Source organism: Emys orbicularis, chromosome 8 (assembly GCF_028017835.1).
Source record: "Emys orbicularis isolate rEmyOrb1 chromosome 8, rEmyOrb1.hap1, whole genome shotgun sequence".
Lineage (NCBI taxonomy): Eukaryota > Metazoa > Chordata > Testudines > Emydidae > Emys > Emys orbicularis.
The window spans coordinates 30217830-30278777 of NC_088690.1; the positions used below are offsets into that span (position 1 = coordinate 30217830).

At 40.9% G+C, this 60948-nt stretch overlaps 1 protein-coding gene across 1 annotated transcript; it reads right to left on the reverse strand.

Moving 5' to 3' along the window:
• Positions 1–4220: 4220 nt before the first annotated feature.
• Positions 4221–59901, reverse strand: ZNHIT6 (zinc finger HIT-type containing 6). Its single transcript, XM_065409328.1, has 10 exons — positions 59888–59901; positions 59024–59053; positions 58802–58941; positions 58629–58714; positions 52486–52589; positions 40396–40464; positions 38542–38622; positions 35876–35956; positions 10393–10517; positions 4221–5083 (listed from the first exon to the last, which is right to left on the reverse strand). The coding sequence occupies exons 1-10, from the start codon at positions 59899–59901 to the stop codon at positions 4998–5000; spliced, it is 816 nt and encodes a 271-aa protein (XP_065265400.1). The 3' UTR covers positions 4221–4997.
• Between the last annotated feature and the right edge of the window lie 1047 nt (positions 59902–60948).

Below are 60948 nucleotides of genomic sequence, written 5' to 3' on the forward strand. Positions count from 1 at the left end.
TCGCGGATGGCTCCTGGCAACCCTGGATTCTCCTGGACCTCCACCAGCGTCTGAGTCTCCTCCTGGGTTTCAGCATTCCTGGTTCCTGCTGTCGGAGTCTTTGGCACTTCCCAGGTGGCAGCCTGCGGCAAGTGTTCTTCCTCCTCGGCTGTCAGCCCAGACTTTGCTGCACAGCTCCCTTTTATACTACTGCTATACTTGGAGCATGCCTAGTAAGGAGGAAGGGGCCTGGCTTCCTCAGCCCACAATATGGAGTTAACCCTTCCCTGTCCAGTGCGGGGTGAGTGCAACCGGTTGCAGACACCACTGTTAATTAAAAACTCCATTTACACTCTCTTCCTCACACACTGTGCACATGTCTGTATCAATATCATCTCACTGTGAGATCGTAGGGAATATTGTGCAGAGCAAAATACGATACATATGTTGTGGAGGAACTTTTCTTCTCTTAGATGGTGAAAAAGGAAAACGAAGTGTAGAAATTGTTAGAGAAGCCAGATTGACAAACTTGGCTGACATCTAATTTTATCCACAGTACAGATACAGTACATGAAATCTCCGTGCAAGCTATCCCACACCACCAGCCAACGTGCATACCATTGCACCAATGGGAGCCCTCCTATAGGAAAGGCTGCAGTGGCTTCTGATCTTTTTACCACCATGTTAATTAAGCCGGCTGAAAAGTCCTTCCAGTCTATCCTAATGTAATGGGCTTTTCAGCCGGTTTAATTAATAGAGTGGTAAAAGTAAGTTTAGCCAACGGAGCTTTGCTTCCATAATAAAAACTATTATGATCAATAGAGTTATTATGGGAAATGAGCTAGAACAAGAAAAACATTAGAAACTATGCCATTGTCCATCAGTCATACAGGCCTGTGACACAGTGGGAGTGCAGTTCTGTTACCAAATTATAAAAAAGTTGGCAGGAAAAAGTCTACATTATCTATGTGATGTTTTCCTGGATTTAATATATCATCTATGACAGCCCTTTCACTTTCAGTATTTATACTGAAATTCCTTTGCTGCAATTTCTCTTTTTGTTTGTCCTGCATACATGATTTCCTTCCATTTCACTGCAAATTTCTATCAAACAAAACCATATGCACTACCATAGCAACATTCTAATACAAACATAGGGTAATCTTTGTTCACTGGAGTACACAGTCCATTTTTTTCCTTATTAACAGAATCTGCATCTGCATACAGTTGAACTAAAATTCCATAGCAACGACACAAACACAAATTCATGGTGTATGGGTTGTTTTTTTTGTTTGGTACGTGTTTTCAGGGAAATTGTTTGGAAATTAAAAAGATAGAATGCAATGTTTGTGAGCAAACAGCTTGAATTGAATAACACTGTCACAGCTGTACATTTACTCTTTGGGGGCCCCATGTTGCAAGGTGCTGAGCATATTCAACTCCTACAGACTTCAGTGGAGGACAGGCAGCATCCTTCAAGATCAGGCCCTTGATTATAAATACCTCCATATAAAAGAGAGAGCCAGCGCAGGACTATGCACAGCTTAAGTCCCACCTAAGGGACTAAGTGTTGCATAGGCTTTGTGCTGGCCTTCTGCACAGAGATGAATTTCACCCACAGTGCACACAGACCATTTGATACATGATCAGGCTTTTAAAATTTTTTATGCTTTCTAGAGTCCTAGAGTATGTTTGATAAAAGTCACTTCTCTTGATCATATCAAGAATTCTCTAGTACAAACATACTACAGTACTGTATTAGGAGAGACTGGTTTGCTCTCCACTGCAACAACCCTCACAGACCCAGCACATGGCCTCAGAACCTCATCTACCCCTTTGGTGGCAGCACATGGGCAGCAGCCTCCCCTCTTCACACTGTCTGGGAATGGGATAACTCCTGGAGCAGAGAAATACAAATGACAATAACTGGGAATCAAGACAACATGAATTCTAGACTCACTTTTTATGCTGACAAGTCTACTCTTTACAACTCATTATTAAGCAATGCCTCTTCTCCCAAATGCAGGTCACACAAACTGGGAATAGAACACCGTTCTGTAATAGGGCAGACCCAATCCCATCACTTAGCTTCACTGCCTCTTAGGAAGAGCTTGTCATATCTTTGTCCTTGACCATGCTGGGTGTAAAATGGAGCTACTCATGCATCATCAGTAACCCACTGTTTCACTGTGTTACGCATCTGCCTCAAAATAAACATTTATCAAATATTGGTGAAATTAAAAAACTGTGTTTGAACTAGTCATGGAGGAAATTCAGAGTCATCCCCATTGTTCAAATTGGTATCACCATTTTGCCAACACAGGTGAAAACAATTGAAGGCAGTCTGGAAAACAATGCTCAATGCATCTGTTAAAAATTAAGATTTAATTCTATCTATATGGCGAAAGCCTGGGTGATGAATTTGCAGCTTTGCTCTGATGAATTTTATTTCTAACTACAACCAAAAGAATTATGCCAAGTTATGTTTATTTTACCATTTTAAAGCAATGAATACTTTCAATCTGAAAGGCAGATTTAACAGTATTTACATTTAAAAACAAACCAGGGTTGTGTTTGCCTGTGACAAAAGAGCTTAAACTGGACTGGTGTAAAAATAAGGGCGAGCCATTTCTGCACAATTAATGAAAAACTGTGTTTAGAAGAGTAATGCAAATTGTATCTACTACAAAACCATGTGCCTCAGCCAAATATTAATCATACACAGATGAAGTGCCCGGTTTGCTAATATCTGTAGTATTCTAATTTCTACTATATCCCAGGAATCTTAAGAACAGGAATCCCACTATCTTCTACAGATGAAACTAATTTTCTATCAAATAAGCTTTGGCAGTTATATTGTTTGGTTAAAATGAGAGGTTTACTGCTAATGCATATTTATGTGAACAGGTGCAAGACTTGTTTCCAGTAACTTGTGGCTACTGAGCCTGAATGCAGTAATCAGTGATTATGAAAGACCTCGTATTCTATTTGAAGTGAAGTAACATGAAAGTATCTATAACCATGGACAAAAATCCTTGTAAAAGTGGGTAAAAAACTAGCTGGTCTTCGTGTGTTATTTTTCTCTATTACTATGAATTGTAAAAATAAAGTAGGGCACAGGATACTGTCACCAGACAGAAACAAGTTTGGTTGTTTGAATTTATCAAGAATCCAGGGCACAGGGAAGAGTCAGAGATGTGACTCCCCCCGTGGGAGCAGGAACCTATTCCCTTGCATCCATCAAAAGCGGTTAGAGAGTCAGGGTGATGGGGGTTGGTGTAGTGAGGGGAGGGGCAGCTGGGCAAAGGAGATGTGGTGTTATTGTCAGAAACAATGGCATGTATCCTATAACTGTCCAGTGCTAACAAGGCATCAACCCTCTCTCCAACACTTGATTAACTGGATGGCCCAATGAATGATGCATTTGATGAATATCTGATTCCTATGAGGGGGTGAAAGCATACCGTATACCCAGGAAAGTTGGTGGAAACATTGATCAGAGTTGGAGGGATATCAGGCACAGGTTAACCTTGACCATCTTGCACAGACAGAGCTACCAAAGTCTTCTGAGAGGAGCATGATGGGTAAGGAGCTAGCGGGACTAGCATCATGGATCAGTGAAATAGGACACGGGAGTGGGAGTCAGTAGACCTGGGTTCTCTTCTTGGCTGTGCCACAGATCCACTATGTGATCCTGGACAGTCCTTTCACTTCTCTGCGCGGCTGTTTTCCTGTCTATTTAGATTGTATGCCCTCTGCAGGGACTGTTTTTCTGTGTGTGTTTGGGAGTGCCTGACATGAGATCTCAATCTGAATTGGGGCCACTATGTGCTAATAATCAAGGACTGGCTTTCCAAGTTCCTATCACTTGGGTCATCTTAAACTGGAAGGCGGGTAAGGGATTTAACGATGCTGAGTTGTGAACTTACCTTACATGAAAAGTATATTACAAACAAGTCTTGATCTTGCAAGCAGCCCTGCATGTGCAGATCCCCTATGCTATGTTGGACCATAATGAGTTGAAACTAATAGTGCCAGGTAGGTGTATTGGTGCTTTACTGCCCCCAGCCATGTGTGCTGTCCCCCTACAGCAAATACCATAGACACAGGATCTAACCAAAAAACAGGCTGGCAGGTATTAAGTGACTCATGACATGGATGTGTATTATGGGATAATCAAAGCCTGCTGTAGAATTTCACAGCAAATGTTCTTTGCCAGCAGGTAATGTGTTACATGAATCTCTATGCAGCATCTTTTATTTATTTTAAAATTAGAGATAAATCTCAGAAGATATTCCATTAAAACTAGGAAATATTTACAATGTCTGATTTCAACAGATGAAATCACAATACAAAGGTACACAAAATAAGAAATATTTATAAGTCATAAATGTATTAGCATTACCTGCAATTAATGAATTTATTCAGTTCTAATGATTTTCGAACTTATGCTGATTTAAAACAACATCATGCTAACAATTCAAAAATTCACTACTACTGTAGCCAGAAAAAAAAAATGTTCTCACTGGATCCTGCACAATGCACCTAAATATGAAAACTAAATTTACTGCACTAAACACACACATTGTTACCAAATGATTAGTCAACAAGAATTTATGACTGTCTACAGAGGCTCAGCACAGCAAAGAAATATTGTAAAAAGTAAATTCAACTAGAAAAACATTTAGGTCAAGATTTTATTAAAAATAATAGGAGCCTAAAGTTAGGCACTTAAGTAAATGGCCAAATTTTTAAGCTCTGTTTGAGAAATATGGAGCTGGGTTGTTAAGATAAAAGCTAGATGCCCAAGAGCACTGCACAAGCTGAATGTACCTTTGAAATATGTATTATTACGCTGATTTATGGAAAATGTATGGCTAGGACTTACCCTAAAGTTAGGCATCCAGTTTTGAAAATGTTGCCCTTAAAACAAAAAAACTGTCACAATAAATGTAATGAAGGAAAAAAAAAAAAAGTGTAAGAAGCTGATCACACCCCCTTCTGTCAAAACAGATTTTTCAGGAACTGTCCCGTATTTCCCCTTCTTCCTCAGATGAGAGGGATGAACTGTCACTGTCCAAGTCCTCAGTGGATTCACTAGCATCTGAGGGGGCAAAAAAAAAAAAAAGAGGAGACCATTATTACAACACTGTTTGTTTTTCATTTATTTGCTCATGGTAGAGTATGGGTGTTCTAGAAAGAACACTTTAGATTTCTACTTTCCAATAACAGCGATTATTTTCTTGAGAATGGCCATTTCACAGTGAGGTTATGAACACAAACTGGTGGCATCAAGAAGAATCTCATGATCGTGGGACAGAGCAAGAGTGCTTATAGATTTCTTTACCTTTAGCAATAAAAGCAGAGTGCATTTGCCTCCATGTGACTTTTTCCTCCATCCACTGAAGTTCAGTTCATTCCCTGAGCTGATTTGTTTTGAAATACTGCTTTCTTGGTTGCCACATACTTATAAGCCAAAAGAAATGCAGTATCAATTATTTGAAGTTTTGTTAGCGTTTTGATTAAGAGGGAACTCTTGAGACATGCTAGTTTCCTGTTGAAAAATTAAGACATGATGCACATAATGTGTTGTGTTTATATGTTTCAATCCTAAAGATGTGGCAAGGCTGCAGAATCTTGAGAGCCAAAGAAGATGATGTTATGGGTTCAGGATGCCCAGAGCTTTAGGACAGACCTACACTGTCTTAATGACATCACATTATGCAGCACACATTTTCCAATCTGGTCTTCACACTCATATTTACTTCCTGACTCGGCAGGCACTGACTCTTAACCCTGGGATGCTGGAACAATTTGTATAGTAGGGGTACTGAGAGCCATTGAACGAAACTGTAAACCCTGGATATGATGGAAACCACTTCAAGCCAGGAGGTGCAGCAGCACCCCCAGTACATTAATTGCACCTATGCTCCTACCATCCCAAGATGAGGTCATCAGATGCCAGCAGTTTGCAGCACCACCACATAAGCAACATAAATAGGATTCGCTTTTTATTGTCAAACTTCGATTTCATGGCGCACACAAAAAACAGTATTTTCCATCCAAAATAATCAAAAGTTACAGATAGGCAAAGTAAGAAAAATGCTTGACATTATTAGAGCTTAAAGATATTTGCTTTGTATATTTTGACATGTGATGTTTTAACTGTTATAAAGATTAACTTTTTGAGTCTCAGCATCTATTGTTACTAATTATCTGACCCCCTACTATTGCCTGATTCCCCATAATTTCCCACAACTGTGAAAATTTAAAATTAGTACAAAGTGAAAACACCTAAAAATATTATCCATCAAAATTATATATAAAAAAAAAAAAAAAAGAATCAAATTCTGCCAAACCTAAATATAAACTACAGCTAGAGCAAAGTAAGGCTACGATAGAGACACACGCCAACCTCCTCTTCCCCCATTGGTATTTTCAATGTTTGATCAGTGATTAATTCAAATAGGTTTTCTGGACATATAGCGTCAGCTGCTCTTTAATAATGAAATACTACCAAGAGGGAGCTAATGGAGCATCATTATTATGTTGTCAAGTTAAGTTCTGCAGCTGGCAAGCAGAGATAATACATGGAACATAGTGTGCACCTGTACATTTTCAATGGAATTTGGTCAAGAAAATAGAAGCATTTCACCCAGAAACATTAGAGGTCACATTTTGTCTACATTAAATCTAGTGTATAATCAATTAAGATTTATATGCCAGATATGTACTGAGTTAATGCACAAAGTGAGGACTGTTTTTGCCTTTACGTCTTGACAAAATGTCTAATTCTCTATGAACTTGACCCATGACTGACCCTGTGTGCTGACAGCAGAGTACCTGTATTTTTTCTTTATGCAAGTCAAGCATCACAACTTTATAGAAAATAGTCTGACAAACTTCTGACTCAAAGATGCTCAACGGGCTTAAAGTTTGAATAGTAGTTTATTTCTGCTTTGTTACAAATAGCATATAGTATAGTTAAAAATAGTATATTGTTTATTAAGGGTGGGGTTGGTAGTATTACCTATTAAGGTTACCAAACACTTCCCATTATAAGACTCTGTTTAATGAAAGCTATGATTGTTATGGTACTGATGATAATGAACAGAAACTAATATATATATATATATATATAAAAAACAACCTGAAGAGTCTCACAACTGGTTATATGATCTCTAGTCAGTTTATTTTATATCTTTTCTTCCATCTTATTTTGTACCTTCAATAGATTTCCAGTCCAGTACAAAAAAAAAAAAAAAAAAGAAAGGTTGCACCTGGAGCTCTTATGAGGTAAACTCTGCTTTTAAAAAGTCTTAATAATCGAATAATGTAGTTCGCTTCAAAAGTTATGATAAATTTTCCTTCAAGACTAACTCCACTTTCTGGGCAGTTTCAGGATTCTTCAAAACACCGAAATTATATATAGTCACATTTTAAAAAGGAATATTTGAATCAAACACTGAATTTTTTACATTTAAATTAGAACAAGTGTTAGGGTGGTATTTTTCCAAACTTCCCCCTTCCACCCACTAGGTGAGAAGGGGCTTGGATAAAAGGGTAAGTCATTTAGTATGCACAGAGAAGGCCCTGCAGGCCATACAGCCCAAACTGAGCACATGGCTTAAGAGCATTATTAAAAAACAAAACAAAAAAGACATGTTAACTAATAAGATGTGCAAAGGTAAAAACAGCATGATCTTTCCCTACTGTAACCGTTACCCTTTAGTATATAATCTTTTGCTATGCTATGTCTAATCTTGTTTGTAAGCTCCTTACGGTAGGGGGACTGCATTGTTGAATTTTTATGCAAACCCATGGTGCTATATTAACAGCCATAAAAAGACTAAGCAAATTCATGGTTTGCTAAACCAGAAATGGGTGTCTACATTCACGGAATATAAGCTTTTTAAGAGAGCAGCTTTTTGAACAAACCCTGCAATAGATGGTCACTGTCTTGAAGACATTTATTTGCACATCTCTAACACGTTCCTCAACATTTCCTCAGGTTTCTGGCCAACATCAGTTTTCTCTTCCCTTTGCTCCAATCCTCTACTCTGAGTTCTTATGGAATCAACTAGTTAGAAAAGCAGTAGCACTACAAAGGTTAGAATTTCTTTCAATACTTTATTTGGATAATAAGCTCAAAGGCAGTTGCTATAATAGCTCATCAGGCATGGAAGTTAGATGGCTAACCCACTGCAGCCAAGAACAAAAGCTATTAAGTATATTTAGGATATAGAGGTGAAATATAAATATTAATTAATATTGTAACACAGGGCTTTCAAGTCTCAGGCCTGTAAAATACTCAGTCACACAAGGCTTTAGGCTTGAAATAGGTTGGTATGACTAGTTGACCCAAAGATAACCCTCTACTAGTAAAGATTAAAATTATGGTAAAAGACGGGTTAAATGCTGATGTCCTGGAAACTATTCAGCAATCGACTGGCAAATATATTGCTATGTACCAGTTAATACCAAAAGATGCCTGATAGTAACATTTTTGGGTATTCTGTAATAACCTCAAGTTGTTATGGTAACTCATTTACGTAGGTGATAATGAGAACAAGGGAACTAAGGGTATAGCCAATGAGAGATGGGGCACCCCTAAATTATCCATACTTTCACTCCCCACTGAAGAAAAAGGGGTTGGAATCCTTATGTACAAGCCTTAGCAGGTGTAAGCATAACTCAGGAAAAAAAGGTGTTGTCCAGCCTGTGTGCTGGGGAGTGGGGTGAGAGGGTATGCAGAGGGAGATGTCAGGATGAGAACCACAGGTGACAATGATGATGCAGGGGAAGATAAAGACTGATACTCCAAGGTCCCCCAGCAAGAGATCAGATGTGAGTGACGCCACTCATACGGTTAAACACTTTGCAGTCTTTATCCGCTATTGCATTTCAACATTTGTGGGACTGTTTATCTGCATAGTGGATTTGTTAATAAAGGGACTTGTGATAACTTGCAAATTGCTTCTCATGTGCTTCTAGGATCTCTTATTCTAATGATACTGACAGTAATACTCCTGATGCTGTAGCCCTCAAGAGACCAAACCTTTATTGATCACTGTGGTCTACGAGATTAATCAATCAATCACCAATCCATCAATAAGGCTATACCATCCTCCTTAGCTACTGCAGGACTGTTTCCTATGGTATACAAGTCAGTGTTTTCTCCAGTCCAATTCTGAATCTAGGTAGAGCCGTGATTAAGTCTCCCAAGAAAGATGTGCTGCAAACCTATTTGGGAGTTTCTCCACAGAGCTTTGTCAATATTACAGACTGGATTGTTGGAGCTTCCTTTGGTGCAGTGCTTGAATACTTAATTCCTAGTGCTGACAATCCTGATCTTCCAGATCACCTACATGCTCTTTGAGTTGATGCACCAATTAGGAAGCACATGTTATTGTTACCCATTGTGTTTCTTCTAGTTAGATTCCCAATACCAGCACCCTCCTTGTTCTCTATGTTTTTTGTGCCTTTGGGGACTTTCTGGATCCATTTTGTACTTTTCCTTTGTTGCACAGTAATTTATTTCTAAATCAGCAGTATAAATAGGAAGCAAGTTCCTCTCAACCAGATGGCAACTTCAACCTTCTAGCGTTCAAACAAGCAGCCCACATTTCTATATTGGCATCTTTAGATAACACTTTCCTGTGTTTCTTGTAGAGCAGAAGACAAAATGCCTGTGCGTCACTTGTCATCAGCATCACTAAAAATGATGCGATGAGCACCTTAACTAGTCACCCTTCTTCCAAAAGTTGTGCTCCTTCTGTTAGTGGCAGTTTGAAGTGGAGTAGAACAAAAAAAAATTTGTAGTGAAAAATTAAAAATTAAAATTTCCTTTGAGTTTTCAGTGCAAAATGTGAATTTTCCTCTTTTATTAAACTAACTCTAACATCAAAAGGTGTTCACAACAAGCTACTTTTGGAAAGATAATGTAGCTCTTTTAAGCTGATTGAAACTCCATCTTCTGAATTATCTGGTAGGCATTTGAACTTGTAATGTCAATTAATTGTACAATGTGAGGAAAAATTACACTGGGAAATTACACAAAATTGTGTCCTTAACGCAAACAAGTGTTACACAGCTTTGCTACCCATGAAATGTAATAAATAAGACTAGAAAAAAGTCCCAAAAGATTATTTTATTCCTGTGGTTACACTACATAAGATGTACTAAAAACTAGTAAACCGAGTAAGCACAAAATTTAAGCCATCTACCTAAAGGAATTAAAGCAGATCATTCACAAAATCTGTAATAGATTGTGTTCTGGCAATATTTTAAATTTAGAGGCAAATACAAAACATACTGTACATTCCTGAGACTAATAAAGGATGTATCCTTAATTATTGTTTATTCAGCTAAAATATCTAAGTGTAGCATAACAGGAAATAAATTTATGCTTACCTTGGCCAAGAACTCCCATATCATTCTTGAGTTTCTTCAATACCACAAGTAATGTTGGGTATTCAATTACTACCTTGTCTTTCAAATTGTCTAGAAGGCTTTTACTGGCATGCAGTTCATCATAGCTTAAAAAAATAATTGAAAGTTTATTTTAACTTTTATAGCATCGAGGATGTAATATGCATTTTCTTAATTTCCAGAAATGAACATAATCATTAGTTGTAAATCATCTTGGTAAGACTAATTTTCAATTGGAAACCATTTTAATTACAAGCCAATGTTACTGTCCATCTAAATCAAACAAACATTTTAAAGCTTAACACTTTATCCTAAAAATATAGGAATGAGCGAAATGTAAGTTTCTCTGAAGACTTAACTAAGAGGACCAAAACCTGATTTTGAATTAAATAAAAAAAACTCAATGCGCAATTTGTTTTCCTGTACCGGTTGCCATTATAGTATGCTAAGTAAATAAACAGATGTAATCATAATTTTTCATGCTTTAAGGCTCTAATATTAAAGGTTTAATTTACATGCTTAACACTGAATATTAGTTTAACATACTTGCTTTTAAATTGTCAACAGCTTATTAGACAGGTAGAAAAGAGATCATATAGGCTGAAACTGTTAGAAGAAATTTATATTGGAGGCATTTACAGCTATCTTGTAAAAGGTAAAATTGCTTGGACACAATTTAGACAATGTATGATCCCCATTATGTGAATCATGTTTTGAAAAATGGCATAATCTTGCCATTTACCCCTCAGCCAAAGCCTCTCCTCACAGCATCAGCTGCAAACACTCCCAGCAGAAAACTCCACTTATGTGAGTGTTCTGCCAGGGTCACGTGATTTGGATCAGCAGGCCTTTTCCATATAAGGAAGCCTTTTCACCCTCCAGGAAGGATATACTCGGAGCCAGTACTGACATCAGCTTTACGTAACACAAGTTATGCCACAGTAATAAAAAGTAAACTGAGCATATTCCCTACAATTACATCCTAAAACTACCATATCCTCGCCGGTCTTTATAAACCTCAAAATCAAAAAAAGCTGGATGGTGGTGTTGTGGGGAAAAGAATTTTCAAAAGTCTTCTACAATGCAAACCCTGTTTCTAATACTTAATATAATTGCAACATCTAACAGATGCCCAGATATTATTAAAATGTGATCTGAGTGACGTGACTCCTGTTTTGAAACTGAAATTAGGATTATTGAATTACTACTAAACTACTGAATCAGTTAAAGGCAAATAAAGTTTAGATACAAAATAAATTTTATGTACAAGGGGGACATTTCCCTTAGTTGCTCTTCACTCCGTGTTTTTTTTTTTTTAAACTTGCTGTATAATTATTCTTTGCCAATAACCACATTGCATGGATGAGAGGAGTTATTGATACACTTTACTATTTACAGTAATGCGTGATTAAGAACAGTACATCACAGAAGCCACCAGACAAAAGAAATACTGAAGGTAAGCTAGGAACTGAGTTTTCTGGCTTTGAAGGAAACTTCATGTAAGCAATAGCTATTTTTTCCTCTCTCTCTCTCATATTAAACTTCAACCATCATGAAAATATTTGGTTTCATGTTTCTCTTGACCCAAAGTAATTATGACCTGTTCTTTCTTAAACCCTTTAAAAAGGATAACAATATATTAAATTTCTTATTCAATGAATACTTTCATAACTTGTGGATTAAAACACAAGAACAGAAACATTTACTGGTTTACTTACAGTACTTTGCATTTAAAGTATAGCAATACCTTTCCTTTGGCAAGGACCTCAACACATTCTTTTCTGGTTAAGCAAACATTTACCTCAAAGAGGCTAAAGTAATTCACATGCCACAATACACTTTCCATTATCTCATGTTTTAGACAAAACAGCTTTAGCCTCCAGTTTGGCATAGCATAAAACCTTTGTACTTTAAACTATTTTATGATCGTAAATTATTAAAGTGTTAGATCACTGAACCACAGTTTGGTTTTTTTTAAAGTAAATTTTATTGGTGATAGACAGCAAGAGTTACAGAAAGTATACAGAAGTTTAGTACACAGCATGAACTATAAACTAATCTGAAGAAAAATATAGCATGAATATATATAGCATGAATCAGGCTAAATATATGGAGCCTAATTTTATGTTGTAATTCTACCCACCCCCTAAGACAAAACAAATCTTTAGATCATTTCTTAGCTCCCCTACTCAAATATACCAATACATATGTAAAGAGCAAGCTGTTTTCTTTTATGAAACCATCCCTCTCAAACCCCCTTCAGCATGCATATCTGAAAACACTACCACCTGCATTCACTATTTCAAAGTCAATTAGAAGAAAACTCCCAAAACAGACTCAGCAGTTCTTCTGATTCTATCTCAAAAACCTCCCATCTCTCCCCTCAGAGCAGAGTATTCAGTCACATTCAAGAGATTTAACAATATCAATGTGGGCTGTCGATTAATCGCAGTTAACTCACGCAATTAACTCAAAAAATTAATTGTGATTAATTGCAGTTTTAATCGCACTGTTAAACAATAGAATACCAACTGAAATTTATTAAATATTTTGGATGTTCTACATTTTCATATATATTGTATTCTGTGTTGTAACTGAAATAAAAGTGTATATTACCGGTATTTTTGATTACAAATATTTGCACTGTAAAAATGATAAACAAAAGAAATAGTATTTTTCAATTCACCTCATATAAGTTCTGTAGTTCAATCTCTGTCATGAAAGTGCAACTTACAAATGTAGATTTTTTTTGTTACATAACTGCACTCAAAAACAAAATAATGTAAAACTTCAGAGCCTACAAGTCCACTCAGTCCTACTTCTTGTTCAGCCAATCGCTAAGACAAACAAGTCTGTTTACATTTACAGGGGATAATGCTGCCCTCTTCTTATTTACAATGTCAACAGAAAGTGAGAACAGGCATTTGCATGGCACTTTTGTAGCTGGCACTGCAAGGTATTTATGTGCCAGATAGGCTAAATATTTGTATGCCCCTTCATGCTTCAGCCACCATTCCAGAGGATGTTTCCATGCTGATGATGCTAGTTAAAAAATAATGCGTTAATTAAATTTGTGACTGAACTCTTTGGGGGAGAATTGTTTTACCTGCATTCTGCCATATATTTCATGTTACAGCAGTCTCGGATGATGACCCAGCATATGTTGTTCATTTTAAGAACACTTTCACAGCAGATTTGACAAAACGCAAAGAAGGTACCAATGTGAGATTTCTAAAGATAGCTACCGCACTCAACCCAAGGTTTAAGAATCTGAAGTGCCTTCCAAAATCTGAGAGGGACGAGGTGTGGAGCATGCTTTCAGAAGTCTTAAAAGAGCAACACCCCAATGCAGAAGTTACAGAACCCAAACCACCAAAAAAGAAAAATCAACCTTCTGCTGGTGGCATCTGCCTCAGATAATGAAAATGAACGTGCGTCAGTCCGCACTGCTTTGGACTGTTATCGAGCAGAACCTGTCATCAGCATGGACGCATGTCCCCTGGAATGGTGGTTGAAGCACGAAGGGACATATGAATCTTTAGCATATCTGGCACGTAAATATCTTGTGATGCTGGCTACAACAGTGCCATTCTCACTTTAAGGTGGCATTGTAAACAAGAAGCGGGCAGCATTATCTCCTGCAAATGTAAACAAACTTGATTTTCTGAGCAACTGGCTGAACAAGAAGTAGGACTGAGCGGACTTGCAGGCTCTAAAATTTTACATTGTTTTGTTTTTGAATGTAGGGTTTTTTTTGGACATAATTCTACATTTGTAAATTCAACTTTCAGTTGCACTACAGTACTTGTATTAGGTGAACTGAAAAATACTATTTCTTTTGTTTTTTTACAGTGCAAATACTTGTAAATATAAAGTGAGCACTGTACACTTTGTATTCTGTGTTGTAATTGAAATCAATATATTTGAAAATGTAGAAAACATCCAAACATTTTTAAATAAATGGTATTCTGTTTAATAGTGCGATTAATCATGATTAATTTTTTTTAATTAATGGGGGAGGGATAGCTCAGTGGTTTGAGCATTGGCCTGCTAAACCCAGGGTTGTGAGTTCAATCCTTGAGGGGGCCACTTAGGGATCTGGGGCAAAATCAGTACTTGGTCCTGCTAGCGAAGGCAGGGGGCTGGACTCGATGACCTTTCAAGGTCCCTTCCAGTTCTAGGAGATAGGATATCTCCATTAATTTAAAAAAAAAAAAAAAAATTTAAATTTAATCACTGACAGCCCTACTGACAACAAATGTCAGCAAGGGGTGCATCTGAACTGGTATGGAACACTGCTGAACTGCATGTGTAGACAGGAACAAACAACGTTCAGTACTGCTTCAGAAACTGTGGTTAAAGCCTGCTGTTGTAAACAACGCTTATTATCTGGCACCGTATTCAATCTCCCTGCTTATCCCATCACGTTCCCGTGTCCCCACAGACATCCCCAATTCCATCCACATTCTCTACCAGCTCTCCCTTCATTGTTCTGGCCACCCATTGTATTCGCTTCCACATATTCCCAACTTCTCCCTCACTCTCTCTGATTCCCTGCCCTTACTCCCCACCCTGGGGGGCATGGATCAGTGTTCATGTCACACTCCCCGTCAGTACCCGGCCTGGGCAGGGAAGCTAATGATCCAACCAGCAGACCAAATTCGGTAATGATTCCTAGTTACATGCCACCTGAGGCACGTTGCGCATATGCTAAGATGACGACTCTCCACCCTGGGTCATTCTTTGCCCCACACATTGCATTGTCCCCCCCCTTCTGCCCAGATCTCATATGGTGAATAAGCTGAGGGAAGCCTGGATTCTGTCCCACTGAGTACAGCTTCACTACCACCTGGTAAAGGCTGTAGGCAGATGGCTGCCAGCTTGGCGGGGGCTGCTTGTAGTTTCAGCTCTGTTGGGACAATGGTAGATAGTAGCCATTTTGGAAAGGGGAAAAAAAAAAATCACGAATCAGCAGTTTTAAACAACAACCTAAAACAGGGGCATTTGGGAAAATGTCACAAGGTATGGGAACAGTGCATGAGTCCCCATATCATCCTTCACTTGAATTTGTTATTCATGTCCTAGCCTTGTTTGTCAGTCACCTTTTTAGGACAGGAAATGTGTCACAGGAGTGACATGTATCTTTGTAGTCCTATATTTTTTAATAATGTCTGTCAGCACTGCTGAGAAGTGTGACACAGAAAGGATACTTACCTTAAAGTGACTGGAATTCTTCAAGATGTGTGGTCCCTATAGGTATTTTACTGGGGGTACACATGTGCCTGACACTGGAAAGTTTTTCCACTAGCAGTGTCTCCTCTAATGAGTCTCCCAGCTTGCTTATGTAATAAACTATGGTACTATTGTCCAACAGGACCCGAATGTGCTGGGCGTTGGATGGAAGGAAGGCAGGCGTATTTTACAGGCATCATTACGTACTGTTCACAATTTGAGGAGAGTGAGGTGCAATCTGGACTCTTGTTGGGATCATGAACCTTGAGCCACATGATTGCCTGGGTGAGCTCCCCAGCTCAGTAGGAAGGCGTCTGAAAGCAGCCTCTTTGGTGGGAGAAAATGAAGGGACCCTCTACACACCTAGCTTCTTTGTTCTCCCACAGGTGAACGACGTCAGGACACTGTGAGGGAATTGAGATTTGTTCATCCAGATTTGCTTGGAGCACAGACAGTCTATAATCACACCTGAAGGCACCAGAGATGGAGCCTTGCGAAGGAGGTCACGTAGGTGCAAGAGTTCATGTGGCCTCAGAGGAGCAGGCAGGGTCAAATCGTCATCCGGGGGTTCAGTTGAAACTGAGTGAGGAGGTCCCTCCTCGTGTGGAATCTGTCCTCAAGTAAGTATGCTCTGGCTGAAATCAAGTCCAGAGTTGCTCCAAATGAACTCTAGAATTTGAATAGGACTTTTCTAGGTTTACTTCAAGTCCTAAGGATTGAAGGAGGCTGAGTAGGGAGAGGACTGTTGAGTGTACCTCTCAGTGTAACCAATTCATGAGCAGTCCATTGTCATGGTAGGAAATACTGGTCTGCCCTGGTGACCAGGTATGCTTGTATCACGGATAGCACCTTGGGAAAACGCTGGGGACCGTCAAGAGACTGAAGAGAAGGACTCTGTACTAATAATGATCTGGGCCCACCATGAAGTACAGAACTCTCCTGTGCACTGGAGGAATGCCTATATGAAAATAAGAGACAAGGTAAGTGAGGTATTATATTTTATTGGACCAACAACTGATTTATTCTGAGGAAGAACTCTGTGGCGCTTGAAAGCTTGTCTCTTTCACCAACAGATGCTAGTCCAATAAAAGACACTACCTCACCCACCTTGTCTCTCTCCTTTCTTAGGACTCAGATGGCCACAACAAAACTGCAAACAATACATGGAAATAAGTATCCTTCAGATAGAGAGCTGTAAACCAATTGTCTTCAGTTAGGAAGAGGATTATAGAGTACAGGATATTCATCCTGAATGTCATATGAAGACATACAATTGTCTAAGATCTAGGATGGGTCTCCAACTTCCCTCCTTTCAAAAAGAAAGTAGTATCTCAAATAAAACTCCTTCCCCCCGTGTTGAGGCGGCACAGGTTCTGTAGTTCCTGTTGGGATTAGGGAGTCTACCTCCTATCGGAGGATCCTCTTGTGATAGGGGTCCCTGAAGAGGGACAGTGAAGGGGGTAGGGATAGAGAGAAATTCTATTGTGTAGACGGTGGAAATGATCCCTATGACTCAACTGCCCATATGACATGACACCAGGTCAGAAAGAAACAGGCTAGGTGGCCACCAGAAGTGATATCAGAACAAGTGGAGACTGACTCAAAAACTAAACAGCAAAAAAAATTTTTCAGTACATCAAAAGCAGGAAGACTGCCAACAATCAGTGGACAATCAAGGTGCTAAAGAAGCACTCAAGGAAGACAAGGCTACGGTGGAGAAGTTAAATGAAGTCTTTGCAGTAGTCTTCACTACAGAGGATGAGAGAGAGATTCCCACACTTGAGCCATTCTTTTTAGGCGACAAATCTGAGGAACCATTCCAGACTGACATGTCAGTAGAGGAGGTTTTGGATGTCCAAGAATTCTGAAGGAACTCAAATATGAAATTGAAGAACTACTAACTGTGGTATGTAACTTATCATTTAAATCAGCTTCTGTATCAGAGGACTGGAGGATAGCTAATGTGACACCAGTTTTTTAAAAAGGCTCCAGAGGTGATCCTGGCAATCAAAGGCTGGTAAGCCTAACTTCAGTAAAAGCAGTCATGGGATAAGAGGGGAAGTCCTCTTATGGATCAGTAACTGGTTAAAGACAGGAAACAAAGGGTAGGAATAAACAGTCAGTTTTCAGAATGGAGAGAGGTAAATAGCAGGTCCCCCAGGGATCTGTACTGGGACCAGTGCTGTTCAACATATTCATAAATGGTCAAGACAAAGGGGTGAACAGTGAGGTGGCAAAGTTTGCAGATGATACAAAATTACTCAAGATAGTTATGTCCAAAGCTGACTGTGAAGAATTACAAAGGGATCTCACTAAACTCTGTGACTGGGCAACAAAATGGCTGTTAAAGCAGCAAAGAGTCCTGTGGCACCTTGTAGACTAACAGACGTGTAGGAGCATGAGCTGCCTTTCAAATGGCTGTTGAAATTCAATGTTGATAAATGCAAATGCAAAGTAATGCACATTGGAAAACAAATTCCAACCATTCTTACAAAATGATGGGGTTTAAATTAGCTATTACCACTCAAGAAAGAGATCTTGGTGTCATTGTGGCTAGATCTCTGAAAATATCTGCGCAATGTACAGTGGCAGTAAAAAAACAACAACAAAACCTAACAATGTTAGGCACCATTAGGAAAGGGATTGATAATAAGACAGTAAATACCATAATGCCAATATATAAACCCATGGTATGCTCACACCTTGAATACTTTTGCAGTTTTGGTCACCCCATCTCCAAGAAAAGATATATTAGAAATGGAAAAGGTACAGAGAAAGGCAACAAAAATGATTAAGGTTGTGATCAGCTTCCATATGAAGACAGTTTAAAAAGACTGGGACTATTCAGCTTGGAAAAGAGACAACGGAGGGTGGATATGATTGAGGTGTATAAAAATCATGAACCGTGTGGAGAAAGTAAATAAAGAAATGTTATTTGTCCCTTCACATAAGAGAAGAACCAGGGGTCACCCAATGATAACAGGCAACGGGTTTAAACAAACAAAAGGAAGTACTTCCTCACACACAATGCACAGTCAACCTGTGGAACTCATAGCTAGGGGATAATGTGAAGGTGAAAACTATAATGGGGTTCAAAAAAGAATTAGATAAGTTCATGGAGGATAGGTCCATCAATGGCTATTAGCTAAGATGGTCAGGGACGCAACTCCATGCTCTTGGTATCCATAAGCCTCTGACTGCCAGATTCTGGGACTGGACAACAGGGGATAATTGCCCTTTTTGTCATTCCCTTTGAACCATCTGGCACTGGCCACTGTCAGAAGACAGGATACTGGGCCAGATGGACCATTGGTCTGAACCCGTATGGCCATTCTTATGTTCTTAAGGCTGGCAGCTTTCAGAGAGTCCCAGCAAAATGATCTCTTGGCAGGAAGCTGTGAGTGGGGAGAGGATGAGAGCAGGGCATTCTGTCTGCTGTGCTGCGCTGCACCCTCTGGCATTTCCTGGGGGCTCATGTGCTCTGTGATGGTAAAAAGGTTATGGAACAGGGCGTTGCTTACATGGGGTTGGTTTGGAGTACCTTCTCCAAGGTGCTGGAGTGTAAATACCCAAGGAGAAGAGGGTTGCATGGGAGTCCGTAAGGGTGTGCAAAGACATTCATTTTTTCACTAAACAGATTGTTGCCCTTCACACTAGCCTGAACCTCTTTGGGAAACCCAGAGAATTAGAATTATGAAACCCGTATCATGAAAACTGAAGTCACCACAGATCTGTGTCCATGACATCAACTGAAGCTTGGAGGCAGCTCTTGGCAGTTCAGATCCATGCTCTCTGTGAGCCCCTGACACATCCGTACCAGGGTGCAGCGTCTCATTAGATTTGGAGGATGCAGGGAAGGCAGTCATCTTCTTGGAACCCTTGGGAGAAGATTTCACCTGCTTCTTATGAGAGTGTTTCTCCTTACCCTCCTGCCATTGCCTATTAAGAGTCTTGGGCCTGGTCTCTGATGGTCCAAAGCGAGGGTGCGTCTGGCCAGCAGGGTGTACAGCTGATGTACAGGGTGTGTGTGAAGATCAGCTGACCCAGGGTCGGACTGGGCTTTCATAGACCACTCCATCAAGTGTCTTCAGAACTGGAATTCATGGGATTGCTGGATTCAGGGTGGAAAAGAACAACAAATATTGCATTTGGAGGGAATGTGGGATTCTCCAAGGCAATATAATCCCGAATCATGGGGGTCACTCACTGGGATGATCCGGGGCAGGCCATGCAGGACATGAAGCCTGGAATTTTAGGCATACTAAGAACCAAATGGTAGTGGGGTAAAAGAGGGGAAACCCTCCCAGACAGCAAAATACTACCTACCTACTAGTAAAACTCCTGTAACTATATAAAGGGTACACTATTTACAGAAAAAACACACACCTAGATTAGAAGCAGGAAGGTTAGTGAAGCTATGGACAATGAGGGGTAGAACAGTAGAAAGGAAGTCGGTCTGTGCCTCCTTATGACAAGGTTTGCATTCCCCGCACTAGGCAAGAAAGGGTGGTGGAAGTCCCACTCTGGGTGGCGGAAGTCCCACCCCACAGACCATGCTGGGCATGCTCCAACTGCTGCCTCAGTATAAAATGGAGCAGCCCAGCTCATTTTAGGCTGACCACAGAGGAGGGAGGCTGCTTGGTGGCGGCTCCAGCATCTGACTGTGGGAACCAGAGTTCTCAAGGACCAGACCAGAGACCTTTTGCCTACGGCCGGCCAACCAGAGTCGGAATCCCAGAGCGCTACCTACACCAAGGAGCTTGGAGACCCCGATGATGTACAGACCCTGGCTTCAGGAGAGACAGTAGGAAGTGGCCCAGGGAGGCAGAGTGAGTGGTATCTCCCGTCCGAGGAAGATCAGCATGTTGCAGTAGGGTCCCCGTTGACTGGATGTTGACCACACTCGGTGCTGACAGGGCCCTGGACCGGGACCCGGTGGAGGGGGTCCCCCTACCCCAGCTATCACCCCCATGGTGGCGGCCCCTGACTTTGGCCATTAGGCCACAAAGCCCTTATCCCCAGGAAAGCCATACTGACTCTGGCTATTAAGCTGCACAGCCCTGATCCCCAAGGACAGCTGTATAGACTCTGGCTACTAGGTCGCGCTGCCCTGAACACAAGAGCAGCCATATTGACTTTGGCTATTAGGCCACACAGCCCTTATCCCCATGGCAGCCGTACTGACTCCAGCCATTGGGCTATGTTGTTCTCAGCCTAGGGATAGTCAGGTAGACTGTAACCATGGTGGTATCACAACCCCAAAAGGGGACGGGGTGTGCATACCCCACGACACTCCTCTAACGCCCTCTGTTCGGAACACGAAGATGTGCAGGAGCAGACCAGGGGACACTTCTAGTGAAAAAATTTCTCGTATGCTCACCCACAGTGGAATACCCACCCATGGGGACTACCACTCAAAGAAGAATCTGCAGTTTTGCACCCTGCAACCATTCTTCCATCTCCCAGGAAGACAAAAATATCCAACCTCCTTCTGTAGACAGTAACATTACATTTGTTTATTCTATTGCAATAAGACGCCCCCCACTGGAGCCTACACCTATCATCTCAATGGTATAACTGTCTGCACTGGTTCAAACAACAGAAAATTCCCTGCTAAATCAGGTACTTCCCCTACATCATCCATAGGAACTCTGATTTTGTGTTGCAATCTCAGATTAAAAGATAAAACTTAAATTCTCATGCGATTTCTGGAACTCATAAAACTCTAGTCGTAGGACAGAAAATTGTCATATCGGGAACAATCTTTGATCAGATAAATCATAACATTTACAAAAATAAACAGAATGCAAATAGTTCACACTTTTAAAATTTTTCTTGCACTATCACATCTGATCATTACCCAGATTTTAAGATGGTAGTCCTGAAGCAAAGCCCTCTCCCCCCATAATATTTTGTTGAGATTGAGCTTCCCTAAATGGAAACAGAGGCATTATTAGTGTAATTAAGACACAATAGATTGTAGTGTCTCATGCCATCAATTTTGGACCCCATCTTACAATCCTTATTCAGGCAAACTCCCAATAATTTCTGGGAAGTAAATGGAATTTTCCTGACAAAAGACTGCAGGATTTTACCCTTTTCTGGATGCCTATATTTTCCTCAAAGAGAGCATTTACAAGATCTCTCCTAAGCACTCATTCTGAAGTGCTGTAGCACAGCAAAGATAATAACTAACAGATGGACTTTCATTCCTAAGTGGTGAATAAGCCCTTTATGTGGTTATGATTTGGTGAACATGGAAGTAGTGAAATACACTTCTGAATTAGATGAGAGAGGAAAATTTATTTTTGGATTGGGAATACATTTTTCCTTGAAACTACATAAAATTCTTTAGCTTTGTATTTACAAGTTGTGTCAAAATTTTAAATGCGCAACTTTTAAGGAGATCCATCTGAACTTTGAAGAACTGGGGAAAAAAATAAATCTTTAAAAGGAACACTCCCATCATGAAACTATCTTTTGATTAACATCCCTTCCCTATAAACTTTACTTTAAAACAATAAATACATAAACCTGTTTTTAAATTGAACAATACTTTTTGAAAAGAGAAAGTAAGTTCAAGGCAGTTAAGTTTACAAATGAAAATGTAATTTACACTAATATTTAAAAATATACTGGCATCACCTTTAATTCAGTAGTTTATTTTATTACAGATTTGTGAACCTCTACTCTGTGAGCATTTTTAGGCTGTATCTACACTAGTCTCTCTCTAAACTTTCCCCCTTGCTGTTAACACATGTACAGATCTACCTGTGCTAATACTGTTGAGAGTGTAGTCCAGCTCTGGCATTTTAACCATTATGTCATCTATCCCTCCTAAGTACAGGTGTAGACAACTCGGTGGCTGCCAGCTCCTTGTGTACACTAGCACTCCCACTACTGCAATTATGGGAAATTTCAGGAAAAAAATCCTAGTGTACATAAGGTGTTAGAACACACTGCCTTCCACTGTCAATCAGTTGGTCCAAAAATCTTGCCAAGAACCAACTGTAATTTTTATTATAACTATTTCAAGAGAAGTTTTTAAATTCAGCTCATTTCATCATTAAATGAGGATCATCCACAGAGCAGATCTTTTAAGTTAGTGTTCTATATCCTTCAGGCACAAGTTTTGCGTACAGCAACTTCATGCAGCGTTTGAACCTGGGACTCTCAGCACAAAAGCAAAGACCTGTACCACTTGAACTAAAGGAGTAACTCCAGTAGCTGAAAACAGCAGTAGGGGGTCATTGCCTTGAGGATTATAGAGGGAGATGTAACCTACTTCACAAGCATGTTACACATGCATCTCACCATCCTACTTTACCCAGCTGCATAAAAAGTGCATATTTCTTTCCAACTATTAAATACCGAATGGATCAACAGAACAGAAAAGGAATAGCATCAAACCTTTTCTTTAAATTCAGATTAAGTTCTTCAGACTATGTAATGATAATTTCAGCCATAGATCACCTTCAGAAAATAATATAGATCCTGCTGAAGATACAGTTACAGCAAGCCATATCTCCTCTCTTTTGTATAAATGAGCCTTTGACTATGGAAATCAAAGTACAGTTGGATTCAGAAGTGATAGAAACATGTAAAATAATATTCCAACAGTTACAATAAAAATGAATGATTGAGGCAAGAGTGAAGCAAGACCCAGTGGAAAATAGATATGTAGGGACACTTTCTATCTATGTAGTGAGGCACAGCGGCCTCTCACTGAGCCAGACAGAGAGGGTCCACACTCTGAACTCGGGTGGGTGGGGCCAGGCCATGCTTGCCCATCCCACCAGAAGTCAGGAGGTGGAACAGGAAGTATAAAGGGAGGGTCCTGGAGCTCAGTAGTGCTGCAGCCACCAGGGAAGACAGGCACCTCTTGCCCACTCCCGGGCTGAGAGACTGTAGCAGAGTCCTGCTGAACCAAGGACGGGCCAGAACTGCTGGAGCCGCCCACTGACCCAGGCACTGAGGAGTCACTGGCCTTCTACCCTGAGGAAATGAAGGACCTCCATGGATCCAAGCACACCTCAAAGGAATGGTAGGAAATGACCCAAGGGCAGCTGACCCCAATCTGGCTGCATTGCTGCCGGAGACCTGGTTAGTGTGTTGTGGCTGGATTCCCTGTTGACCCAGTGGCGGAACACTCTGCCACTGTTAGGGCCCTGGGCTGGGGCCCAATGGAATCAGGTGGGCGTAGGCCCCTCTATCCCCTGCCACCCCACCCCCACTCTAGGTCAAGAGGCCTGCGTTTGTCGGCCATCCACTGGAACCAGGATGCCGATCCCTTTGCTGCTCTGTCCTGAGTACAAGCCAGAGCCATAGACTATTCGCTGCTCCGCCCTGACTGAAGGTCTGGGCTCACCAAACTTGTCTGTCCTGCCCTGAGGGCTGGGGCTCATAGACTTGTGCTGCTCTGCCCAGATCGCGGGCTAGAGCCCCTAATTATTTGCTGCTCTGCCTAGACTGCAGGCCGGAGCCATAAGCTGTTCAATGCTCTGCTAATTCCCTGACTCTGGATGATGCACAGTGACGTAGTAAGGCAGAGTGGCCTCCCACTAACCCACTACAATCTACTTATCACCTAAATTACTAGTGATATTTAAATACTCAATATAGATAAGCTTTTCATTGTTAGTCTACAGATACTAGGTAACAGTGAACGGGAAGAAAAGATACTAAGAAAATAAGAGTGGAACTAAGCCACCTCAGAAGGACAAAGGTTGTCCTTGTCACTTCTTGAGAATGAGGCAATGGCTCAGAGCTGAGCAGAGTAAAACTTGTCTAAAGAGAAGCATAGAAAAACTGCAAAGCATTAAAAGCAGATAGTTTGTCTGCTGCAATGATTCCTTTGACAAAGTGAGGGGTAACTTGTGAAAGAGGAGTTTGGGCTGCATAATCATAATCCAAAGACTCCAACCAAAGGACAAACCATTCTGGATTCGCTTGTCACTTATGGGAGAGTGGCAGAAAATATGAAAACCCTTGGGAGTGGAGGGAAGGGAATGAGGTTGGAACTAGTGAATGCCAGCTGCCTGGATTCAATACAGTCAGGTTAACAGAATGCAGCAGTACAAAGGAATTAAATTTCAGGAAAAAAATGTTGGGAAAATAAGGAATTTAGTAAGGCATAATGGGAGGAAATATTAAAATCCACCCACACGAAAGACACTTGGAGTTTCCCAAGACATTACAATTAAGATACAGAAGACAGAAACATCTTATAAAAATAATTAGCCATGTGGCCTCACAAGGAACTGCTGTTAAAAAATAATGATACTTTAAATGGTAAGATGGGGAGGTAATCAAACAAGAATATTCTGGGTCAGTTAAGGATAGCATAGAAAAGATAAGGGCAGCAAAATGAGCTAATGCTAGCTAGAGGGGCTAAAGGAAAGTCTCCAAAAAGAAAAAGCACGAGGAAGAAAGTAGGTCAGCTAATACTTCAGAAGGGTCAATTAAACGGATGTCTCAAAAATAGCTCAGATATTGTCATTTTCTATACTACTACATTACTCCTTAAAAAAAAAAAGTCATGGACAGTTAGTTACCAAAAGACTAAAGGAAAAATCAAAACATGTAACTTCTATCACTAGTATAATATTGGAGAAATGGGGAGAAAAAAGGGAATGCTGGCGATGCAGTGTATTTTGATTTTAGTACATTCTATAAGGTTTCGTAAAATATTACTTGAAACAGTTTGAACAATCATGTGGACTGCAAACTGCCTAAGTGACTGTAACCAAAGCATAATGAAAAGTGGTCATGTACAGAGCAGGAGGAAGTGTTAGGTCAAGTTTAATTTATATCTTAATTAATGGAAGTAAACAGCACATTAATGGAATCTGCAGATGCTACAAAATTGAGAGATTTATTCCTTGTAAGTGGGGAAGGATTTTACAAATAGGCATTTTATGGGGATGTGGGTGGGATAGTAATGTTGTAAAACTTGTTTCAGAAGTAGAGACAGCTTTTAAGTTGCAAGTCAGACACAGACTCCGTCATTTAAGATTCCTAGTTAGTGGATTCTTATGTACAAAGTAAGCATTATTGCCTGGCTAGCAATATTTTTGGAAATATTAGCACAAGGAATGATATAGATTTATAGACTTTAAGGCCAGAAGGGACAACTGTAGTCTGATTTCCTGCATAACACAGGCCACAGAATTTCACCCAATTATTCCTGAAGTGAAGGGAATTATTATTCTTACGAGATTATCAAGCCCAGCAATTTGTGGTTTTAACTAGTCTACATTTTAGGAAAACATCCAATCTCAATTAAAAGACTCAAAATGATGACAAATTTACCACTTTTCTTGGTAATCTGTACCAATGATTAATTACTCTCACTGTTACGAAGTTGCATCTTTTTTCTAATTTTTTTTTCTAACTTCAACTTCCAGCCACTGGATCTCATTATGTCTTTGTCTGCTAGACTAAAGAGTTCTCTAGGTATCTTTCTACTTGTGTAGGTACTTCTTTCATCGTGTGACCCAGCTGGCAAGCCTAGGGCACTGAGGAGAAGGGCACAAAGAATTTTACCTGATCTCCAATTAGAGCAGCAGTTACACAGGGACTGCTATCGCTGGCACCGTATAGAGCAGCCCTAACACATCCTGAATTCAGTCCAGAGGAGATAAATCCAACCCTGACAGTGCAGAATCCTTACTTCACCCTTCACCAGTGTCCAATCCCAATCCAAAACTAAGCTCCAGAACATGGATGTAAACTTACAGTATCTTTAAAACAACTGCAAAGGCAGTTTTCTTTGCACCAAACTCTACTTTGTGAAAGAATGTAGTGAAGATAAAAAGCTGATGCAATAGCCATTGGATAATCCAGTGTAATGAAATGTGACACAGAATAAAAGATATCTGGAAACACTAATACAGGACCTTTAATGTACTGTAGACAGAATGATGTTCCAGTTAAGAGGACTTATTACTTCCTTACATTCACTACTTTTGACATGTGTTTTCCTCACTCCCTCTATTTTAGACTGGTACAGCTTATCTTGCCTAAAACTTAAATCTTGACTCTGTATTGTTACTCATCGGTCTTAGGCTTTTACATCTTATCTGTGTAAGAGGCTCATTGCCATACACTTGCCAATAAGGGGTTACTAACCCTTTGAGGAAAGGGAAAAAATATAATTAAAAAAATAAACAAGCTCCTTTCCTGGCAAACAAGTAGGAAGGTCAAGTCCCTCCTTGGTGGGGGACAAATAGTCCTAGTTCCCTTCTGTCGGTAAGAGATAAACAGAGGGATTCCCCTTTGGAAGGGCCAGAAGGAAATAGCGCTGGTTCTCCTTTCTGACAGGAACATAAAAGGCTCCCTTTTCAAGTCTGCCCTTGTGACAGAAGTGACAGCCAAGAAACCATTTTTCACAGCAGTCTGGCTTCACTGAACAATCCTGTGTGTTCTCTGCTCAGTTGTGAGCAAGCTCAACTCCTTTATTCCAGAAGCCCTTGTCCCCAAACCAACCCTGCTTTATGGAAACATCTTAATATGGCCCAGTTGAAGACTCCTCTTGCCAAACCTAGCAGCCAATGAACCCTTTATGAATCAAGGCAGAATCTCTTCTCGCCCCCCTAAAGGGATTTACCAGCTTCGCTATCCTGATGGATGCTGGTCATATATACTACATCACAAGCCTTTTATTTACATGCCCTTCAGGTCTCCCCCGGTGCCTATAGAACACTCCTAGCTGACCAGATAGGCAAGAGGCAAGCCATGACTAATGTTAAATGGATGATTATATTGTTCTCTCATCCTCTACCTCTTCCTCTATACTCCTTTCCCCATGTTTGTAGCTTTTGTGCAGTATTAGCACAGTAAGGCCCTGACTCCCTGATTGAAGTCCTTAGGTGCAGTAATACAAACAATTAGAAAGAGTCCATTAAATCCAATGGAATTCACTATTGGGTACTAAATGCTGTTTTGTGAAAATGGAAGTAGGATACTCCAGGTTTAAAACAATTACTCCTGAGAAAACAACTTATTGCTCAAGATAGCAAGAAGGGCATGTTCTATCCAGACTGGAATCATCTATAAAAGTTTCTCAAAGGTCAAGTACGCGATTATGAACATTCAACTTGGCATACTAAAGATTCAGATCATACTCATTTGTTACTGTTAGCAATGACTATATTTCTGCTTTCCATTTGTGTTGTGTAATACAAGATTTTAGTAAAGAACATTAAGTGAATAGGAATGAAAATTGACGATCATTACAGTAAATCTTACAAGTTCTGGAAACTGCTGCTCCCTATTGTTTTTAATCAGTTGAAAAATTCAAGCTAACTATTACTAAAAGGAGCAGACAGACTGATATTCCCAAGAAGAAAAGGAAAGCAGAACTTTAGTTGGATACAGAATGGTTGGCGTTGTTGACAACAGTTAAGGCTGAAGATAGACTGATCAGGAGATTTAAAAGAGATGTCAAGCTATAAGAGAGGCTGAAGGAGGAAAGAAAGTTTTAATAAAAAAATGAAGTTGGGGATAAATAAGAACACACAAAGCATTAGAGGCATGGAAGGAGTACATTTAGATCCAGCTGTTGAGGAGAATCTTCAATATTGATGCAGAAGTGATATTAAAATTATTATAACTTTAAAATTAAGTTGTTACAAACTTGTTTGCACTTTTACTGAATACTAAGATATAACTAAGAATGTTATAGTCAGGTGCTTGGAAATAAAGCAATACATATGTTTCGCTAGTTCTGTTACAAAATGTTAAAGCTAATCAAAGAAATTTCAGAAGGTTTCTGCTTCTATATTTCAAGGACAATCAAATCTCAAGAAGACAGACCATGTAAAACACTCATATTTTAAGTAGAGCCTTAATTGTAAAAAGGAATGCAGGGTGTGTTATCAGAGCAATAAATCTAAGAAGAGTGGGCTCTACTAACCCCCACCCTCTTGCAAGAAAACCTGCTTGTGTTCTTAAAACTTTCAGAGAAGAATATATAGTTGGAGAAGTTTTAAACTTGTTTATTTCTTAAATGCAGAAATGACAAACACCTTTGTGAAATACAGACTTGCAAATATGTTAGCTAAATGCAAAGCTCCTAATATAGCTCTTAATGTCATTGCTATGTAAATAGTAAAATGCTTCATGTACCAACATGGCATCTAATGACCTTGCTAAACCAGTGTAAAAGCCATTAAGTATAGAATATTTATATTAATCGGAAATTAAGAACTGGCACAGGATAAGAAAACCCTTAACTAACTCCAGAAGATAAGAATCATCTCTCTAAAGTCAACAACTTTTAATTATTTAAGCTAAAGACTTTGAGTTATTTAATTTAAAAAGACATCTGAAGACTAAAACTTTTGTATAAACAGGTGTGTTTGGGATTTTTGAAAACAGATTCATTTTCTGTCAAACTCTACAAAAAATTTGAAAGAATTTCTCTGAAACTGGGCTGAATAAAAAGAGTTAAAACTAACTTTAAAAATTATCTGGATCTTTCCTACCACAAAAACAAAGGCAATTAAAGAAATGTTGCATATTCATTAAGCAGACTGTACATTCAGGAGCTGAAAATGTCAACTAAGCTAACCCCGAAGGCATGAAGCTGTGACCTTTGAATCTAAACAATCCCACAAGAGGTGTGTTTTCCTATAATTTAATGGAAATAGGAAGGGGATGGGTATAAAAACTGTGAAGTGAGCACTCCTCACTTGCACACTCTGCTACCCAGCTCAAACACAGCACTGCCACAGACAGTAAGAAAAACCATTTAAGAAAGCTGACACAAGAAGAAATCATCTCAAGGAAAATCTCCCCAAGACTTCAACTTGGATTGGTGAGATGAAGTTACCTAAGAGACTGCCAATGGATGAAAATTTAAAACTACTGTAATGATTTTGATGGAATACTGAAATGCTGTTGTAATTTAAGACTAACAGTTTCTCCTGTTAATCACCAATTGGTTAGAAGACCATGTACTTCTTGAGAGGAGATGGGCTAAACATTGGTAAACAAAGAAATAGTGGAATGTAATTGGCCTTAAGAGTCTTAATATTCATAATTGGCTCATTAAATGCTGCTTCTAAGTAACAAATTTAAATGTTTTCCTTGATTTCATAGGGTTTAGCTAAAACTGCCTACTTTGCCAACTATAAACTGGTTAATTATTTAATAATAACCAATAGGTTCACCAGCCTTGAAATAGAATTCTTTAGCTGATCTATAAACATTCTTAGCTGCCTAAGGACATAGTAAGGGATGGATTCACAATAATTTTGGAAAATAATTTACTTTGGTCTTAACTTACCAAGAGAGAAGAGCCCACAGAGGGGTTCACTCTCAAGCGTGGAATCTCTGTTAAAGCGCTCTCCAGAAAGATATACAGAAGAAATTGAAATGGTCACTAGTTTATCACTTGTATTGTGTCATTTGTGTTGTTTTGTTTAAAGTTTTCTTTTCCTTTCTTTGATAATAAAATAGCCATGGTTAATAATTGTGATTATTTTGCTTGGTCTTGATCAGAATACTATTTCTGTTTATACCACATCTTACACTCCAAGACAATTTTCTGAAGGTGAAGTGGCACATTGAATAAATACACAATTAAAGCAAATGGATTTTTATAATTAAGAGACGCAGTCAACTTCCATTTACATCTGATTTTTATTTTAACCCACCATTTCTACTTGTGACACCTACAATTACTTTAACTGCAAGGTTAGAGAAAGAAAGGCTCCCTATTTTTATCAGTTTGTCTTTTTAGACAATAACCCTATTTGGACAGAAACTGTGCTTTCTTTCATATTTGTACAGATCATAGCGCATGGCGGGTGCACTCAAATACATAAATAAAAACTAATAAATCAATATCAGCATTTACAACAAAGTGCATTTCAGCACAATCACTATTACAGGATACATACTATCTTTAAGTGATAGAGGAATGTACATGAAGTTTTTTAATTTGTCAAGGAGTTGGTTTTAGCGATCTGAATAACAAAGAGCAGAATCTAAAGCGACTTTAATCCCTAGCTATTTAAAAAAAAAAAAAAACAGTAGGCCACAGAGGAAAATTCTCTCTGGGCATGGAAATAAGAGTTTATCAAAGCAAATAACTCCTACTTCTGCCAGTTGATCTTGAGACAGGAAAGTGCTCTAAAAATTATTAACATCCAGCATTCTGGGAAGCAACTGTTTTGGATCAGTTAAAGCAAAATAAGTGGTCACCAGCATAAAGAGATGGCATTTAGAAGAGAAGCACTTGCAATACTTGTTTAATGGATTTTTCTTCCTCACTATCCACTACAATTGAATAAGATAGGATGGCTGTGTTTTCCATTTGCTTGGCGAATGTCATTCACGGCAGCTAGCAAGAGGCAATCTGATAGTGGGTGTTGATGTTTTAAGGCTTCTTAAAGCACTGAAATATGAGTTGCACCAGGACAAAATGTACAGACCCCATCATTGGAGCCCTTTGAAAGTGTGAATTCCACTGAAGTCAATGGAAGCTTTGCATTAGGAATACCTATAGTAAAATAACCTGATTTTACTCAGTATTCCTGTACCGTTCAAGGAACTGATCCAAAACTCACTGAAGTTAATGGAAGGCTTCTAGGCCTTTAAAGACAGATTTTAAATCACACTATGCACCTAGCTGCATCTTTAGGTGCCTAAATACCTTTTCAAATCTGGCTCTTGGTGTTATATTAAAATTAACTCCATGACAGTTTATTCTGAAAAAAATATATTAATAATGAGTCATGAACAGTTAAAAGGCTAGGAAGAAAATTAACTTATGAAAGGATCCTTGTTGAGTTTCAAAAAGACAGTCTGTTAGAAAAAATATTTCTTGCAAAACAAATTTGTCATAGTCAGTATTAACTTAATAACAGGAGAATATTATATGAATGATTTAACAGCAGCCTCATCAGGCAATATTTGTATTGGTACAAATGCATGTAAACTGCATGTCTTTGTTTACTAATCTGATCTAACTATTCTGACCATCAATTTAGTTACAATGAACATCAAGTTCTTTGCTTCACAAAGGCAAATCTGGCAGCGTTCTCAGGAAAATGAGAAGGTGTATTTCCCAAACTAGACTGTATAATTTGGCAGTTGTGTTTTTCCTTCCCTTAGTGGAAAAAGCAATAATCTTACCACATGAAGTCACTTTGAAGGCATCCCAAATAAAGGATTAGACACAGTAAGGACATTAATTTATTTTGAAGAAAGAAAATACTATTTTATAAAAGAATTTAGAAGAGTGCAAAAATCATCCAACAGGCATCAGTTAAACCTCCCCTGGAATAGTTTCACCCCAGAACAAAACTTAGACAAACTGAATACTGCATACCAGGTGATAGGGGTTAACATCTCCAGATGGAAAACTTCATTTTTAACAATCCACCCAAAAGCAGATTTTCCCAAACCAACAAGAAGAGAGCTGTAGTCTGCAGCATAAAAGGAACACTTCTGTGTCTATAGAACATTGGTGTTACCAATCCTCCCTCTAAAAGATCCCTTTTAAGGTAACTGTAGTTAACTGAGTGGCCTATCAAGGGTCTAGTAGTCCCACTCTACAATTCTAGGTAATGGTGGGAGGGTGTGCTTTGAGTCACTCAACCAAAGCTGCTCCAAATGATTAAGGAGTAATACCAACACACAATGAAAGAAATCCTGGCAAAGTCCTCCTCAACCAAGATAGGCTCCCATATTATGTGCACTCCAGGAAGAAGAATGTATCAGGGAAACAAAAACAGGCTCATCTCAGATAAATTAGGTTGCAGAAGAATGTCACTTTCTAACATAAAAAGGAGTCAATGGAAAGCAAGCAAGCTTCATGTTGTTCAACAGCTAACCAGTCTATCTGTGCAGTAGTGGTGTTAGCTAACTGTTGATTAACTTCCCTAGCTGGGGTTCCCATGTTTTAAGTAAAAACATGTAGTAGCTGGCAAATATAAATATTCTCCTGAAAAAAAAATATATTTAAAGATAGTATTTTGTAAATGACATTCAAATTAAAATGGTTGTTACACGGTGAGCCATAGAATGAAACAGTCAAAATTAAACCACAAACTCCTGTTCTATAAACATTTTCAGGAAATACTGAAATCCTCTTGCAAGATGCTTATCTTAAAACTAGGAGCCTAATGTTTTATAGCCTTTAATAATCTTATTTAGTTCTCTGAAACAACAGTGCATTCCATTAATGCAGTGGTTCTCAACCTATTTACCATTGTGGACCGCATATGCTCTCTGTGTTATGTGGGTCACATACATATGGATATATACTACCTGTATGGTGCTGAGAATGTCATATGGGCTACAGCTGTGCGCTGATTGGGCCGTAAACTGAGAACCACTGCTTTAATGATACATAAGTGCAATTATGAAGAGCACTGTCTTAAAAGACTGTGGACTAAAACCTTACATCCAATTTGACAATGTATAGTTTTAAAGTCCTCCTATTATCTAATAATTTTAATAAGGTGTTTTTTGAATCCTAGATAATAGAATATTCATATGAACTTAAAGGCTGTGGGGCAGTATACTGGTACTTTCCTCCACCAACCCGCTACTCAGTGGTAAAAGGGTTCCTTTCACACAGCTGGGTCATTGCTCTGCCTGATCTTAGACAATGTGAGCAGAGAAGAGCACTGGTGGATTATGGGGTACTTTTTGTACTTATAGGCTTGTCTATCCAGACATGCAGTGCATGGAATGCTGCAGAGTGAAACAGCAGTATATCAAAGTGTACTACAGAACTTTTAGTGCATGGCAGCAGGGTCCACACAGCCACTTAGTGGGCAGCAGGCTAGAGAACTGTAGATTTACACCCTAGCTTGCTGTGCACTAGATCACCATACAGACAAGCCCATGTTATTAAAGCATGACCTGGCCTGCACAATAGAGGAAAGGCTGTTAACACTACCCTTACCAATATAGGGCAGCAACATGGTGGTGGGGGAAGAAGTGTTCAGGAGGAAGACAAAGGGGGAGGAAGTTATAGCAAAGATCAGCATTCAACTTCCTTGCTGCACCCAAAACTGCACTAAAAACAAGCATATCTGTTTTAACAGAATTGAAACTGATATATTTGCTAAGTGTTGATATTTTAAAAGGGATGCCATCAGCTTTAAATCTATCACCTAAAAAAAGTTACCTGCTTGAGTGCCTCACCAAATTTTTGGTGTTTTACAATCACATTTTCCTTTTAAAAATATTTTGCTTCCTTTTTCAGTGTGTAAGAACCACTCAAAAACAGAAGATAACTGACTGCACAAAACGTGCTGATAAATGCAGTTAATCTATGGAAGATTTTTCTCTCTCACAGTCCTCTTTGTAATCATAAAAAGTGAAGATTTCAGACAAAAGAGCAATTCTGATGTTGGTGACTGTTCTTAAATTCTCCTGTAATACTCAACTTCAACCAGAACTTTAGTCTTTCCTTTAAAGCACTGGGCTTCCCATTAGAATGTTGCCTTTTAGACACTACTGTGGAACCACAGCTCAGCAATACCTTTGGTCTTGGTTAGCAGGTTTAGGCTATTTTTCCTAATGTTATGGTAAGTTAATCAAGCACAGAACAAGTTTTAATTTCTATTCACATTCCATAAGAGGAATACATAACTATACCCAGGATTCAGCAAGGCACTTAAGTACTAACATTAAACATGTAAATAATCCCATACATTTTGCTGAATATCTGGACATACAAGATGAAGATCAACCTTAAGCGTTTTTAATTTATTTTAAATACACTACACCTTCTATCTGAAGATCCAAAAGAGCTTCACAAACCATTAATGAATTTTAGCTCAATACCTCTGTGAACTAAGAAAAATATAATGCCCATTTTATAGAAGGAGAAACTGAGAAGAGATTATGTGACTTGCTGACAGGCACACAAACTGTCCATGATAGAGCAGGTAAAAAAGAACATACACTTTCGGATTCCAGGTCAAATACTTTATCAAGCTGATCCTCCCCTCCTAATCAAATTTATTATACTAGTTCATAGAAAGAATGCCTACATGGCAAAAAAACCAAACCAAACCAAACAACTCCACAGAAGCAAGTCTCAGTTCAGTGGTGGCAGGCAACATATGCACAAAGAGGAAGGGAATAAGATAGGCTGCAATCATAATAAGTAAAGATTTCAACAAAATGTTTGTTTTTGGAGCTCTTGACCCCCCCCCCCCCCCGCCAAACCAATCAGCAGGAGAGCAGAAAAGCCCAAATAAAAATAATTTAAAATGGGGAATTTTTCTAAAAAACACTGTACATACTATTTAAATGGTGCGCTATCAGAATAGTAATTTTATAAAGTTAGTCAATTTTTAAAAAAAAGTAGAAGCTGACAAAGTCTCCTTAATGTATTAAAAATCCTGAAGTGGAAATCAGCTCATTTTACGCAAAAAGAAAAACTGCTAGCTGACAACTATCTTGTAGCCAATGTAACAGTTATTGAGAAACAAGTATCAGAAGAAGAAAAGTTAAGAATTTGTAAAATTTCATTCTTTCATTCAAATCCAGAGTATATTCTACACTCACTCTTGCATAGAGTTTACAATGAAATTAATTACTGGGAAATAGGATTTCTTGTAACTTCATTAATGCTTTTCTTCAATAGTGGTATGTCATGTTCCAGGGAACAAGTTACATGACATTAAGTTTGTTACATTTGAAGAAAGGAATGCAGTTTAGAAATCTTAACTAGGAATTACTGGTCAGCCACAATAAACTATGGTATTAAAAGTACGTACTCTTTTCAATAACAATGGCAGCTGGTTGGAGTGTTATAAATGGTGCTTATGATACGTGTAGAATTATTTCTTTAGCTATTTGCACAGTTTTTATTTTGATGGTATAAAACAAATTTGTCCAGAGCTAATATAATAAAGAATAAAATTCTATTAAAGTTTAGGTTCAAGAAGCCTGAATCTTGAGTCCAAAAACACCAAAATGTGAAATCTGACCAGCTAGTAACGTTGAGAAAGCATCATGTGGCACAGTAAATTCAACTTAATTTTGCAGATGCTTACAGATGTCTCACTAAACTTTATCTTGATTTTAACTGAAACTTTTTTGTAATTTCATGTTGCTAAACAGAAGGAATTTAATCAGAGAGTACAGACATATTATCCTTTATCACAGCACCACTAGAGACTAGGAAATATATTCAACAAGTAATTTCTCTCTAAAAAATAAACAAACAGCCTACATACAGAAAAAATATATCCCTTACCTGACAGAATTATGTTGCCTGTTTTCTATTTTCATTAAAATTTGCACATCTGACTGAGGAGACATTGTATATATTTTTAATCTGGAAAAAAAAATGGATGAAATCTAAGCAAACCACATTAAAGAAAAGGTCTAAACCACTTTTTACCGTTAAGAGATTTACAAACTTTTAGAAGCCTACAACCAAAACAGCCTTCCTGTCAATGTAAATACAGGTTTGCCACTAGCCAGAATTTTAAGACAGTCTATGAATCAGAGCTTGGATTGCAAATGTGTTTCTCTACTTTCTCCAGATAAGGCATTAACACTACCATCATTTAAATTAATTCTTTGGATTTTTTAATCATTTCATTTGTATCATCAGCCAATTTCTTTGAGTGCTGCTAGTTTAAATTCAATGACTTTAGAATCATACAAATGTAGGGCTGGAAGGGACCAAGTAAACTAGATCATCCCTGAGAGGTGTTTCTCAAACTTGTTTTTAAAAGCTTCCAATGATAGGGATTCCATGACCTCCCTTGGAAGCCTATTCCACAGCTTAACTACACCTTATAGTCAGAAAGCTTTTCCTTATATCTAACCTAAATCTCCCTTGATGCAGATTAAGCCCATTACTTCTTGTCCTACCTTCAGTGGACATGGAGAACAAGTGATCACTGTCCTCTTTACAATAACCCTTAACATACTGGAAGACTTATCAGGTCTCCCCTCAGTCTTCCATTCTCAAGATTAAACATGCCCTCCTTTTTTAACTTTTCATAGGTCAGTTTTCTAAACCTTTTATCACTTTTCTTGCTCTCCTCTGGGCTCTTTCCAATTTGTCCACATCTTTCCTAAACTGTGGTGCCCAGAACTGGACACAGTACTCCAGCTGGGGCCTTACCAGTGCCAAGCAGAGCAGGACAATTACCTCCTGTGTCTTATGTAGATAATGTTTTCACTCCTCAGCTCACAGGGAGCCCAGAAACATATTAGCCTTTTTTGCAGCTGCAGTACATTGACAACTCACACAGTTTGTGGTCCACTATAACCCCCAGCTCCTTTTCAGCAGTACTACCATCTAGAAAGTTATTCCCCATTTTGTAGTTGTGCATTTGACTTTTTTCCTTCTTAACTGAAGTAATTTGCACTTTCATCGCAATGAATTCAGACCAATTCTCCAATTTGTTAAGGTCATTTTGAATTTTAAACCTGTCCTCCAAAGTGCTTGCAACCCCTCCCGGGTTGGTGTCATCTGCAAATTTTATTAGCATACTCTCTACTCCATTATCCAAGTCATTAATGAAAATATTGACTAGTACCAGACCCAGGACTGACCCCTGTGGGACTCCACTAGACACAGCCTCCCAATTTGATAGCAAACCATTGATAACTCTAACTACAGTCTTTCAGCCAGTTGTGTATCCACCTTACAGTAATTTCATCTAGATCACATTTCCCACATGACATTCTCATAGCAAACTAGGAACGGTGTCAAAAGCCTTACTAAAATCAAGGTATAGCGTATCTACTGCTTCCCCCCATCCACTAGGTCAATAATCGTATCAAGAAAGGAAATCAGATTGGTTTGTCATTATTTATTTTTGACAAATCCATGCTGACTATTCCTTGTAATCCTATTATCCTTCAGGTCCTTACAAATTGATTGTTTAATAATTTGCACCAGTATCTTTCCAGGTACTGAAGTTAGGCTGGCTGGTTTATAATTCCCTGGGTCCTCCTGGTTCCCCTTTTAAAAGATACGTACTATGCGTCCCTTCTCTATTCTTCTGGGACCTCTCCTGTCCTCCAGAAGTTCTCAAAGATAATTGCTAATGGCGCCACGATTGCTTCAGCTAGATCCTTAAGTACCCTACGATGAATTTCATCAGGCCCTGCTTACTTGAATACATCTAATCTATCCAAATGTTCGTTAACCTGTTCTTTCGGCTTACGTTTCTTTGCCTTGGTTGTTAATATTGTGTTGAGTATCTGCTCACCATTAACCTTTTTAGTGAAGACTGAAGCAAAATAGGCATTAAGCACTTCAGCTTTCTTGATGTCATCTGTTATTAGCTCTCGTTCTCCGATAATCAAAGGACCTACACTTTCCTTTGTCCTTTTCTTGCTCCTAATGTATTTAAAGAACCTCTTCTTCTTGTCTTTTATGTCCCTTGCCACGTGTAACTTATTTTTTGTGCCTCGTGCTGTTCTTTTGTATTCCTCCTTATCAATATCGCTATGTTTCAACTTTTTGTAGGATTCCTTTTTAATTTTCAGGTCATTCTTCTGATCTTTCCTTTGCATCGGAATAGTTTACAGTTGTGCCTTCAATATTGTCTCCTTGAGGAATCACCACTGCCCTGAACTCCCTTTTCCCTTAGATTTTCTTCCCATGAGACCCCACCTACCAGTTCTCTGAGTTTGTTAAAGTCTGCTTTTTGAAGTCCTTATTCAGCTACTCTCACTCCTTCCTTTCCTTAGAATCATGAAATTTACCTAATTTAGTTTCAGTCAATAAGTATCAATGAGGTGGCTTTCATCACAAAGATGGCGCGTGCACTATTAGCTAGGAATCCAATTCTGAATGGCGAAAGTGGAAAACTGACAGTTTGACAGAATTTATGTGAATAGTTTGGTTATTTTAAAATCAGTTAAGTAAAATTACTAATGGTTTTTAATACATACTTTTGACGAATAACAGGATCTGATTCTTCAGGATCAAGGTAAGGTTTAAGGATTTCACCTAGTGTTTTATCATCGGGCACCCTTTGGCCAAAAAGATAAAAATGCAGTTTATTAAGTATCATTCAAAAAGAAATATTAAAGCAATTTTAAGGAAATGATATTTCCATATTTAAATTGATATAACACCAGCAGGTAACATCTGGAAAAGGTGCAATGTACATCAACATAGCACAAGCTAGCAATGGATATTATCAGCCCCAGCACACAGAGTATGTCTATGCTGCAATTAAAAACCTAAGGCTGTCCCGCGTCAATTGGGCCTTGCAGAGATCTGGCTAAGGGGCTGTTTAACTGCAGTGTAGACGTTTGGGCTCAGGCTGGACCCTGGGCTCTAGGACCCTGAGTGGGGAGGGTCCCAGAGATCAGGCTCCAGCCTGTGCATCTACACCACGATTAAATAGCCCAGTGAACCTGAGTCATAGAATCATAGAATCATAGAATATCAGGGTTGGAAGGGACCTCAGGACGTCATCTAGTCCAACCCCCTGCTCAAAGCAGGACCAATTCCCAACTAAATCATCCCAGCCAGGGCTTTGTCAAGCCTGACCTTAAAAACCTCCAAGGAAGGAGACTCCACCACCTCCGTAGGTAACGCATTCCAGTGCTTCACCACCCTCCTAGTGAAATAGTGTTTCCTAATATCCAACCTAGACCTCCCCCACTGCAACTTGAGACCATTGCTCCTTGTTCTGTCATCTGCCACCATTGAGAACAGCCGAGTTCCATCCTCTTTGGAACCCCCCTTCAGGTAGTTGAAGGCTGCTATCAAATCCCCCCTCATTCTTCTCTTCTGGAGACTAAACAATCCCAGTTCCCTCAGCCTCTCCTCATAAGTCATGCGCTCCAGACCCCTAATCATTTTTGTTGCCCTCCGCTGGACTCTTTCCAATTTTTCCACATCCTTCTTGTAGTGTGGGGCCCAAAACTGGACACAGTACTCCAGATGAGGCCTCACCAATGAGTCAGCTGGTGCAGGCCGATCATGGGTGTCTAACTGCAGCACAGACATACTCTCATTCAACATTAGGACTTAGCTGACACCTGCAGGAAGGAATCAGAGACCCTGCCTCTTATCCTTCCCCATGCCTGCAGCTGGAAAAGCAACTTCCAGTCCTTGCAGCCCTGAGAGCAAGTGGAGAGGGCCTACTTCTGAGCTTTCCTACCCCAAATAGGCATGGGGAGAGAAGAGGTAGTTTTTGTTTGTTAGGGAGAGTTGCTGTTTTTCTGCTTTCCTAAAGGCACCTTCCAGGGAGGGGGTTAGTAGCATCTGCTACAAAGGCAACATTGCTTCCTTTCCATCCTCTCTGGTGTGGGAGAGGATTTCCTGCAGGGAGCGGGATTTTCTCTGAAGATCAAGGAAAACATTGGGAGTATGCAAAACTCCTCTATATTAGCATGCTGATGCATGTGGACAGCAAGCATCAAGAGTCATATACAAGGCTGCTCTATTTACATAAGATTAGCAAATAAAACAAGTATTTAAATTAGAGAAATTCAATTTGAAAACAGGTTTCAGAGTAGCAGTCGTGTTAGTCTGTATCCGCAAAAAGAACAGGAAAACAGACTTCAGTGTTATGCTTCTAAGGTGATAGAAACAAAACTAGTATTTTTAAAAAGTGATTTAACCTGAAGCGCCCCCTTTGTAACGACCCCACCCCAAAAAACCCCAACAACTCTTTATCTTGAGTCTTATTATCACATACAAAGGGATGGCTAAGAAACTAACCAAATAGTCTTATAAAACTAGTTTGCTATAATTAACTACAGACATCTGCTTTTCACAATCTCAGGTACCTTTTTACTGTGTATTCAGCATGACTGTGAGGAAATATGAGCTTCAAATGCCAGTAGAACCTTTGCTCCCTAAAAAGAAAGAGAAGGAAAAACACACACTAATATCTCAGAGGTATTATTTGTATCATGGTAGGGTCTAGAGACCTCTACCAAGATGGGGTACTGTAAATAGTAAGAGACAGTCCCTGCCCCAAAGAGGTTACCATCCACATAAACACGGGGTGGGGGAAAAAGAATTATTATTATTCCCATATTAATATATGTGAAATTGAGGCACCAAGAGATTAAGCAATCTACAGGAAGGTCAGAAAGGAAAGCTGTGGTAGATTCAGGAACTGAACCCAGATCTCCTGAGTCCCTGTCCAGTTCCTTAATCAGAAGCTCCTTCCCTTCCTCTCTTGCCAACACAGTTAATTATAGAGAATTTTTATTAGGTATTTGGAAGCAGAAACTACCTACTGCAACATGGTTCAAAGTAAGACACATTCTTTATGGGAGGCAGTCAGACCTTCCTGACAGCTCTGGGCTGGGACTTGGGAGACCTGGGCTCTATTCTTGGTTCTGCCACTAGCCTGCTAGGTGACCCTGGGCAAGTCTCTTCACTTCTCTGCGCCACAGTTTTCCCATCTGTAAAACGGGAAGACAGACACTGACCATCTTTGTAAAATCCTCTGAGATCTACTGATGAACAGCACTATATAAGAGCTAGGTATTATTATGCAGCTGCTCCTTCTAGTTTCGAATTTCACACACAGCACATATAGTTAAGGTGAGGATAAACTGAAGTAGCATTTACAATGTTCCAGAGGTCCGACAATTCCCTGAAATTCAGGAACTTTTTATGGTACTTTTTTCAGCTATCCAAGATTTGAGACTCCTAATAACACCCCCAAAACCATCGAGTTTACAAAGGTTTACAAAATTATGATTAAAAATAATGTGCTGCTGTTGTAACAAAGTTAATTTGGATATCAGACAGATGAAACACTATACAGTTGGGTCCAGCTGGCTACAGAGGCATGTACGTGCATCCAGTAGCAAAACAGTAGACAACAAATTGGTTGCTAAGTACAATTAACTATGTTATTGCTTTTAGATGAGAGACTTGCAAAGTTTGTTCGTTGAAATAAACAATTATTCTTAACCTAGTTATTTCTAGGGGAAGGTTACAGTCCACACAGTATTTCAGATTACGTATTTAGCACAGAAAGAGTGTTGGATGCTTTTCTAAGAGGAGGGAAAACAAGGTCCTTACCTACATAAATCTTAGAATCTAAATAGATAATGAACGTACAGATGAATGTTAGGGTACAACAAGCAGCAAATGACTGAGTGGAGTGGAGTTGTACAGAATGTCTTCTGAATTCTCCATTTCCATCCTCTTCCTCTGAACCACTTGTTAAAGTTTGTTAAAGGGGAGGATTAATATTTAGAGGCTTAAGTATGAATGTTTTTAAGAGAGACTGAATCACAGTAGACCAGCTCAGGGAGAGGAAAGAGGATGCAAAGACAAAGGTTGGAGGAGGAGGGGTGGCTGTAATCAGGAGTTGTTACAGTTGAAAGTATGTGCCCTGTCTTCACATTTTAAGACATGCTGTTTGGTGTAATGGTATGTCATTTACTATTACAAGTTCCAAACTTGAACATTAATTTAAAAATAATTTTGAAAGCAGATTCTTGTTTTTAATGTTAAATCTGCCTTATGAAAAATTCTATCAAAAAATTCTTAGCACCTCTGGAGCTGGCAAACTCAAAGCAACATTAATATCACTGAACAATTGTACAGCAAACTGCAATGCTAATGAGGAAGGGCTTCAACTCAACTGACTATTAACAAGGTCACAATCCCCATCTCAGCTGTACTTTAATATTTAGCACTTAGAACATATGAACATAAGAATGGCCATACTGGGTCAGACAAATGGTTCATCTTGCCCAGTATACAGTCTTCCTACAGAGGCCAATGCCAGGTGCTTAAAAGGGAATGAACAGAACAAGGCAATTATCACATGATCCAACTCCTGTCATCCAGTCCGTGCATCTGGCACTTACCCGGCATATACAGTGCAAAGCACTATTCCAGCATTTAATTAAAACTTGCTGTGGAACTAAAGGTGGGGGTGTTGTCAACTGGAAGGCAGGCTGCAGGATCACTACTGATAGTCACAACTGATAAGATGTACACTTATGTTGTAGTAGTGTTCAGAAGAGATATTTAATTTCTTGCTCTGAAAATAGGGCCTAAGAACGAGGCTTGGCTTTTTCTTTTCCTTTCAGTTTGGGCAAAATGGTCTCACAGGTGAAATCATCTTCCTCCAGTACCTGTGTGTAGAGTGATAGGAACAGGCAGTACCTGCCTATTCCAGGAATGAGCAGATTGCCCTTGGCAAAGTGCACAGTGCAACATGTGCATGCTCTAACACACACATTAAGCTGGAGACTACCTCTCTATCACCTCCACAGAGAAGGGCAGCATGTACTTAGAACTATTTGGGAACTTTTCAGCTCATCTACAAATCCAGCAATCACATCCAGCACTTCATACAAAAGGGGGATTCTTCCACCCATCCTTTTTGGCTCAGAGCAATAAGAGTGAGAGAAAGGTTGGGGATCTTCCTTTCCCAAAGGGCCCAGGACAGCTGTGAAGTGGTTAAGGAGACATTTCTCTGGCAGGAGCAGAGGGCTGCCTCCTCCAGACAGCCGAGAAGATTCATCAGCGCTTGTAGCAATCTGGTGCTCGAGATTACAATTTCTACTGACACACATCAGTACTTCCGTCACGCATCACAGCCTGATCTCAGAGGCAGGTCTAGTTCTTCTTTGAGTGCTTGTTCATGTCAATTCCAGGTGTGTGTGTGCCGCGTGCACGACAGCCGGAAGATTTTTCCCTTAGCAATATCCATAGGGTTGGCCTGGTGCCCCCTGGAGTCGTGCTTTCATGGCCCAGCTGACCCGACCCCCCATTCAGTTCCTTCTTACTGCCAGTGATGGCTAGCTGGAACTTCCCTCTCTCTTGCTTCTGCAAGCGCCTTTAGCAGTGTCCCATTGTGTATATAGTTAGTGTCTTAGTTAGTAGTAGTGTCAGTAGTCGTTTATCTAAGTTTCCATTACAGGGGTGTCCCCTCGTTTCTTCCCCGACACCGGGGGATGCCTTGGTCACCGGGGTTCAAATCTTGTGAAGTCTGTGGTAAACTGATGCCAAAAAGTGACCCGCACACTTCTTGTTTGAAGTGCCTTGGCGAGAGTCACCAAAAGGACAAGTGCCGCATTTGTAAAAGGGTTTCAGCTGAGAACCCTTAAGGATCATGAGCAGAGACTCAGAGTTATCCTCATGGAGGCAGCCCTCCACCCACAGTCCTACTGGGTCAGCAGAGCCCGTACCGAGCACCACCTTCTCCGTGTGCAGCGCACCGGCGTCAACGGCGTGCAAGCCAACACCAGGAAAAGAGACTAAGGACTCCCGGCACCGACATGGCGCCAAACATAAGACTTCTGGCAGACACCGATCTTCATCCCTGGTGCCCCAGAAGAAAGAGATACGAGAGAAGGTGCTCTCTCCTTCCTAAGCCTAAGAAGCCAGCGGCAGGGAGACGCCAACCCACTCAGCCTACTTCGGGCCCGGTGGCTCCCAGGGCTCGTCGACTCCTGCTCCTCAAGGGGTCCAGTTGAGTCTGGCCCACTATCATTCTCCAGACCTTCATGGCCAGGACATTCAACTCCCCTCCACTCCGGAGGCTTTTGAGGCAGCGCAGGACCTTATTCGCTTGACAGCACCGCTTTCTCCAAGGAGGGACGAGGCACCGGTGATAACCTGGCCACCTATTTCATCTAGGGACAAGCCGGCTATGATGTCACACCACTCCCCATCTCCGGCGCACCACTCCACGGCGCCGGCCATCCACATGGGGGAACCACACCAGTCTCCAAAGGCCCGGCACTGCTCATCGGCTCCACCCCCAGTACTGCTCCTCCATGGTCTTCCTTTTTGGAGACTTCAGAGTCCAAGGCAGAAACCTATCGTTCAGATAGGTCCAGCAGCAGCAGGTCTAAGATCTAGGCAACACCGCCAGCCTCCTGTGGTGCCATGGCCACCCCAATGGCAACCACCAGCTCAGTGGCCCTTTTGGACTCCCTGGGCTCAGAGCCAGGCGTCAAGATCGAGGTCAGCGTCAGTCATGTTGGCATCCTTCGCCTCCTCACAGCACCTGGTGCCGAGACGATCTCTGGAGACTATGCCGGTATCTCTGCCTGTCGCTCTGACCTCGGCACCGACGGCTGTCTCAGCACATCGACACACGAAAGTGACCCTCTTGGCGATGAGGGCAGCGACCAAGGCCATGTGCCGGTGCTCTCGTCCTCCCCAGATGAGGCCGTTGTGGGCACTTCAATGGCCCCGGCCTTAGAGGATAGCAGGGTCCTGCAACAGTTGTTGGGCAGGGTGGCCCAGAACATGAATTGGATAGCAATCTAAGCACCTCTTCTCCTAAATGAGATGTACCAAACTTAAAAATATTTATGCAGATTAGGTTATAAAATGTGTAGGCTTTTTAGCAGCTACTGGTTCTTCCTGAAAAAACATCATCTGCTCCCCCCTTACCCTGCCAAAAACTTTTTAAATTTGCAACATAAAGCAATTTCTTCAGCTATGCTTTTCCTAATTTCCCCACATAAACATACAAGCAAATAATCCATAAGCAAACCAAGGTACTGTTCCTATAGGCAAGGAACACAGCAATTGTTAGTCATTTTTTTCAATATTCGAGACACTCAGCTATGATAACGGTGGCAGCTCTATGAGCAGCACAGTCATCACCTCCTCAGAGCAGGGGTTCTCAACCAGTTTTTTGGTGGCGTCAGAGTGTGGCCACCAACTCTTTCTGATGGCTGCTATGACAATTTTTTCTAAAATATTTAATTAACTTTGGGGAAAACAAATAAATATGCACATATACATATAGTAATTTATGTAGGGTTTTTTTGCAGACTCAATAATAAAAATAATGTACAGTTGTCTATTCTTTACTGGACTTAAACTGAATAGAAACAAATAAGATGCTTTGCATGTTGTATTGTTGTTATTTCTTTTGCTTTTTTGGTTGTGTGGTTTTGGGTTTTTTTTTTTATACACTTGCTAGCTAGTAAGTCTGCGTCTGAAAAATGATATTTGTTAATATCACTTTTCACAGCAGCAGACTTGTTAGCTAGTTGGGAGGCAGAGAAAAGTGATAGTAACAAACAAAAATATCACTTTTCACAGCAGACTTGCTCAGCTATGGCAAGGGTGATGGGGAACTCACACCGGCTGCCTGCTTCTCTGACGTTTGTTGCTCCGGCGGTGGGCAGGGCCCAACCCCTCCTGGTAGCCCCAGGGGAAGGCTGCTTTGCACACCCTTCTTCCCCCCCCCGACCCGCCAATCACCACTCAGAATGCTGTGGCCACAGGAAAAAGCCCCTGGTGGCCACACCTGAGAAACGCTGTTGTACAGTATCTGGATTGCTGTGGTCTCCAACCTGTTTGCTCTCTAGTAGTGTGGTTCTGCGTACCATGATTTAGGCAAGTGCTGTAGACACTGCAGCTTCTAGGCCCCAAGGGACAGATTTTTATAGGTATCTGGGTACCTAAGGAGGCAGGATAGGTAACTATTGGTATTTTCAAAAGGGCCTAAGCACAGATTTAAGGTGCCTAACCTGCTCTGGCATTTGTAGCCTACCTGCACCTTTAGGTACTTAAATATCACAGTAAGTCTGGCCTCAAGGCTCTACCAGCACCTGGTGGTCCTAAATAGCACTCTGCCAACTACAGCATTTCCCTCAGACACCCCATTTCTGTGACCCTTTTCCTGTCCCGAGGACAGCGTTCTATTGGGATAGAGGTGTATATACGAATATAGCCACTATTACAATCAGTTTAATATTATAGTGGGCTCTTGTTAGGCTTTGTGATACTTAAGGTTGCAAAACAGTTTGTTATAACCCTATTTTCACATGCTCTTAACTCTCAAATTCAACTCTGGGGTTTGAAATTTTCCATGCTTGTTTTTTGCCTCAGTGTGAACCCTATTTCAGAAGACATAAAGCTCTTTTAGCCACTTTTTCGTTCACCGGAGGGGTGAAGCCACGATACCCTTTTTGCCTTTCAGAGATATGTCAGATGCAGACTTGTTAGTTCAAAGAACTTACAAGTCCTGCTGGTAAATTTATTAAGCTCTTGCTCCTCCTGCCCAGTGAGTAGAACTGTGCATTGTACGTTTCTCCTTATTTTTCTCAGATTTTGCCTAGTGTACTAGGTTTACATGCGACACTGACTTGTTTACATTTGTCATCTACTTTCAACAAAACCATAAAAAAGCAAGTCAAATGTACGGATACTAGAAATTATTTCTCAGAGACAGGAGAGAACATTATTAAAAGTGTTTATATTAAGGTATTTTGATAGATATGCTTCAGGTTTCTCAGTTAAAATTATAAACTTGAGGGTTTTAGTTCATCAATTCTCAAGGTACTTTTATGAAATGTATCATGTATAAATTTTCTCATCTGACTGTTCTTTTAGCTTTTAAACGAACTCAGTCCTAGAAGCTAGCCTTGATTAATACAAGAATCATCTTGCTTTATTAGTATTAATAACTGTCCTAGCTAGCATTATTCACATCCTAATTTGCTAACAGGAAACGCCTAACTTTAATCATCAAAAATCTCAAACAACGTACATTGGAATCTGCTTACAATGAACTGAGATACAGAAGACGCCATATATATATATATATATATATATATATATATATATATATATATATATATATATATATATATATATATATATATATATATATATATATATATATAAAAAGTAGACTGAACGTCCCAAATTGTTCAACGCATTGTAATGTACCAATTGCAATTGTGACTACAGCGAACTTCACTTAAAGTGAAACCCTGTGAGACAGAATGACTCATTGGGGATTTTATTCTATTGAATAATAGATGCCATATGAAATTATTGGAAAGAATATGTGGAAGTACCTTAGATCCGGGCATGTGCATGTTCACATATACAATAGCATCTGCTATACGCAGGTTATACCGCATCAACAAAAAGGGGAGAGGCAAGAAATGGGGAAGTTTAATGACGTACCAGTCATCCGTTAACCCTGATTTGCCACTTTAGTGGCCCATCTCACCCACAGTGCAGCAGTTTAAGTATAAGGGGATTAAATGTTTATTCCTTTTGATAATATTGCCGTAACCTGCTTTAGGCAACACAGATCCAGTCCAATTAAGCCACTGGATTCTCTTGTGAAACCCAAAAGCCCCTCAATAAAAATAAATGAATAATAGTTTGAAGCTTTCACGAAAATACGCTGTCTAGTGCCACTATACCTACAGTGCTAACGACATTAAACAGCAGAGGGGACCCACACTTTGTTGAAGCTCAGCTAAACCAATTCCCAGCTGAGATGTAACGGACAAACAATAAAGTTGGGTTATTTCTACTTAAAACTGAAGTATTTCCCAATTGTAGTAAATTGTAAAGCAGGACTATCCACCAAGAAACGGATTGAAAAACATTTCCTTTGTAACACATATGGTCTTCTCCCAGGAGGCCTCAGAACAGCAGGAGATCTTACTAACCATATGTGCTGCAATATTCAAGCACACTGGGTTTGAATTAAAGGTTCTGTGGAAACCGAAAGACTTTGCCAAGGTTGACTAGTCCAAAATTTAACCTTCTTTAAAAATGTGTTTTGTCCTCTCTTTTGATTCTTTGAGGAAACAAAAATGCCCATCAGCTTCCCTGCATGAGAACTAACACATTTAGGTTTATATCACACTTCCAGGCTAGACAACCTGCCAAGTGCTGAGCTGGGATGTAGCCTTTCTTCATGTTTGTATGTCATCCCTCCATTTTCATGAGGCTATCAAATTATTGAAATGATCAGAGAGGATGATTCCTGTGCATTAGTGAGCAGCATTCATGTAATGCTACCTGGCCTTCTTCATGCTTGTAGGCAGAGAAAGAGTCACATTGTGATCATAGGTACTGGAACTAGGGATGTGGGGGTGCACCCCTTGGCTTGAAGTAGTAATAGCAACCCAAATACATGGTTTACACTTTTAGCACCCCCACTACAAAAATCGTTCCTGCACCACTGATTGCAATGAGACCCAGACAGCAAGCAAAAAAAAAAAAATTCAACTGTACTTCTAGATTTAGGCTCAACAGCCCTGATAGGGTACATTTAATTCAAAATACCCTTGCATTTCTGAGTAGTCTAAACATTAGCATTGCGATATGGCTTCTGTTCATTTTAATGCAATTAAGAAGCGAAGAGATTTTCATGTACTTAAGTTTCCCCAGAAGTATACCTCAGATTAGTATAATCTTACTAGAGGCGTTAGACAATAAGAGTTAAAAAATCTGATTTCCTAAATGTGAGTAACAATTTATCTAGCCATGATTTCCAGTAAATATTTGTTCTACATTGAATAAGCATGTCTGTGTCTCTCATTTCAAAGGCCAAACTGAAGTTTAATTTATTAAAAATGGTTGGTTTGTTTTTTGGACACAGCAGATGAGGGGCAAGAAGTACTCCTTCAAAGTCATTTCCAATATCCTAAGCATCACCTATTTAATACTATTGCCAAGCTCTAAAGTTAGGCTCCATTGTCTAAATGTTTATATGAAATCAAAGAGATGAGAGGAGTTTGTATATAATCTATCTTAACTTTTTGTGAACGGTTGTCAATGAGAACGTGCTCATAAAGAGGATGCTCTACAAGCCTTTACATTATTTGAATAACTGGGGTGTCCCATTTTGACAGATAATGCAGATTTCAGTGTTTACCATTGATTTGCAAAGAAATATGGACCACAGTGACACACACAAAGAGATACAGGTGGCTCCTAGTAACATAATTTGTTTTCTCACAGCATCTCTTAGACACAACTTTCTTCAGCAGAAGGCAGCCCAAATATCATTTTGTCACAACTTTGATTGGACCCTATTTTCTAGTTATAGCATAGAGGTCAGCTTTAAAGAGAAAAGGCAGACTTCTCGGCCTTGATAAGCGATGACACCTGTTCCAATACAGCTGGGATGGGCATTTTGCAGTATCTGCAATACTTCCCCCCTCTCCCCCACAGTGGAGGTAAAACTGCACTTTACCATGTAAAATTTGTATTTAATACCTCCCCTTTCATACTCATCCACAAAATGTGTATCATTCTCACTGCCTGGAAAAATATTTGCAGAAAGCAGGTGGCTACTTTCCTAAAGAATGATGTTGCTGTGCTACTTGATGACACTAGAATGTGTCTATGAAAGATTAACATTTCAAAACAAAAATTGTTCTCCACTATGACAAAAAAAGTCATTGTCTTATTCCTTTCTGGCTGCTCCTGAAATAGTCCCATGCTTAACTATTTACCTACAAATAACACACCAATTCTGCTAGAGCTTAAAAAGGGCCTCTGTTCAATAAAGGTAAATATAAATGTATAAATATAGACATATGTAATTCAATGGAGAGATAAATTAATTCCCAGCCCTCAGTCGTGTTTTTCCATATGTGAAAGTACTTTTGTGAACAGAAGAGTTTAAAAGTCACACTACATAACAGCAACAAATATCTGTCAGTGTGTGGCTGTCTCGTGTACAGGATTTACCAGTGAGGAGAACGTTTTTGTGGTTGTGCCCCCCACAACGCTTAGCCATTGATGCAGAGATCTGCAGTATTTGGGGGTTGCCTTGTGGTCTGTTCTGAGGAAGCCAGGAATCCTCATCAATGTAAGAATTCATGAGAAATTTAAATGGAAAAAACCTCACATTTCCTTTCCTTTAACCCCTCCTGTGGATTTTCCCTGCCACTCAGATCCTGTATTTTAAAGTATGTAACACAGAAAGCTAACATTTCAGAAATTCCTTTATGCGTTATGTTCTGTTAAGAATAAGGTTTCTCCACCAATGAGAAAAACTGCTTTTGTTTCAAAACAGAAGAAATGCTAGTTTTTATTTATTTATTTATGCATGCAAACTTACTTGCTAAACCATTACAAGAGGGACACCTAGTGGTTTAGTCACTAAAATATTGTCAAGTTCTCATCCATTCATTGTTACCCGATAACTAACGGTAAATGGCATTAACTAAATAGAAAAAAAATCTAGGAGCAGAACTTGTGACCAAAACCAATGATAAGCAGTGGGGGGGGGGGGGGGAGGGGGGAATAAAGCCCAAAGAAAAGCCATCAAGGAAAAAGCCTGCTCCAAGTGGCTATTATCTGAGGCTCTTAAAGTGTTTACTGTTTCCCCCACCCCAAACAGGTCAATCAAATATTTAAATTTCAATGAGCCCTCATATTAACTTTGGACCTGCCCCTGTATTTCACACAGAAGCACTCTTCACCAAGTTACTACATTTCTGTATTATGACACAGTACTATACAAGGAATATAAACTTTATTTATATTAGCAAATGTTTGCTTCATGAATAACCCAGACTTAAATCCACATCCTTTCCCCTCCATGAGGGGGAGACATTTTCAGCAAGTCTTTTCATCTTGAACAGATGTACCCACCCTCCCAATCAAAGAAAAAGAAAGTCAAGCGTATCCCAATCAAAGAAAAAGAAAGTCAAGTACTTTGGTAATCCCAATTAATGGAAGAATGACAGATACAGAACTCGTCTAGGGACTAAGAGTTACAAGTCCTTAGCAAGGAAATATGAATTGAAAATCATTTTGGTAAAAGCATTAAAAAAAATCCCGTTTGTCCCGCATCACAGACATGCATGCAAGTAAAAGCCCAAATTAATTTATGAAGAAGGAAAAACCTCTCTCTCACTCCCTTCGTGAATACCATTGCTCAGTAAAGACAACATTTAATTGACTAGCACCAGTAATGGATGGTATGCCACGTTGCTGACTTCAGTGCTTGGATTTCCAATTATGACAATCAGTGACTACTTTATGATAGTGGGCAACATCAGCCCAAGCACAACAGAAGAACTCCAATTGAAGTTTGGGGTACAATAAATCTTCACTGATGAAGCTGAGTACTAGAAGGCTGTAGAAGAATTTACTACAAATTTCCATCTGAATATGTTTCCAAAAATATTTCATGGAGTATTGTTCACTATCTAATGGAGGGGTGGGCAAACTACGGCCTGGGGGCCGTATCTGGCCCTCCAGACTTTTTAATCTGGCCCTCGAGCTCCCGCCAGGGAGCGGGGTCTGAGGCTTGCCCTGCTCTGGCGCGCCAGCCAGGGAGTGGGGTTGGGGGCTTGCCCCGCTCTGCCAGGGCCGCCTGGGGGGGGGCAAGTGGGGCCCCCACAAGAATATATTGTTCTGTAGTATTGCAACTTTTTTTTTTAAATGGTAGGGGCCCCTGAAATTGCTTTTCCCCAGGCCCCCTGAATCCTTTGGGCGGCCCTGCGCTCCGCGCAGCTCCTGGAAGCAGCAGCATGTCCCCCCTCCGGCTTCTATGTGTAGGGGCAGCCAGGGGACTCCACACGCTGCCCCCGCCCCAAACGCCGCACCTGAAGCCCCGTGGTTCCCGGCCAATAGGAGTTGCAGGGGCGACACCTGTGGCTGGGGCAGTGTACAAAGCTGCCTGGCTGCGCCTCCGTGTAGGAGCTGGATGGGGGACATACTGCTGCTTCTGGGAGCTGCTTGAGGTAAGTGCCATTCAGAGCCTGTACCCCTGACCCCCTCCCATGCCCCAACCCCAGCCCTGATCCCCCCTCCTGCCCTCAAACCCCTTGGTCCCAGCCAAGAGCTCCCTCCTGTACCCCCAGCCCCTCATCCCCAGCCCCATCCCAGAGCCCACACCCCCAGCTAGAGCCCTCACCCCCTCCCATACCCCAACCCCCAATTTTGTGAGCATTCATGGCCCGCCATACAATTTCCAGACCCAGATATGGTCCCCGGGCCAAAAAGTTTGCACACCCCTGGTCTAATGTGATTCTGTCATGAAAAACGCTACCAGACCTTGAAATCTTATAGAAGAGCTCTTCACCAGCTATTCTTTCAGTAATACTTAAATGAAGGTTTTGCCCACTTGTCCCCAAACCCCATAATAATTAGAATCTTACTTCTTGTTGAAGGTGGTTGAATTCTCTCTCCTTTTTGTAAATCCAATGGGTAAAGTTTTCAAGTGGATATTGTGCTTTCGAGCTCGGTTTTTCAAATAATTTATCTAACACAGAAAATAAAAGCCAAAGTATATTCAAATATGGAAACATTTATTACTTCTGTCCTGCAAGTCTAAAAATTGAGACCAAAAGAGCAATCCTGGAACCAAAGTGCCTGTTAAGCATTTAAGAAGCAGCATAATGTAGCATAGTACACCGTGGTAAACTCTCTCTCTCTCTTTTTTTTTTTTTTTAAACACACAAAAGTTCTCAGTTAAAAAAAAAAAAAGATATCTAGATATCTTTAAGAGTTTCCAAGCTTATTCTTAAACATTTACGGACAAAGTTTTCCCATGGTGAGCACAAGAGTCCTAATGAAACATAAAACATATGTTATAAGTAGAACTCAAACAGTGCAAGAGGGTTGGAACCCAACACAGCTACAGAATTAGTGACTGACCTCTTACGATTTTTTAAATCCAAAGGGCCCTCAACACCTTTCTGTGCACAAATCAAGTACAAAGCCTGTATCCGTGAGGTCCAGAGGAGAAATTTCCCCCAAACCCACTCCACTACTGCAGTTGCTGCACAGTTTCCCTGAGATGAAGGCTGAATAGTTAGTATATCTATACGGCCATGAATCAACTGGCCGGTGCAGAGAAAACCCAAAGAAGCGTGCTCTGCAATGCACAGGGGTAATAATGTTGACATGGCATGGCTGAAGAGCCATTAGATCAGTATTCTGTAATGGTAGAGTCTGCTAAAACAACAACACTTAACTATGCTCCAAGGCACTACTGACTTCCATCAGAAATTCCGCAACATTAACACCATCCTTACCACCATGGATATCACCTCCCTTTACATCAACATCCCTCACCACAACAGCATTGCTGCCTGCCTCAAATACCTACAGTAACTCCTCACTTAAAGTCATCCCTGTTAACGTTGTTTCGTTGTTACGTTGATCAATTAGGGAACATGCTCGTTTAAAGTTGTGCAATGCTCCCTTCTAACGTTGTTTGGCAGCTGCCTGCTTTGTCTACTGCTTGCAGGAAGAGCAGCCCATTGCTGCTAGCTGGTGGGGGCTTGGAACCAGGGTGGACCGGCAGCCCCCCATCAACTCCACGCTCCCCTGTGCAGCAGCTGCCCAGCAGGCTAGCAATTGCAGCTGTCCCTCCCCCCACTGCCATGTGCTGCTCTTGCCCTCGCCTTGGAGCTGTTCCCCGAGACTCCTGCCTGCTGTGGGGGGGGGAGGGAAGGAAGAGGGGGGCTAATGTCAGGGTGTCCCCCTCCCCTCTGCTCCTGCACCCCGCTTACCCATCTTCCATAGAGCAAGGGGCTCAGGACGGAGGGAGCTTGCAGCAGCTGCGGTCTCAAGCAAGCTAATCTAATTAACAAGGCAGTGTACTTAAAGGGGAAATGCGCAGATCTCCCTCCATTCTTGCTGCCTTGTAGAGTGAGAGAGTTAATCCTTGAGGGCTCAGCCAATTGCTAGTTCATCATTTAGCAGTAAGGGAAATATTCACCCTCTGACTCCTCCACTTCAACCAAGCTTCACAATCATCACTGTGTACCAGTATTAAATTGTTTGTTTAAAACTTATACTCTGTGTGTGTATATAGTCTTTTGTCTGGTGAAAAAAAATTCCCTGGAACCTAACCCCCTCATTTACATTAATTCTTATGGGGAAATTGGATTCGCTTAACATTGTTTTGCTTAAAGCTGCATTTTTCAGGAACATAACTACAACATTAAGTGAGGAGTTACTGTACAAGATAACATACGTTTGAAAATCCACCCTATGCACATTGCCAAACGCATCCATTTCATCCTCACCCACAACAATTTCACATTTAACAACAGACACTTTGTCCAAACTATGGGAACAGCCATGGGTACTAAGATGGCTCCCCTATACACTAACCTCTTCATGGACTACCTTGGGGAAGAATTTCTGGAAAAAGGCACCAAAAAAACAACATACCAATATATCTGAGATACATCAATGCCATTTTCATCCTCTGGACAGAAGACCTAAACTTCTTCATACATTTCCACTACTTCAACCACCACCATCGATCTATTACACTCTCTGTAGGACACTTCCACACCAGCATCAGCTTCCTGGACACCATGATTAACTTCAACAATGAAACCCTACAAATGACTGTATACATGAAACCCACACATCACCACACTTATCTTCACAGATTCAGTAACCATCCCAGACACACCAAAAAATCTGCTACTGTCAGCGAGGTACTCAGAGACCACCTCCAAAGAGAAAATCCAGGCTATACACCTTAACAGACTTAAAGCCTCCTTCACTAAACAAGGACACTCCACCAGAGAAGTAGATTGCATCATGGAAAGGATCACCCAAATACCCCAGGAGAGCCTACTTCAATACAGAAAAAACACCCCTCACTGACTGCACGCCCCTACTTGTCACCTACTGCTCCACACTAGAGCCCAACTGGGGTATCGTCAAATAATTACAACCCATATTTGATGGGCACCACATGCTGAAGGAAGTCTTTCCTAACCCCCTCTTCTGGCCTTAAGAACAACCCTCCAACCCTGACAAGCTCACTACCAAAAACAAGCTCCCCACAGACCTCGACACACCAACTCAAAGCAGCATCAGACCCTGCCTGAACAGATGCAAAACATGCAGACATATCTCCACTGCTACAATGATCAATACCTGCCCCAACACACCTTTCAAGATCCTTGGGTCCAACACATGCCTATCACAACATGTGGTTTACCTCATCCAGTGCATCAAATGCCCCAACAACTATGTGGGTGAAACCAGACAATCACTACACTTCTGAATGAACTCATAAAAGACAAAAACATATCACCTGTGGACAAATACTTTTCATAAAACGATCACTCCATATCTGACCTCTTGGTACTTGTCCTCAAGGGGAACCTGCACAACACCTTCAAAAGGTGAGCCTGGAAATTTAATTTCGTAACTCTGCTAGACACTAAAAACCATGGACTCAATAGACACACTAGTTTTTTGACTCATTACAACAACTTACAACACACCCCACTGCCTGCTAATAATTAATCGCCTACTTCATTTTAAGGGGTTTCCCACAACATGTTATCCCCTTACGCTTCATTTGTCCCAACTTGTATTTAGCTCAGAAACACTGATTTCCTTCTCCAGAATGGAAGAAGAGCCCTGTGAAACTCAAAACCTTGTAACTTCCACTACAGAAATTTTTCTAATACAGTAACTCCTCACTTAAAGTCATCCCGGTTAACGTTGTTTCGTTGCTGATCAATTAGGGAACATGCTCGTTTAAAGTTGTGCAATGCTCCCTTATAACGTTGTTTGGTAGCCGCCTGCTTTGTCCACTGCTTGCAGGAAGAGCAGCCCGTTGCAGCTAGCTGGTGGGGGCTTGGAACCAGGGTGGACCGGCAGCCCCCCCCCATCAGCTCCCTGCTCCTCTAAGTTCCCTGTGCGGCAGCCATCCAGCAGGCTACCAATTGCCACCCGCACTGCCATGTGCTGCTCCTGCCCTCTGCCTTGGAGCTGCTCCCAGGAACCTCCTGCTTGCTGTGCAGGGAAGGGGGGGGGGAAAGAGAGGGGCTAATGTCAGGGTGTCCCCCTGCCCCCACTCCTACCCTCCCGGTTACCTCTTCTCCATATAGAGCAGGGTGGGGAGAGCTTGCTGGCCACAGCTGCTGTCTCAACTTCCTGATCTTTTTAAAGGCAATGTACTTAGAGTGGGGCCAGCATACTTAAAGGTGCAATGCACGTCTCTCTCTCTCTCTCACACACGGTGTGTGTCCCTGTCTCTGTCTGCCATGCTGTCTCCCCTCCCTCCATTCGTGCTGCCTTGTAGAGCATGAGGCTACATTAACAACAATGTGTTAACCCTTGAGGGCTCAGCCGAAGGCTAGTTCATCAGCAAGGCATTCCCTGGGAAATATCCCACCCTCTAACTTCACCACGTCAACCAACCTTCACAATCATCATTGCTGTGTACACTATTAAATTGTTTGTTTAAAACTTATACTGTGTGTGTGTGTGTGTATATATATATATATATATATATATATATATATAAAAAATAGTCTTTTGTCTGGTGAAAAAAATTTCCCTGGAACCTAACCCCCCCTATTTACATTACTTCTTATGGGGAAATTGGATTCACTTAACATCGTTTCACTTAAAGTCGCATTTTTCAGGAACATAATTACAACGGTAAGCAAGGAGTTACTGTACAAGATATTAGTTCACCCACCTTGTCTCTCTCATATCCTAGGACCAATTCAGCCACAACAACACTGCAAACTTAACTATGCTGTACTTTAAAAGATCTGTTTAGGAAAACTCCAGTGATCACTTACTTTACACGGATAAGTGCGTTTGCAAACCAGAGATATAGAGATAAAGAAGTACGTTTCAAAACAGTTTTTGGTAATACCAATCACCAGGGCTGGCTCCACAGTTTTTGCTGCCCCAAGCGGCGGGGGGGGAAAAAAAAAAAAAAAAAAAAAAGCCGTGATCGGCGGCAGCTCCACCGCGCCACTTTCTTCTTCGGCAGCAGGTCCTTCCCTCCGAGAGGGTCCCGCCGCCGAATTGCCGCCAAAGAGCCCAACGGTGCCGCCCTTTCCCCTTGGCCGCCTCAAGCACCTGCTTTCTGAGCTGGTGCCTGGAGCCGGCCCTGCCAATCACTATTCCAGTATTCCCATTCAGCAAACAGGGCTGTTCTCTCTCAGTGAGTTACAATTATTACACCTAAAAACCATTTGATGATGTAAGATTAGACTGAAATAACATGATTTCCCATTGCAATACACTGAAAACAAGAAAGCTTCAAAGTTGCTTTTAGGCAAGTTACAGAATTTGAGAATTCTCAGTAACTTTGATAGCTGGTTTAACAACAAACCAATATTTTAAAAACTTACAGCACTTAAAACAAACCTGGCACTTTCTGCTATTTGGTGTTTTCTAAGGGCTCACTCCTGCAAACATGCACAAGTAAATGGACTTACATGAACACTGAAATCTGTCTATCTTACGAATATAGGTACCTAAACATCTTTAAAAACCTGTCCATAAGTAACTTGCCCAAGCTCATACACAAAGTCTGTAACAGACCAGGGAATAGAGTCTAATCACAGGACCACACTCAAGTAAAGTTACTTATGTGTGTCTGAGTGATTGAGTTCTAATAGAACACTTGATTTTTTCAATTTTACTTTACAGCAAACTGTCCACATGGCATCTTCTTGTTTGATGAGTTCTAAAATTACGTTTAAAGATGGTTTGTGTAGGGCTTAAAAAATTAACAACATCGAGTTCATGGCTTTTTATGATGTACAAAGAAGTCTTAAAACGTTGTTTTGATTTTCTCTCCCCCCCACTTGTTATTTTAACTTAGAAGTGTCAGGAATGTAAAGTATGGTCTTCCCTAGTTTTGCTGGGAGGACCTGTGAGAGAGAAAATATATTTATTGTGAGCTCTTAACACTTTAATTGAAGGGATGATTCTTACTGAAAGTCCTTTCCCCTTTTTAATAGCTCAGCTCTCACTCTTCGTGTGATGTCACTTATCCCAGCTCTTTAGTTGTCATCATCTCCGCTCCCAATGATGATCATATAACAATTCTGTGGCAACTAAAGTAATTGTTTACATGAGAAATTTTAGGAAATATTTTACATATGCATAAAATGAATTTCTAAAATAAAAAGTCTTTCAGACCTTCTTTATACACCATAAAGAAGCAGAAATGGGCACAAGTAAATTTTTCTTCATTTGGGGTCACCTTTACTATTAAAAAATGTTTGTAGTGATTTATTCTTCTTAGTTATTAAATATAGTGATCAGAATCTCTCATATTACGTTGGAGCTCTTCTTTAATTTAAGACTGGGCTTCATATATACAGTTCTGATCCTGAACTTCAGAGGCACTCAGATCTCAGGTTTGTTCAGTCCATTACAGGAAAAGAACCAGTCATAAATTTTGGATCTGGATACCCTCAATTTGGAGGTCAGGAGATGTTCTAATCTGGGATTTTGGAGCCGCCTCATTTCTACTTTAAACTAACCAAAAAGGTAACTTGAAACTCACAAATTTATTGGTTGTTGGTCTATGCAAGGAAACATCTCGAGCAGCACCATCAGTCATCCTTCCTACATCTTCCAGAAAACGATAATCTAAATATACAAAGAACAGGAAGAAAAGTGTAATGTTGGTTTAAAAAAGAAGATGGGGTGAAGTTTACATAGCAGAGAAATTCTTACCACTTAGGAGATTCAACTCGCTAAACTCATTTATAGAGACAAATGCTGCCTTCTCTCGGATTCCATTACAACTCAGTGCAGTTTTGTGCTTTTTCACACACGCCAAACTGAAAGTACAGAGAAACATGAGCATCCTGTCTCTAGCATACAAGAAACCAAACAAGAGAAAATTCAAATTGTATATACCTGCATGAGTATTTCATGCAACGTGGACACCTGTACTTTGCTTCCTCTCCACTACAGGTTTCACACCTGAAAGAAAAAAAGGCATTTCATTTGCATTAAAGTAATGCATTTGTGTTTGTACTTAAAAGACAGGTTTTCTTTACATTTAACCAAGCATGGGTCATAATTCTGAGAAACGATCACTGACGCTTGAAAGCAGGGAAGGAAATATGGATGCCTCAGCAAAGCGAGTAAAGTAATGCATTTGTGTTTGTACTTAAAAGACAGGTTTTCTTTACATTTAACCAAGCATGGGTCATAATTCTGAGAAACGATCACTGACGCTTGAAAGCAGGGAAGGAAATATGGATGCCTCAGCAAAGCGAGTACTTTCCAAACATTTTCACAGGGTGAGCCACAGATCAATACAGGGGGGAGATTTTCCTAGAAACAAAGGGAAGTGAGGAACCAAGACCCAGCTCCTCAAAGGTACAGGTGCTTAACTCCATTCAAATCGATGGGAGCTAGGTGTCTAAATACCTTTGAGGGTCTGGGCACAAACTGCCACTCAGAGTCAAAGGGGGGCGTCTAACTCCCCTCTGCAGGAACCCACCTCGGGGGACACTCATTGGCTGTCGTCCATTAGCCCGCCTCCTGGGGAGGAGGCCAACCAGTGACGGATGCGAGGACAACGCTCGCTCCGCCCGTCGGAGCTGAGGGTCGGGACAAAGGTGACACCCTCGCGCCCTGTCCCCGCGAGGGGAGAGGGCACAGGGAAGCCTGCCTCCCCGGCACGGGGCGCGAGGGTGAGACAAGCGGCGGCGCCGCGGCTGCCCCCAGGCCTCGGAAAGGGAGTAGCGGGACACCCTGCCCGACGGGCAGACGTGGATCTGCGGAGCCGAGGCTCCGGGCTGCTCCTACCCGTGCAGCGCCATCTTCCGCTTGCCGCAGGCCAGCCCCGGGCTCCCCGCCGGCCCGCTCGCCTCCCCGGCTCCCTGCTCCATCCGAGTCCCAGCGACACGCGCTCCGCCAGGGGTCACGTGAGCCGTGTTCCTCCCGACTGGCGTGCACAGCGTGGCGGCGCTTTGCGCCTGCGCTACGGGAGGGCGGCGGGTGACCGCCCTCTGGCGGCTGCTTGGGCGAGCGCCGCTGTTTCCATGGAGACCTGGGAACTCCTCCCTGCGGGATGGCTCTGCCCCCTCATCCCCAGCCTGCTCCCGGGGGGGCGGCTTTGCCCCCTCCCACCCCAAGCCGCTCCCACTGGTGGGCCGGGGCCTCTCCAACCTACTCCCGTTGGGGTGGGGCCGCTGACACACATTCCCATGCAGGTTTCAGAGTAGCAGCCGTGTTAGTCTGTATCCGCAAAAATAACAGGAGTACTTGTGGCACCTTAGAGACTAACAAATTTATTAGAGCATAAGCTTTCGTGGGCTACAACCCACTTCTTCGGATGCATCCGAAGAAGTGGGTTGTAGCCCACGAAAGCTTATGCTCTAATAAATTTGTTAGTCTCTAAGGTGCCACAAGTACTCCTGTTATTCCCATGCAGAGATGTTTAACCGTCCATACCCCCGCGCATCCCTGCCGGGGCCACCAGGCTGCACCTGGAGGTTAATAATTCACCTCAATTCACCGGGGTGGTTGTGGTCCCCGATGCGGCGGGTTGTGCCATTAAGTTTCATGCAGTCCCAAGCAGGGCCGCCGAGAGCGGGTTCGGGCCCTGGTGAAAAAATGTTTTCGAGCCCCCCCAGCAAGGGCGGACGGGCTAAACAGGGCCGACGAGGGGGGCGGGAAGCCAGGCCCCGGGCCCCCTTCTGGACCGCCGGGCCCCGGTAAGGCAACGGGGGGGAAGCCAGGCCCTCTTCCGGACTGCTGGGCCCCAGTAATTTGTACCGGCTTCCCCCCCTGTCTCGTCGGCCCTGGTCCCAAGCCTGGAGCTCAGCGCACTTGCCTGGGACATGGCAAGGTAGACTATGGCTCTG

Coding starts and splice junctions, on each gene's coding strand:
- ZNHIT6 (XM_065409328.1), bottom strand. Junction 40,465..52,485: donor TCAACCACCTTCAACAAGAA/GTAAGATTCTAA, acceptor CTTTCTTTTTAG/GGAGCAAAGGTTCTACTGGC. Junction 35,957..38,541: donor GATCCTGTTATTCGTCAAAA/GTATGTATTAAA, acceptor TTTTTTTTCCAG/ATTAAAAATATATACAATGT.